Consider the following 72,089-nt stretch of genomic DNA (forward strand, 5'->3'; position numbering starts at 1 on the left):
CTTCTGGTAGTTCCTTTAAACAAAAAAAAAAACAATTTACCACTAGGATTTCAGTGGCATAAACAACAACTCCTTTTTGGTCTCATTATTTGCCATGAATTGAAAGCAATTAGCAAGCTGACCTAAGTGCTCATTGGCATCGTTAAATGAAGTTTCAAGTGAATGCAAGGTTGAACAAAATTGTTCATTGATTGAATCCTCTACAAGTGGTGACTTTCATTTCTTTGATTTTGCCGATGTGCCACCATTCGAAGTGTTTACTCGAGCACTACTTTGTTCCACAAAAAGCATCTCGACATCAGGATATTGGGTGGATGCGTGTCATTAATTCTTCCTCTAGGTTTTTTACGTTTAGGTCAACGCATGATTAATTAGGGCATAAAATATAAATAAATTTTCCCTAACATTTCCAAATCAGGTCCAGGAAAAGGGAGATGAAAAAAAAACGAAATCCAAAACTAGATTAATAAGAATAAAAAATTCCAAAGTTCCTATTAAGCATGTCCTGTAGAAAGATTGCAACTAAACAAAACAAGACATGGCTTCAGATCTAACGAAGTTTGCAACAGATCTGTAATCAATATGTGAAGACGAGGCATAAACACTCCTTAAATCGACGAAAAAAGGGAAAAAAAAAAAACCCCAAATCGGATCTAACTTCGGTTCGAAAACAATTGGTTTTAGCAAGAGAGAAGAAGTGATTAAATATGCTTGCGAAAATGGCGAATGGAGGGAAGGAGGTCGCGAAGATTACCTTGGAGGATGACGCTGCAGAAGAGGATAGGAAGAGGATAGTTGTTCGTGCGAGAGAGAGAGAGAGAGAGAGAGAGAGAGAGGGGGGGCAGCGTGCGTGTCAGAGAGCGATAGGAACGATGGTGTTGATAGGGTTTGGGGGATGTTGGAGGGTACAATTGGCATATTACATAGGGTTAATGACATGCACGTCCCTGCAAACATGATGAATTATAGATATATCCCTATAAAGCTCAACTTTCATAAGTTATTTCTGCAAAAGTCCTAATCAGTGATTTAAAAGGCGCGCCTCAGGCGCGTGCGTAGGCACCTAGGCGCTAGGCGAGGAGGCTCGCGCCTAGGAAGACCCTAGGCGGGCGACTCGCCCAGGCGCGCGCCTCGTGGGCCTAGGCGCATGCCTACACTGAGGCGCAAGGCGCGCCTGAGGCAAAAAAAAACGGCTAATGGGTTTGGACTTTGATCCAACATCCATGATCCAACTAACCCATTAAGTGTAAAAAAGAAAAAAAAAAAAAACAGGAGAAGCCCTAGAGTTGATCGGACTCCCTGACACTTCCGCTCGTCACTCGAGGAACCATCTGCTCGTCGCTCGCTAGCTCTCCACGGCTCCGCGGCCTCCGCTCGTCGCTCGAGCAACCATCCGCTCGTTGCTCGCTAGCTCTCCACGGCTCCGCGGCCTCCGCTCGACGAAGAATCCCTCTCTTTCTTGCTCCATAGTCCGCGCGACGTGCTTCGCTTGACGGCTCGAGCTTTTCACTCTCTCTCTTTCTCGCTCACTCTCTGAGGTTCAAGTGTTCAACTCAACCCACATCGAGGCTTTACCCTCTCACACTCAAGTGTGATCTCTTCCCCTCTCACACTTTTTTAATTTCTCTTCCTCTCTCACTCTACGGTCTCTACCTCTCACGTTTTTTTCTTTTTGTAAACACTAAACAGAGAGCACTCTCTCTGTTTTTTTTTTTTAAACAGTAAATACACACACTCTCTCTCTCGCTGTTTTTTTTTTCTTTTTTGTGTGAACAGTAAACAGCTAAACACTTTTTATTTTATTTTTATTTTTTGGTAAACATTGTTTTCTTTTTATTTTTTTGTAAACAGTAAAGACTATGTTTTCTCTTTTTTTCTTTTTTTTTAATAGAAAAGACAGTATTTTTTTTAACAGAAAATAATTTTTGTTTAATAGTAAAAACTATGTGATTACTCTCTTTTTTTTTTATAATCATATATCTGTTGTTTTTTTCTTTTTTGTCATCTTTTTATTCTGACGATGTGATTATTTGGTTATTCATAAAATATCTATTGTGTAATATGATTTTTAAAGAGTATTCATTGTCTTATAATAATTGTTAAAAAGTATATTTGTTTATTTCAAGTATGCGCCTCACCTCTCTCAGGCGCGCGCCTGCGCCTTGCGCCTTGTGCCTAGGCTCTATCAGCCTTTTGCGTCTTGGTGCGCTTTAGGCTTTTTAAAACACTAGTCCTAATATATTCAGGTATATCCCTCTGGTTAGGATCCGTTAGAGAGCCGTTAATTTTTTAATAGTAGAGTTGTGAAACGACAATTTTGCCCTTGCCCTCTTCAGGCTGCGGGAGCAGGCGGCGGCGACGGCGGTGGCGATGGCGACCTTGCGGAGCTTGTCGGGGTTGCGGCCAACGAGGACAAGGAAAAGACGGAAGGCGAAGGCGCAGCCAATGCCGTCGGAGGCGCCCGTGACGACGGCCCACGCGGGCACCACAACGGCGATGACGATCAGATCATCGACTACGACGATGAAGGAGGAAAAGGAGGATATGGAGAAGAAGAGGAAAAAGAAGAAGCAGGAGAGGAAGAGGAAGAGGAAGAAGAGGAAGAATGACAAAATTGTCGATTCACATTATTAATTAACTATGGTTAAGTATTTTAACTGTGGTTAACGAAATTTCTCTAACGGATCCTAACGGTAAGGACATATCTGAATATATTAGGACTTTTGTAGGGATAACTTATAAAAGTTGAGCTTTACAGGGATATATCTGCAATTCACCATATTTGCAGGGACGTGTATGCAATTAATCCTATTACATAATATGCAATATTACCTGTCTTTAGTAATTCAAAATATACCTCCCCTCAATAATATAAACATGCCTTTAGTAATTCAAAATATACCTCCCCTCAATAATATAACATACCGATGAACTAAACACACTAATCCTGATAAGATTGCTTGTAATCTTACTAAGAAAATCTGAACCAAACGCATCCTAAAAAATAGGTTACATGCCGTATGTAATTAAAAAAGGATAAAAAAAAATATAATTAAATGTATGTATGTCATTGTAATTGTATGGAAATCCTCTCAACTACAAGCCATTTTGAAATAGACCCTTCAGCTACTTTTTATTTTTGATCTACACCTCGTGAAATCTCAACTGTTTCTTGTTTCGATTCAAATTATTTTTCTAAATCAAATTTGAGTATTTGTTAGAGTATGGCTCTATAAAGCAATCAGCCAACAGTTGACAAAATCTACAGTTTCATCAACTAAAAAGTGCTCAAAATAGTTTAATTTCATAGAATCTATATCAATATTTATCTATATATCTATCTATACTAGAATATGTAGTAAATCTACAACTAAATAAAGTCAGAGACACAAATCCTTCGAATCTAAAATCCGTAAATATTTAATCCCCTCTCCTTTGATAGCTCCTGTAATCTAACTGATTTACACTTACATAATAATTTAACTCAATTAAGAAATTTCATATGCACTTTTTTAGTAAGATTGACCATCACACATACAGCATACCCTCTTACGAAGTATCTAACGCAAAAGATTTTTACACAAATAATAGGCTATAAAATGTATGGATAGTCCCAATAGCACCCTCAAATTTTCGACTTTGTCTCAAAATGTTAATGAAAATTCAAAATTTTTTAATGTTTATTTAATATTTTACTATCTAATTTATTTTATTTATTAATGCTTATTTATTTTTTTTAATAACGTTCCTTTAGCCCCCGCTCCGCTTGCGCTCGCGCGCAAGAAGCGTAGAGTCGTTGCGCACTCTGCGCTACGTGCGAGTACGCAAGTAGCTCATTAAGAGGTGGCTAATTATGTGGAGTAGAACGTTGGACTCCAACGTTCTGAAATTGGACCCTCTCTATATATTATTGGGGGTCTACTATTGATGTTTACAAGGTTTTACAAAAACAGTATAGAAAGAACTACAGTAAAATTTTGAGAATTGGTTTTATGCTTTTCACTTTCTCTTATTTATTTAATTCTTTCGTCGCCGGGTGTTGAAAGAAGCTTCGTCAACCTCTTCCGCGTTCGTGCTCGTAGGAGGAGGAATTCTGGTCGTATTTTGGGGCGGTGTTTCTGGTTAATCCCGCACGAAGGACGGGAATATGCCTTAGGGCAGTGCTCCGCACGCTTCCGGATCAAATAATTTGTCATTATTCTTTTACAATTTTTTTGGAATTTAGCAATTATCGGTAAGTCAATGTTATTAATTTTATCACAAAATTAGTTAGATTTAGTCACAATCGAAGTTCGTTGTGGTTTCTTCCCCAACACAAAACTCCTCACCTGAACAGTTTAATCCCTCAAATTTCGCAAGAACATCAGCAAAAAATTAGCCAAAGAGCAGCTTTCCCGCGTAGTATGCGAAAAAACAACGAATAGATCTAATAAAACAAGGTAACTAAGATTGGAATTGATAAACCGTAGAAACTTAGGGATTAAACAAAAAAAAAGAAAAGAAAAGAAAAGAAAACTGATTAGATCTACCCAAACAGATAAGTAGAGAACGGAAAAAAAGAAAATTAAAGCGAGTAATGGTCGAAACTGAACCTACTAAGAGAATCGAGAAGAGAGGAGCGCCGGAGAAAGAGAACGAGGAATCAACGGAGAGGAAGACGACGAGGAACGGCGCAGTTAGGGTTTCGAAATAGGCCACGGGCGATGACATTTATCGGGTTCGGGGCGAGGAGTGGAGGGTTAGGGTTTTCGTTTGTGGGCCAGGTCGGCGGATTATAAAACGGCCAATTTAGATAGTATAAATAGTCCGGCCTATTAAGGATCCGGCCTATTAAGCGATGCGAACTTTTAAGGCTAACATGTGCTAGATGTACGATCCCTTTGACATTGAAGGCATGTTTGGCTTCTAATTGAAATAGGATTGAATTATTTTAGAATGAAAAATAGAGTGATGGATCATCAAAAAATATTTGGTTCATTATCGGAATAAAAATCGGAATGAAAATTCAGAGAGAATTTTGATTAAAAGAGAGGAAAGTGATGAAGAGAGAGAAGATAGGTGTCGGTGAAAGAGAATTTTAAATAGTTTATTTTTGAATGGGCCAATACGAAATTCAAAATCGGCATGGTCCGCGACTTCACCAGGGTGCAGTCCCTCACCGTCGCAACCCCCACACACTCTTTGTCGCCGCTCTGTCACGAGGTTAGCATTTTCGCCTTGAAAATCCCCACGCGGTGCTCAAGTGTCGCACACTCGAGCCAGCCTTCTCGAGTCCCTAACACGGACAACTCTCCCAAACTTAACAGCGGAATACCAATTCAAGCATTTTGCCAAGCTTGCTCCTCTGCGAGACTTATAGCCCGACCCTTCGCCTGAAATCGAACCCCTCGTCGAACTCCTCGAGTTCCCAACGAGCAACCCCAATACCGAGGTTGGCCACCAAGCAAGGTGTATCCCGTTTCGTCAACCAAACCCTCCTCGAGAGTGCTCCGTAGCTGAATGCCTTGCTGCATTGATCACTAGCCCCAAGGACATAACAAGTTCTCCCCCCACTTGTCCCAATATGAGTCTAGCCGAGCGTCCTGCCTCACCATGCGTTCCGCTCCCACGACTTGCCCTGCACGCCACTCGCGTTAAGGTCTGGGTTCGCAACATCGCATACCATGAAGGACACTCATAAACATATATATTTCACTATCGTGCCTCATGCGCCTGACAGTGTTCATGGCCATACCGCATAAGCGGTCTGCTCGCCCGGTCCAACGGCATACATCCGAAAAGACACCCAAGTGCCTACCAAATGTGGCCCCTAAGGATGTCACGGTCAAGTCCCAACGATCAACCCGTGACAGCCCGGCCTAGCACCGCTTGGGACGACACCATCGACAGCCTCGCCCTCGCCCTCGCCCTCGACGGCGCTGCCATCCCCCTCCCGCCCCGTGAAGGCGCCACCTGGGCCTCGCCGCACGTGTCCGTCACGCACACGCGCGCCACCAACACCGTCAACGTCAAACTATGCGGGAAGTTCGCCATGTCCGCCGTGGTGGTCCCCATCACGGACGAGGAATTACGGGTGCACTGTTACAACATAAATGGCGAATAACTGCTTCGCGCACCTTTTCCTAGCGTTCAAGTTCCATGACTTAACGGAGGAGGTCGACGACATCTTGGGGCACACGTATAGAAAGAATTATACGAGCAGGGCGAAGGTGGGGGCTGCAGTTCACGACATCGGGCCTCTTCGCCGCGGATTAATTGCGCCGTCTCCTGCTTCCGTGCAGGCGCCTCCGTCAAGAAAGAGTATGCAGACATGCACTGTAAAAGCGGGCCGTAGACCATGGGGTCCTCCGCTGCAACAGGTAATAGGATAATAATATATAGAGAAAGTATGTGTGTGTGTGAGAGAGAGAGAGTGTGAGTAAACTCTTATTAAAGGAGTACTTACAAAAATATATAATATTATCTATTAACTCTAATGAATCCACAATGTTTCTTGCTACGTGGCAAGAAACCCTTCATTCTTAGGTTAATAGATATAGATAATCATAAAATAAAACCCACCCACTTTGAGCCAAACCAATTCTCTAAAATAATAAACCACTTTGAACCGAACCAATTCTCTAAATTAGCACTTGAACCGAACTGAACCAATGATCTGCCTATCTAATTTTATTTTGTGTATGAAAACCGAACCGAAGAACCATTGAACTGCATCTCTCTAAACCTCTGAACCGAACCGAACCGAACCAATTCATCGTCATAAATCCTCCTAATATTTCTTACAGTTTCGGAACCAAACCGAACAGAACCGAACCCTTTTTAAAATCAAATCGATTCTCTATATAAATTGGTTCTGAACCGAACCATAGAACTCCCTCTCTCTGAACTTTTGAACTGAACCGAACCGAATCGAACCCTATCTAAACCTGTAAATAAAACCGAACTAAATTACTCTCTGTATGCAAAGCGTTTACTGTCCGCTCCCTCTCCGCGTGCGCCCTTGCTGAAACGCTCCCCCTCCGTGCGCGCCCTTGCTGAAACGCTCCCCCTCCGCGCGCCCTTGCTGAAACGCTCCCCATCCGCGCATTCTTGCTTCTTCGCTCTCCCTCTTGATTTCGTGTGGTAAGCCGTTTCCTCTCCTCCACCGCAGTATCCATACCCAATTTCTGTTTCAGACAAGATCGTGTCTCATCATTCATCAAACTACCACCGTTTCAAATGAGATCGTGTATTATCATTTCTTTAATTAAATCTACTGGCTGCCGCTTCCTCTACCCTCATTGCTGCTACATTTTTGCCTATATATTTCATCCATCCCTTAGATCAAAACCATCATGTGATCGGTAAGAAATTTAGGTATTCTCTTATAGATTCATCTTAAATTAAATATAAGAAATTTAGGTATTCTTTCTTTTTTATATAAGAATCTATTAACTCTAATGAATCCACAATGTTTCTTGCCACGTGGCAAGAAACCTTTCATTCTTAAGTTAATAGATATAGATAATCATAAAATAAAACCCACCCACTTTGAGCCAAACCAATTCTCTCAAATAATAAACCACTTTGAACCGAACCAATTCTCTAAATTAGCACTTGAACCGAACTGAACCAATGATCTGCCTATCTAATTTTATTTTGTGTATGAAAACCGAACCGAAGAACCATTGAACTGCATCTCTCTAAACCTCTGAACCGAACCGAACCGAACCAATTCATCGTCATAAATCCTCCTAATATTTCTTACAGTTTCGGAACCAAACCGAACAGAACCGAACCCTTTTTAAAATCAAATCGATTCTCTATATAAATTGGTTCTGAACCGAACCATAGAACTCCCTCTCTCTGAACTTTTGAACCGAATCGAACCATAGAAGTCCCTCTCTCTGAACTTTTGAACCGAACCGAACCGAATCGAACCCTATCTAAACCTGTAAATAAAACCGAACCAAATTACTCTATGTATGCAAAGCGTTTACTGTCCGCTCCCCCTCCGCGCGCGCCCTTGCTGAAACGCTCCCCCTCCGCGCGCGCCCTTGCTGAAACGCTCCCCCTCCGCGCGCCCTTGCTGAAACGCTCCCCATCCGCGCATTCTTGCTTCTTCGCTCTCCCTCTTGATTTCGTGTGGTAAGCCGTTTCCTCTCCTCCACCGCAGCATCCATACCCTATTTCTGTTTTAGACAAGATCGTGTCTCATCATTCATCAAACTACCACCGTTTCAAATGAGATCGTGTATCATCATTTCTTTAATTAAATCTACTGGCTGCCGCTTCCTCTACCCTCATTGCTGCTACATTTTTGCCTATATATTTCATCCATCCCTCAGATCAAAATCATCATGTGATCGGTAAGAAATTTAGGTATTCTCTTATAGATTCATCTTAAATTAAATATAAGAAATTTAGGTATTCTTTCTTTTTTATATAAGAATTTTATTTTCTTTTTCCCAGGAATCGACGCTCACATTTCTACGATCTGGACGTTTTCTTCTTCCTAGGGTTTCAGGTTAATATTTCTTTTTTTCATGAATTGTTTCTTTTTGATAATTTAATCTTCAATAATAAGCCTTAAATATTTATATGCGAGTATTGATTTTCTGTTTTTAATCATCATATCTCTCATCATTTGTTCACAGGAAAAATGTGGAAAAGTAAACAAATTATTCATTAATTATAGGCGAATAATCGATGAGTTCTTAAATTATTTCATTGATATGTAGTTTTCCACTTAGCATTCACATGACAAATAATTAGTGGAATGATAGGGCCGGTGAAAGTTCATGAATGTAGATTTATATTAATCATCTTCAAATTCTTATCCCAATTCTTAGAATTTTCTTTCATTCATCTTTTTTCGGAGTGATGAACTGTACTTCCCTTTATCTTTCATTTGACTGCAGCAATGGCGGCACCTGTTAGCATTGCTATTAATTTTCGTCGTCTACTCCGCAAGATCTGCGCTAAATTTTCGCTCAATTCTCCGAGTTATGGAATGACATTAGATGCGGACTTGCGATTTTGTTCTTATGTCGATGTGGAAATTCCAAGAAATAGCCGAAGCATAGAAGTCATTACAAGTTGGGGTGCTAATCGTACCAAAGAGGATGCTGCAAGGATTGCTATTGGGAGGCTTCGCAACGAGCTAGGCTTTGAAGTTAAGGACACAAATTACGAGGAAAGAAAATATTTAAGAGGTTTATACGATCAGATTTGTCACGATCATGAAGAGCTTCGCGACGAATATGAAATGCTTAAGTTAGACTACGACCTTCTTAGAAGGTTCTATAATTCTTTGGTCGTATAAAGGGACCGAATTGTTGCTGACTTGGAAGAAATGAAGGAAAACATTGATAGATGTTTTGAAATAATTCACGAGCCCAACGTTGCTCCACTGGATGATGAGTCGGCTGCAAACCCTGATGAACATGTGATGCCGCCTTCTCCAGATCATTCGCCTACCGTATGTGGTCCGGAGTATACTATGATAACCGAAGAGGATCTGAAGACACCTTTTGACCGCAAAAACTAAACTTTATCTTTTTTTCTTCCTTGTTTCTCCTTTTTTTAGTTTCATCCTTCCTTATTCTGTCATCTTTTTTCTCTTTCTTTTAGGATTTTCCTTCTGTTTGTGTCGTGAGTAGCTAAGTTCTATGTTTTTGTGTTTTCATCTTTTTCTTTCGTAATAGGAGTTGATTGTTGTTTGCGTCCTTTTAATACAGTGTCCTTTTTGTTTTAATATGGTGTTCAGTGTAGTGCACATGTAATATACGAAAAATTTCGGGTTGCGATGCTAATTTTAATCTGGAAGATTAAAGTGAAATGTGAATTAGATGTACATCATTCCAGAGTGTTTCTAGACGTATGGGAATGATTTCTAGAGGTAATTGAGTATTCGGGCACAAATCGGGGGCGAGATGAACGTGTAAGGGGATTTTCGGATTATGACGCTAACTTTGATCTACGCGATCAAAGTAAGGTATGAATGTTAATTATAGTACCTCCAAATTATTTTGGAAGTGCGAGGATAGTTAATGGCAAATTTCGAAGATGCTTGGAGGTAATATGTCGGATTTTTATTTAGCGGCTAATCTTGATCAAATTGATCAAGATAATGCCAAAATGAAATTAAATGCTTCCAAATTAAATTGGTAGCTTGTGGAGGTGTATTAGCGTATTTTGGGAGTGTTCGGAAGTGTTTGAGGCAAAGTAGAAGTGCGAAATCACCTTGGAAATAGGTGTGCTGGTGCAGATTTTTCACTAAGGGCAGTAGGGACTGTTTTGTAAGGTTGCAGGGACCTCTTTATAACAGCAATTTCAGCTGCCAAGTGCAATAATGTAACACACTGGACCTTTGCAAATTACGAGGTTTGAGTGTTTGAGCTGTGTTTCGAACTTTTTCATGCTTTGTAGAGGGTCGTAGAAGGTGTTCCGACCTAAAAAGTTCGAATCCTGAAAATAGTTTTGTCCTGAGAGTTTTTACTCTCAGGGACCGGTCCCTGGTGGGAGAGATCGGTCCCCTTGGAACAGTGTTGCGGCTGATTGCGAGGCAACCGGTCCCTGACGGGTGAGACCGGTCCCCGAGCGCGTTTTCGCGGGGAGAGACTTGTCCCATGCGGGGAGAGACCGGTTCCCAAATGTTGGTTTTGCGGGACGAACCGAGAGACCGGTCCTAGGCAGGGAGAGACCGGTCCCTCTGGGCGAAATCTGCCTAGACCGAGCTTTGCACATGTTGCAAAGTTGAGGGGCTTTTCTGGATTTTGTTACTTTAGAGGGCCTATATGGCCATTCCACCCTCTCTCTCCCTCATTTCACACTCTCCCTTATGCCCTAGGAGAAGAAGAGGGAGAAGAAGAAGGAGAAGAAGGAGGAGAGGAAGTAGAGCTTGTTTGAGGACTTGGAGCTTCACCCCCACCCTCTCTTCTTCCTTCTGGTGGCTTGGAGCTTGCTTTTGGAGCTTGGTGGTGGATCCATCTTCAACCCAAGAGGATTTTGAGCTTGGATTGAAGCTTCTCAAGAGGTTAGTTGCCCATTTCTCCCCTCTAAACCTAGTTTTGATGGTTTTTGGGAGATGGAACCCTAGAATGGGAAATCTAGGGTTTATTTAGGGCTTTTTGATTAAGGGCTTTTTGAGCTAATCTAATTGGATTAGAACCTTGGTTTAGGTTACTTTGGAAGGGATCTAGTTTCCATTTGAGCTTTGGAAAGGGATTTCTACACTATAGGTGAGATTTTGGCCCTTTTGCTTAGTAGATTAATGTTTGAGCTTGTAGTTGATCGTAAGGTTCGTTTAACCTTTGTTCTTGTGCCTCTAGGGTACTAAGAGGCTAGGGGACACCTTCGTTGGAGCTTACGAAGGGTTTCGAGATGGTTCGGTGGGTTTGACCTAGCCTAGCATATGAGAAATTCTCATATCCTATGTTTTATGCTTCGTAAAGTAGAAATTCATGCATTTCTATGATAAATGTAATTATTGTGAATTTTAGGATGCTTAACATGCCTATGTTATGTGTGGTGAATTTTCGGACCTCTATGTAGTAGAGAACTAGCATGTGGAACTTGTACAAGATTGGCATCCTATTGAAACTTGGAATCATAATTCCTATTGTGAAAATGAGCATTACTTTCATGCATTTAAAGGTTTTCCTACTTAAGACTTAAAGGATCTTAGTAAGCCATAAAGAGGCTTGGGGAAGCGGCATTGAGCTCGGGTCATGTATGAACCTAGTGTCAGGGTCATTAATGGAATATTGAATAGGTGGGGTGCTTGACCTATAGTAATGCTTAAGTGTCATAAAGAGGCACTAAGCATAGTGAGAGTCGGAACTTCACCTTGAGACATAGAACTAGATCGTTGGATGCTAGTGGCTATTACCATGTTAGAGGCATGAGGATTGGGTACTTTAGATGAAGATTACACTTGCTTGTCATTTGTGCTCATTCGCACATGCTTGTGAGGGTCGCTCCCTACAAGCCGGCACTCCGGAGTTGGCCTACGCGACTTATGCTCGCTCGTGCGGTATCGAGAAACCTACGGGGTCGGGAGGGATAGACTCATTCCTAGAGTGGGAATGCTAGAGCCGACACTTAGGTGGCACAAGCTGGACTACACTATGTAGGTCCTAGAACATGTTGGAAACAATGACATTGAACGGGGAAATGACAATCACTACTAGATAGGCTTTGTAGTTGGATTACTTTGACATGCTTATAGCATAGTGCTGAGACATGTAGTATACTTGACAGTTTACTTGTTACATCATAGTATACTTGGTTGCCATGATAGATCATTATCAACATACATTGATAGAACGGATCATGATATTTACTTGTTGCCATGTTGGGACATATTGTTTTATGCATTGGACATACTTCACTTTAATAAAGCAAATGTACAACACTTGGACATCATGTTTATTCGCGACATAGTAGCTTAGCATTTTATTTATGCTTTCATAAATGCAATCTATTTACTATTTTTGTTGCTTTTTGGACTTACCCTTTTCTTTTGGGGCCTAGTGGTGCATTGAGCTGAGGTCAGTAATTGTCCACTGGGAACTATAAATTATAGTTCTCACGCCCTCTGTTTTATGTCTTATTTCAGAGCCTTCTACGCCGGGAGAGGCTAAGGACCGCGGAAAGGGTATCGCCTCGAGCTAGCTTGCTATCGAGGGACGCGTTGATAGGTGGTCTACCTCTCGTTGTTTTTTTTTTTGGAGAGGTTGAGAGTTATATCCATGTGTAGTGACCACCCTTTTTGTGTACCCCTTTTTTTAGAGATGGTTATTGTATAACTTTATGACTCACTTTTATTGTTTAGTATATTTTCTACCACCTTGTTATAGATGATAGATTTACTCTCGCTCTGATATCCCTAGTTGTAGATCATCTCTTTGGTTTTATTTTTTGCTATTATTGTAGATGTCTTATATGTGCTGACATATGGCAGATCTAAGCGCGCTACTGGGAGGGCCTCCGCCGGTCCAGGGGCGTGACAAATAAACTGCAGGGACCTATTTGAAACAGCAATTTCAGCTGCTATTAAGTGCAATAAACTGCAGAGACCAAATTGTAAACAACAATTTCAGTTTTTGTGGAGGATTTAAGAGCAATTGCTGTTACTGCTGCTGCTGTTAGTGCAGAGAACCTGCAGGGACTAAAGTGTAATAACTGGACTGCAATGCACTTTTTGGGTTTCAAGGGGTTAAAGTGCAAGTTTGTGATCTTATCACTTAACCTCAGGTATTTGGCATGTGTCCACGTACCAGGACCTTCCTCCAACAGCTCTTTTCTCATCTATTTCCTCATCTCTTTCTCTCTCAGCCATAGGAGCAGAGTAGTAAAGAGAAGCTTGTGGAGCTGAGTTTTTCTTGCTATTGGAGCTAAGAAGAAACCCTGTGGAGTTGAAAAGGAGGCTTGTGAAGCTGAAGGAAACTTTTGGGAAGCTTCAAATCCAGGTAAACTTAATACTTAATCCCTGGTTGAGAAGTATTAGGGACTGTGAAGATGATTTCTGAAGTACTGTTGGCAGATTTGGGCTTCGGGTTAGTTGGAGTTGCCGAATTGAATAACTCAGCTGAAGAAGCATCAAATTCGCGTAAGAAGCTTACTCTCAGCTGGAAATTTGTTTCCTTATTGTGTGAGAGAAATTAAAGTTATAGTAGTGTGAGGAAAACCTTGAACATATGCTGAAAGCAACAGGTATGTACCCAGGTTGCTAGAAATGAAATCTAAGGTGGATTAGCTTTAAATTCTGGAGCAGTAATGGAGTCGTTCCTATGTAGAGAAGCTTCCCAGTGATTAAAAATTAATGTGTAAATGTAGGAAATTCGAAAAGAAGCTAAGAACAAATAGGGATTGTGTAGCTACTGCCCTGGTACAAGATCTGGGCGCCCGAATTGTGAGGAAAACGTGGTGGAGCTTCCATAACATTTCGAATAGAGAGAGAGGCCTAGTGGAACCTAAATTCAGGTAAGTAATGATACTTTCCCCGGGTTTAGGTGATATGGATTACTTTAATGGAGTTGTGAATATTAGAATTACTTATTTTAAACATGTATTGGAGCTGTGAAGGGAAATTGAAGTGCAAAATTTCAACATACACCCCTGGCTGTTGGAGCTGATATAGAGCCTGGTAGAACTTCGAATCCAGGTGAGATTAATGTGATTTCCTGGGTCAATGAGTACTAGTTACTCTAGGAGAATTATAAACAATAGAACTGATTGTTCTATGTTTGTAGTGCTGCAACAAGGGAGAATAATAGAACATATTTCAGCATTGAAGTTATTCACTGTTGGAATTGAAAATAAGCCAATTGAGCAACGAATTAAGGTAGTCCTGGTTAAATATTGATTGAGATCCAATTAGTAGAACAGGGAGATGCTAATTGGAGGTCCTGTGGAAATTGAAACTAGTAGAAACCCCAAAACTGCATTATGAAGCCTAGAAAGCTAGCTCTAAATATATAGATGAAGGTGAATATGTATATGTATATATACTCGTGATTAGCTATTGGAGGATGAGAATCTGAGCTAATATTCTAATAAAACCTAGTTAAGATTGATGTTAATTCATGTTAGGAAGGTTGCGGTATGAGTGGACTAACTCCTAAAAGGATGTTACATTGTTGAGCCTATAGTAAATGGGATATTACATAGGGTACTAGTGAGCTGTGACTTACGTAGAAGTAGAACCTGCAGCAGGGAATAATATAAATTATTTAAGCTGATATCTATTTATTTCTAGTAGATGTTAGTTGCAGGTTATTGATTCCTAAATGTTACCAGGGAACTTAGCGGAAAAACTATGTATATATATATATATATATATATTGACCTTATATACAAATTGGAGTTGAAATGCAAAGTTTGTGAAAATGAAAGTATGACCTAAGTTTAATCTCTTTTATTCCTTATTGAAGGAACGTGTAACGTGCTCGGAAGTTCGAAGTCACGTTCCGACAGATCTACGGCGCACTAATTACGGTAGGAGCCGTTCTGGCTCTATTTGCTCCGAGTTGCGAGAGCTCGTTGTCGATACAGTTCGAGACGTTGATTCCAGTTTGTTGGCATCCCTACAAACTTCCGATGTCTATGTTGCCTTCTTGAGCATATCTGTATATAAGTAAAATAATATTATGCATTATAGGGTTAATGGTATTATATGTTTATGAAATGAATAATTGGGCAAATCTCATTGTTAAGAACATGTGAACCATAGAGTGTGGACCAAGAACCCTATGAATGTGTGAATTTTACTGTGGACTATGACAATAGTAAACTTGGTGACATTATGACTAGAAGCATTGGTTAGCATCAATATTGGAACTGTAAAACTAGTATAAAGAGCTAGTTAGAAATTAAATTGTGGCATCGTCAGTTATTGAATCCTCTAAGGGAGGATTGGATCATACTCACCTATTCAGTTTTGGCTTGGCGGTGGTCGCTCCCCCCAAGCAGTGCACTCCGGAGTGTGTCATTAAATGGGTTGATCGTATGAGTGTAGTACTCTGAACTTTGACAAATTGCGAAGTTCGAATGTTAGAATTATAATTGGAACTATTCTACAGCTTTTAGAGGATTGTCAAGAGGTTTCAGTAAATTACGGGAGCAAGTAGATAGTTGGATGTGGAAAAGTGCATTGTAAAATGCACTTTCTAAATGTATTACCCCAAGGTTGGTCAATTATGAAGTTTGATGAGTGGGATTGGTAGTGGGAGCCAATCCACATCTTTTAAAGAGTTGTAGTAAGGTTCTTAACAAGTTAAAGGGGTGATCGAACAGCTCGAAAATCGAAAGTGCATTGAAATTTCGAATTGCAGGATTTTGCATTGTGTACCAGTACAGACTCAATGTTGTACCGGTACACTTCGCAGCAGCTGCGTGGCTGAGGTGATTTTGGTCATTTCACCTCTTGAGCTTATCCCTTATCAGCTCAGCCCGAGCCCCAGCCTGTTCTTATCATGTTGGAGGCAGGGAACAGGGTAAGAACCATTTCTCTCTTTCTCTCTCTAGATTTTTTTCCATTTTGAGGTGGAAAAGGGGATTTGAGCCTATTTCTTTCTCCTCTTTTGTGTGCGCTGGTTTGAGAGGCATGGAGCAGCTGTGGAAAGGTGGAGGAAGGATTTTTGGAGGTAATTTACAGCCCTAACCCAGCTTGTAGCTGAATGGAAGTTAGGTGAGATGAACTACTCAATTTTCTCTCTAGTTTTAAGCTATACTAGGGAAGTGGAACCTGAACTTGGTTTGTTTGTCCCCAGCTGAATTGGGAAGGTTTAAAGCAGCCTTAGAGGAATTGTTTTGCTGTGAGGTTGCAACCTGGAACCAGGGACAAGCTGAAATGATGTTTGAAAGGTGATTAACTAGCTATTTCTCTACCTTAATGCTGAAAATAGTGATGTTAGTGGTAATTTGGGGCTGTTTTGGATTATTACTCGCAGCAGGATAAGAAAGTTTTGTAGCTAAGCCCTGGGTGACTCTTGCAGCTGGTTTTGCATTGGTTTTGCAATTCGAAGCCAAAAGGAAAGCTCAATTGAAGTTGTGGGTAAGTATGCTATCTAGTAGCTCTTGGATTAGAGGTATTAGTTATAACTTTAGTGCAGTTTTGAGTTATGATCACAGCTGGTTTGCAGCAGGGATAATACTCCCTTCGAGTTGAATTTAGATGACCATTGTGAGCTGGATTTGGAGTGCTTCACCCTGTGTGAAGTGAAGGTTAAACTTTGGTTTAAATCTAGGTAAGATTCTAGCTTAAACTATGTAAATATGAGAGATTTACATATAGAGATTAAAGTTGAACCCCTAGCTGAATTTGAACTATTGTTTGAGTGCTTAGAGGCTTCGGATCACTGCGAATGGAATTTTAGTGATTCTGAAAGATTGGTTATGAAGTGCTTCAATTTGGTATAAAGGAAAGTTCATGAGCGAATTCTAAACTAGGTATGAATCTACCTAGATTGGATGCATATATAAGATTTCTAGTAAAAAGTGAAGTTCAACTTCTAATTGAATTAGTATATGTACCAAGATACTTGGAAGCTAAAGAATATCTTTGCTTGCAGGATCGACGAGAGCCAACAGCGATTAGGTGGGTCGGACCTTCCCGAAATGGGTGAATTTCCCCTATGTCTCCTTTGATATTATGAGTGAATATGTTATACGCTTATGTGAACCTATGTGTATTTGGAGGAATTAAGACTCGCATTCATGTGTATATCATATTGGTTATAATAGCATCTCTACGCAGTAGAGAAGGAATTACGAAATTGCCTATTCCTCATAGATCATCTAGCTTTACTGGACAATAAGGGAATTATGTACTAGGGAGGAAATCATGCTAATCTATGTTCTAAACATCGTGCTTGAACTTTTAGTCTATTTTATATACTGAGGTTATTCATACATTCATATAGAATCATACAAATGTATATTGAATAATGTTTCACATATTTGTGCTAACCAGTAGGTTATTGTTTCCAAGTGATAACATTAGCATGAGTTTCATGTCTGAATATGATCTAGTTCAGCAATCAGAACTGGATCTTTTGATATAGCGTGAATATACATTGTTGAAAATAAGCTAGTGGAATGACTAGCATACTTATGAGGAATACTGGTACAATCAAGCAGAAGTACTTATATGTTACTTATTTACTTCAAGTAGCAGAGGCCTATGTAGAACTCTAGAATATGTGTCATGAGTGGTATTACTTCTGAGTGAATAGTTGAGTATGATTTTAGTAAATCACTTTCCTTATGTATAGGGAGTAGTGAGAGAACTCTATGTGAGTATATGTGAGTATAGCCACTGTGATGTAAAGAATATACTTGTTGAGTTATACTAGCTATTGGTCGAATTATGTCAGCAAATAATTGAGAGTGGCTTAGCGACAGATTGCTCGCTCATGTACGAAGTGAGCGCCAAAATGGATTGCCGGGGGTAGTGTTAACGTCCATAAGGTCATCAGATGCAGCATATGCCAGACAGCCTTCGGGTGGGTCTTTATACCAAACAGCCTTCGGGTGGGTCTTTATACCAGACAGCCTTCGGGTGGGTTTTTATACCAGACAGCCTTCGGGTGGGTCTTCATGCCAGACAGCCTTCAGGTGGGTCTTTATGCCAGACCACCTTCAGGTGGGTCTTCGTGCTAGATAGCCTTCGGGTGGGTCTTATAAGATTTAAACATCGAGTAATTAAATGACAAGTGAACCTATTGATGAACAAACTAGAAAGTTGACATCTTGACGTTAGTGACATAGTGACAATGTGTTACACTTTTACTGGTGTAGGAAATAATTCCATGATATCATCAATTATTTCAGCAATAATGAATTATCTTACATACCATTAGGCATAAGGCTAGTTAAATTGTCAACTAGCATGAATGATAGAACTTATCAGGATAAACGAGTACCTACAACCTGTGGATTGGTGCATTTATATATTGATTTGGAGTAAATAGCATGATTGATTTATTTCAATACTTGTTGCATTTACTTGTTTATTTACTACTGTTTACCTTTACCACAGTTGACCTAGTGGTGTACTTCGCCACTCCCGGCGGCTTACCCACTGGGAACTATTGTTTAATAGTTCTCACACCCTCTTTGTTGTTGTTTTTACAGAGCCTTCCACAGCGGGAAAGGCTAGGGTTCTTAGCGAGGGGTCAGCGACTAGCTAGAGCTTCCTCGATGCTAGATAGATGGGACCACTTCAGCTTCTCTAGTCTAGTACTGTGTTTTATAGTGAGATTATGTAAATTATAGTTGTTCTTACCTGTTGTAATAAGATGTTGAGTTGTATAAGTTTTAACTTTTAAGTTTTGCTCTGATTACCTGGTTAGAAGTGTATGCTTTTACTATATGGTTTGTAGACGCCTTGTGTATACTTGAGTGGTGGTGTACACGGCGGGTCTGTGCACGCGACTGGTGAGCTTCCGCTGAAATCCAGGGCGTGACAATAAGCCTTCCCAGTAGATGATCCCGTCGGGAGGCAGCTTAGGGCCCGATACTTAGGGATTGCGTTGGTGAGTTATAGTTAACCAAATGGTTAACCAGATGGATTGGGTATTGATTATTAGTAGCATGCATGCATCAATTTCAGATATTATCTACTGTTTCTTTCAACTTTCTACAGGCATTGTAGTAGTTACATGTTATAGCTGATTACTATCTACTCTCTTTCTTGTCTACATATGCCTGAATAGACCTAGTGGGTGAGTCGGCGAGGTCGGCAGCCGAACCCACTGGAAACTTTCAGTAGTTCTCACCCCACTAACCATACAGGTTCTAGTTCGTGTGAGGTGGTCGAGGATCTTGACAGGGACAGCGCGTTATAGATAGCGACATCCATTGAGTATAGTTGTACCTTATTTATTTCATCTGTTTATAGTTGATGAAAATAAATGTATATTATTCATTTGAGAGATGGCAATGTATATATTGGAAGAATGAGTGTAATAATTATATAAGCTTTGTATTTGATTTAAAGTAATCAAGATATAATGTATGAATGCTTTAGTTAGTTTACTTATACTTGCTTGTGTTGCTTGCCCTCGTGCAAGCCATGTATATTGAAATTTTTTCTGGGCATTTCTTTATACATGTTTGTTGTTGTTGTTGAGCCTTGGGCGAACAGAGGAGGTTCTGTTCGTTCGGCGTCTATGTACGGGCCTGAACCGACCAAATTGGCGGTCTCGGGACGTGACAGCACATATATTAAAATAGCACTGAGATTCCACCAAAAACTAAAATATTTTGAGAACTAATAGGTTGAAGACATGTCAAAAATATTAAGATGGTTGTATTACAAATCTACAAAATATAAAAGCATGTAGACCTCAGATAATGAAGATTACTGCGAGGGTTATTATATTCAATTGCTAGATACCATTTTACTAAATGCTATTTTGCTCCACAAGGAAATCCAAAGCAGGATAAAGCTAGGGGGCAATCCACAATTGATCTTTGACTTCTATACTACAAGAAAATTTTATAATTCACCATAAAATCTATTACAAAAAAAAATAATCAACAGTCAGACTGTCACGCCCCGGGACACAGCGGAAGCCCGCCCGTCACGTGTCCAGACCCGCCATACGTCTAAAACATATAAGGTGTCTAATAGAAAACGATAAAGAGAGCAGTAGAAGAGAGGCATCTAGAAGCATCAGAGCAAGTACAACTAGATTCTATAATAAGAGAGTAAACAAGAAACTAAAATCCATTAAGTAAAGAACCAAAAAGTAGAACGACTAAAATCCCAAGTACACGGACTAAGAATAATACAATTGTAGTCTCTATACATGGTAACAAAACTCTTTCTCACCAAAAATACAAAAAGAGAGTAGACCCGCCTAGGAGCAAAAGCAAGCTCCGCGCTAACTAGCTATGCGACTCCCTTGTCGCGATCCCGTGCCTCCGCCGGTGCTGAAGGCTTTGAAATAAAACCATAAAACAGGGGGCGTGAGAACTATTAAATAATAGTTCCCAGTGGGCAATTACTGACTTCAGTGAAAAGCGCCACTAGGCCCAAACTAAGCAAGTAAGTAGCAACGAATAATAATGAAATAAACAGCAAGTAATAAACATGAATGCTTGCTATAACATGACATCTCTACTTAGCATGATTTTTCACAAGTAAGAAGGCTATGCTAATATGAATAAGCATGAGTATGCAACCAACATAATGTCCACAATGAAAATAGTAATATTTCATTGTTTACTATTCTAGTTCATGTCCACTTGGTATATTAACTACTTATAGTTGCAATCTTGTAAGACCCACCCGTAGGCTGTCTGGCCTGCGCCGTGCCTAATGGCCCTGTGGTAGTCAACATCCCCACTCTAGGGATGAGCCTCCCCCACGGTAATCCACTTCGGCGCCCAATTCCGCACAGGCGAGCATATGTCGCGATGGCTATCTCCGGAGTGCCGGCTTATGGGGAGCGACCCTCACAAGCATGTACGAATGAGCACAAGGGCAAGCAAGCGTAAAATCTGTCTCAAGTCTCAAGTCATCATGTCTAAAATATGGAATATAACCTATGTTTCAATGGCCTATCACTATGTCATCGTGTCTAAAACACGGAATATAGTCGATGTCACAATGGCCTATCTCTATGTCTCTATGTTGCAGTTTCACAGTTTACTAGTTAAAGTGCCCCTTTATGGCACTTTTGTTCACTTTGTCCAAACATGAGTTAGGAGTTCAAGAGTACCCAATTTAGGTTCTATTCATCATAGGAGACATAATTCCAACTTGCAATATAGAATACTTTTCACATGCATGCCTAATACACATATAGCTCTACTATATAGAGTTGAATTTTCGCGTTACATAACACATGCATTTTAAGTATTCTAAAATTCATAAAAATCCTATCTAGCATGAATATGCATCCATCTCGATGAAACGACAAGGGTAGAACACATAGGGGATATTTCTCCCCTATTTCATGAAGTCAAACCCACCGAAACTTCTCGAAACCCTTTGTTTGCTCTGACGAAGGTGTCCACTACTCTCCTAGTACCCTAAGGTATCGTTTGGTTCGGGGATAACCAAAAAATGATTATTCCAGGGATAGGTATAAATTGAGGTATAAGCGGGGATTAGATCAATTTTGCGTTTGAATGAAAATTAGGTTATTCCTAGGAATAAAAAAAAAATAGCGTTTGGTTAGGTAAGACGGAATAAGAAAGATAGTAGATTTTTATAAATAAAAAATAATAATATTACCATCTTATTATATTTGAATTGGAATTTTTAAATTTTTAAATTTAAAATTTTAACTTTGAAATTTCAAAATTTGAAATTTAAAATCTCAAATTTTAAATTCAAAATTTTAAATTTTAAATTTCAAACTTTAAATTTAAGATCAAATTTAAATTTAAATTTAAAATTTAGAATTCTAATTATAAACTTTAATTTTGAGATTACAAATTATAGATTTTAAAATTTTTATTATTTTAAATTTAAAATTTGTTAAATAAGATAGGGGTGGAAACAATTAATAAAATAATTTTTGATATAAAATTTATAAATTTTTTTACAAATTCCGGCTGTAAACTTAATTAATAAAAAATTTATTATATATTTAATAAAATTTTTATAAATTATTATTAATATTATGTAATAAAAATAATATTTTAATAATTAACATGATATAATTATATATTATATTTATATAATTTAGTTTAATTCAATTTATAATTTTAATTAAGTTTGAAATTAAGCATTGGAATAGCGCTATTCCACCAAAGTGGTGGAATAGCAAATCCCCTGCTATTCCAGGATAACCGGGAATAGTAAGGTTTGACCGGAATATTTTATCCCAGCAATAAATCTTCCCGTTTGGCAGAATAGCGGGGATAACGAAAGTTATCCTCGCTTATCCCCTGAACCAAACAGGGTCTAAAGGTCACAAAAGGAGGGATACACGAACGTTACGAACAATCATATAATCAAACATTAAACAACCCAAGCTAAGGTGAAGAAAACTCACCGGATGCGAAGAAAGTTCTCTCGATCTCCAAAAGGGAGTTAGAGGCCTTCTAATCCAACCTAAACGAAGGTTCTAATCCAATCAACAAAGCTCAAAAAGCCTCAACTCAAAAATCCCCATTTTAAACCCTAAACTCTCATATCTAGGGTTCCAACATCAAAAACCCTCCTAAACATGAATCAAAGGGTAGGTTAAACTTACTAACCTCTCCAAAGCACCAACTCAAGCTAGCAAGTGAGCTAGGGTTGAAGATCAAACCTCAAACAAGCTCCAATCCCAAAATCCAAGCTTCACCCATGGAGGAAACCAACAAAAAGCAAGGAAAAGCAAGAGAGAGGAGATCAAAACATGCAATAATCCATCAAAAATGAAAATCAAACAAGGGGGAAAGGGCTCACCTTGTTTCTCCTCAGGTTTGAGTTCAAAAGAGCTCCAAAGGGGGCTGGGGTGAGTTATATAGGTGTTGCAATAAATGCAAAAACACCCCTCACAAAAAATAGCGCACAGAGTAAAGTGTACCGGTACACGGGAAGGTGTACCGGTACAAATCCCGCGTATGCGCGAACCCGAGGCTCGGGTTGGCAATACACCACATCTGTACCGGTACAACCATCAAGGTGTACTGGTACACTTTTTGTACCGGTACAACCAGCTACTTATCACCGGTAACACAGTGTACAGAGTGTAATCCGAGGGCAGTCTAAGTCCTCCTCCTTGGTGGCCTTAGCGCTACTTAAAATACCATAAATCTCGGGATACGAGCCATAGGTCGGAACACTGTCAACGACCCTCCAGAATATCTGGAAAAACTCAGAACACTCATCAAACACTCGAATCTCGCAATTTGCAAAGGTCCAGTGTGTTAGATAGACGTGGACATGAGGAAGAGCAATAAAAACTTGAGAATCAAGATAATACCATTCCCTTCGGTTCTAAGGTTGTCTTAACTAAATCAGCAATTGCCATTGCACCAATAAAAGATGCCTGTACCGGGAAGAAAGTGGCAAAAGCAACTGTAAGTAAAAATTTTGACTTAGGAATAACAGGAAAAGGAAATTAAAATCTTACAAAAATCAGGAATCCAGAAATTAGCTCAAGATAATTTCTTCCAGGAAATATATTTACTGATTTGGAAAAAACAGCATATCATCCATACTATTTGAGCTTGGGGAAATTGCATAGCACACTGATATCTTGGTCTTGGAACTGAAGTTGGTAAAAGGTAAAACAATGCAATAGAAGAAACTAGCTTGAACTAAACTTTTAATAAGTCATACAAACCTGAATTCTCAGCTTATGGAGGGTTACACTTGAGCCCCACTAATGTCCCATCATACAAAAGGACAACACCTTCGAATTACACCAATCAAGCAGGGTCAATTACAGCTGGTCAATTCAAGTCCGACTCCCAATTGGTTCGCACCACGCCTAACTATCCATCATGATCATAATCCTAATTGAGAAAAGCCCAACCTGTGGGACGTTAATATAGTAATCAATTTATATAACTCTAGAAGGAAAGCTTAAGAATATTGTGTTAGATATGCATACATGTATGACATAATTTTATAAATTTTTAATTTTATTCTGTGATAAGGTTGTATAAAAGAAAAAAAATTACAAAATTATATTCAACTGATTTGTATTTTCTAAAAACAAATTTCTACCATAGGCAAAATTATAATCAGATTAGATGACTATAAGATAACTACTCTGCTATATGATACCATATATGATAACCGATGTTTATATATCGCAAGCACATGAAGACTATATAGGACAAATATGATAATCTATTAGGTATATTAAAGATGAATAGTAATATATTAAAATTTTTAAATGTAATATATGTAACTTCTGTAAGTTATTTTTGCATTGATTGTTGTCAATATCATTTGTAGTATCTCTTTGTTCTGTTCTCTACTACAGTGAAAAACAACAAAGGTTTTACATTCAAGTTGACACCCTGTTATGGGAGTATAGCTAAGAAAAAGCTACCATTAATGATCAAGAAGTAATAACTGCATAAAGTTTGTCAATAAATGTCTAGCTAGAGTTTGTCAATAATCAGCAGTAGGCCGGTCTTTAGGATCAAAGGCAAGTATGCGCTCAAGTAATCGCAGAGCCAAAGGATCTATACCAGGAAACTCCTGTGAAAAAGGAATTGCTGGTTTTTTTCTCATGTTACTCAAGTATCTTCTAGCTTTCTTATTTCGAATCTGTGGCACAATAAGAAATGTTAACAAATGCACAAATCGACCAAAATTTTAAATCAGAGATGAACTGCAAGATGAAGATACTTAAACTAATACTTAATCTTCAAACAATAATGCGACTAACCAGAGCTTAAGCTCAGTTACAAATAAGGGAAACTTTAATGTGCAAGTGGGTAAAGTATCATATCTGTAATACATAATGTACAGAACTTTCATTTGTTTATAAAAGTTGACTTACATAGACATGTTACCGGGTAAAGCATACATATAAACTAAAAAGTAGAATGGTTCTTGAAATTTATAATGAACTGATATATTAGAATAGGACTGTTGTTCGCAGTTACGTCAGAAAGAAAGAGGAAGGAAACAAACAAGAGAAATGGATTCTAGTGGAGGAGTTCCAAGTAGATCAGTCATGAGGTCCAACTGATGAACCACATTCTTGCCAGGAAACAATGGTTTCCCTTCAACATCTCTGCAAATATGCATCCTATACTCCAAATGTCAATTGCAGGAGTGTACTGCAAAAGTTAAATATCTCAGTTCAGATCAAATAGAGGACCATAGGTTATCAGGATCAGTTTTCACAGTGAAACTGGTTTAAGGACGACTTTCCCTTTTTAATGAGTTGTTGTAACTCACGAAATAGATTTAGTTGGCCTGGTTCTTCTTTGTAGTAGCAGCAAATTACTATATAACTGTTATAGATTGTGGACAAACTATTATACTAAAAATTTATTTGAGCATACTTTAATTTTTTAATATTTAACTATTACTTTTGTTGATATCTTACTATTTGTAAAATTTTACTACAATGCTCTCTATTGTGAATAATTGTATGTATTATTATATTCTATATCTCTAATTAGGATTTACTAACAAATTACCTAAATATTTTATTTACTTATGTTGATATTTTATTATTTATAAATTTTTTATTTTAGCAGCAACTACCCGCCGCATCGCGCGGGTACCTACACTAGTTATTGTTATAATTAAGGGGGAAGGTTAACTATATAACCTTCGATTACTATGTGCTAATTTATGTCATGTGGTGTCATATAAATTGAGGTATCAGAATATACTAGTGTAATTATCCGCACGATGCAGCAGACAGATATTATCGAAGCAATTTTTTTATCATTATTGATCATCGATGCTAGTCTAAAATTGTACATATATAAAAGAAAATACAGTGAGGAGATGAAGAAAGAAAAAAAGAGAGAAAGAAAGAGAGGCGTAAAATGAAGGAATGACAAAATAATTTAAATAAAATTATTAGCCAAATTAATAATTCAATTAATTTAAATAAAAATAATTTAAATAAAATTAGCTCAAGTTGCTATAAAATTTTCATATATAAACTTTAATATGATTTAAATTGTATTTGTTGAATTAGATTTTAATCGTATAATAGTAAATTTTTTAAAATTATTCAGTGTATATATAAAATTGTAAATTGGGGTAAGCAATTATTTATAACATATATGCAAATCCTTTAAAAGAACATCTAATTATTGAAACAAATCCTATAAAAAAATATGTTTTCTATCAGCTTATTGTTTAACAATTTTACATACATCTAAATAACTATAAAAGAAATTGGAAAAAGCTAATAGATAGGATAGTTAAAAAAAAAAACATTAAAAAAAAAGAAAACTATAAAAAATTTCTGATCACTTGATTATCACCATATATACTATCAGTAATAAGTTGATTATATATCCATACACTCTCTTCCGCTTCTATCGTCGCTGCCGCCACCGCCGCATTCAAGATCTTCATCTTCTACCACCACTGCCATCCCACCAAATACACGACGGGATCTGCGAATTCTATGGACTCGACGCAATGCGACAGTGATGAAAGGGAGCGACTTTTACGGGAGAGGGAGAGGGTGAAAGAGGTTTAGCAAAAGTTGAAGAACGAAGAGATTAATGAAAACAAAGGGAGAAGAAAAAATTAATTATTAATTAATTACAATAATAAAGAGAGAGAAGAAAAAATTAATTATTAATTAATTACAATAATAAAGAGAGAGAAGGTGGGGTTATTGGAAGGTAAAGAGGCGGACGTTAAAGAAGAGTAGAAGGTGAGGAGGTCTACGATGAAGAAGATGAGAAAAGAATAATTAAAAAATAAAATAAAATAATTTTAAAAATATAAAAAAATGAGAGCTTGCCACGTCATCATTTGATATTGGGGATTCATATAAGAGGATAGATATGAAACCCCATTTGGGATCTAGGTGGCAGCGAGGGGCTAAGGATGTCAACGGATTGGGTTTTCAAAAATCCGAACTCGAACCCGAAAAACAAATTGAAACTCAAACTTAGACTTGAACCCAGCGGATTTTAAAAATCTATACCCATATCCGACCTCGAGCAAAAACCCAAAATCCGAACCTGAAATAATAATTTCTCTTTATCATATTTCAAAATATATTAAAGTAAAATTAAAATTTTCAAAACACAATCAAATGCAACATTAAACATTCAAGACATACAATATCAATATCTGAATAAAAAAAGTACAAATTCAAATGGTTAAAAATTACAATACATATATCGTATAAATAAATTTTATATATATATATATGTCTACCAATTTAGATTGCCACCTTTTGAGCTATTGTGGTTTAGGAACCATGATAGCTATCATAGGGTTGGCCTGAGATATATATCTTGATCCGATCTTATGATAGTTATCGTGGTTCGATAACCACGATAACTAAAAAATCGGAAACCTAACTCTTTACACGCCAATCCTACTACACCCCGGGGAGCCCAACTCATTCACCAACCAAATTATCATATTAGATTGCCTATTTTTATTAGTTTCCCAATTTAGATTGCCACCTTTTGAGCTATCGTGGTTTAGGAATCACGATATCTATCATGCGTCAGCCTGAGAGAGAGAGAGAGAGAGAGAGAGAGAGAGAGATATATATATATATATATATATATATATATATATATATATATNTCAACCTAATGAACCCAAACGAAGATCGTATCACAACCTGTGTACTCATACGTATATATGTACATCATACGATCCTCTACAACGGTAATGTAAGTATATATATTACAGCGGTACAATTTCATATTGGTAGTATCGATGTATTCCCTTTAGAACTTTCATGAGCGCTTATACATCTCTGTGTGATCAGTACTGTTCCATTTTCACGTAGAATATTTACGGTCTAGGTTAACGTTCAATATTAAATCGTTAAAATAAATACGAAAGTGTAAACGTTAAATAAATAACAAAAATGATAGAACCTGAATGGGGAAAGAGAAAAACTACTCTCTATCTAGTAGTGATTGTCACACACTCAACACTGTGTCGGTTTCCATTTCCAATTAGGGACCTACCCAAGGTAGTCCAGCTTGTGCCGCCTAAGTGCCTGTGGTAGCCCGACATCCCTACTCTTGGAATGTGTCTGTCCCACTCGACCCCGTAGGCTTCTCAATACCGAACGAGCGAACACAAGTCGCGTAGACTAACTCCGGAGTGCCGACTTGTAGGGAGCGACCCTCACAAGCATGTGCGAATGAGCACAAATGGCAAGAAAGCATAGTCCAAGTCTCAAGTACCCAATCCTCATGTCTCTAACATGGTATAGTCACTAGCGTCCCGAAGATCTAGTTTAAGTCACAACATGAAGTTCCAATACTACTAGTCTTGTGCCCCTTTATGACACATAGACATTTTAATGAACAAGTATTTCCAACTCTCTCAATGGCACTATCCAATAGGTTCACACATGACCCGAGCTCGATGCCCCTTCATGACATTAGCCCAATTATTAACAATTAGCACAAGTCCCCGAGCCTCTTTATGGCTTACCAAGAACCTTCAAGTTCAGTATAGGAATAACTTTAAATGCATGCAAAAGATGCTCATTTTCACAATAGGATTTATGATTCCAAATCTCAATAGGATGCCAAACATATGCGAGTACCACATGCTAGTTCTTTACTATATGGAGGTCCGAACTTTCATTACACATAACGTAGGCATATTAAGCATCCTAAAATTCACAATAAATATATCTAACATGATTATGCATGCCTTTTCAATTAACGATACTTAATTCATCACAAATGAGAATTTCTCATTGTGTTGCTAGGTCAAACCTACCGAACCGTCGCGTGCTCCTTCGATTCGCTGAACGGAGTTGTCCACGAGTCTCAAAATACCCTAAAAGTATCGAGCGAAGAGATACACGGGCATTACGATCAATCTATAAGGTCAAACTTTAACAAACTTGGCAAAAGGGCTAAAACTCACCTAATGTGTAGGAAATCTCTCTCAAGCTCCAAAAGAGAGCTAAATCCCTTCCAATTNTTTTAAAATCTAACGTATAGAATGATTGGATAGTAAATTTTGAAAGGTTGAATAGATAATTCAAAATGATTCATAGTTCAAAAAAATTCTATACGATTTTATTTTGATTTTAATATCAAACTTTAGTATTATAATTATAAGCTGATTAGCGATCAATTTTACATCTATAATTTTTGTAATATCTAAAATATGATTGGTCGACTTTAATTTTAACAATTAGACATTATAAAATTTATTAGATAATTTAACATTGTCACGCCTCGGGGTCTTTTTGTAGTCTAAAAACACAGCGAAATTCTTTTTTTTTGAAAACCTGACCCCCGGGGTATGCCAAATCCACCACAAATATAGGGAGTCCACTGTTCACACGGACAGAGTCTCCCCTGTATTTGCACAGCGCCGCACAAGTACAAGATACAAACAGAATACAACCACAACTGAACATAAAGACATTCATATTCATACACCATTTACCACAGAATTACATTCCGGGTTTATTCAGAAATCCATAACTATTAGTTTAAATGTTTCTTACTCGAAAACTCATTTTGAAATACTAGTTTATGAAAACCACAAGAATATCTTTTTCAAATCTGTTTTCTACACGGAAACCCTTTTTCTTTTAAATACTACCACGAGGGGTAGAAAATTATTTTTCAATTCACAAAATCCACAATTCCTTTTATTACTTTCATGAAACCATGTGAATTCATAAGTAATAACAACTGAACCAAATAACTGTCTAAGTCATATATCAATAGAAGTAAAGGGGTAGTAACTAAACCAAACCAACCGGGTCGGAAGCTCTATCGACCGTTACGAACATGTCTCACGTCTCGTCTCAACCCTCACCGCTCGCAATACCTGAAAAATGGTGGGGGAGGTGAGAACATGTAAACATGTCTCCCCTCCCAGTGGGTACCGCAAGCCGAAGAAGGCGAGGAGTACTCACCGGATCAGGAAGAACTATACAACAAAACGAGTCAGTGGGGATACAGTAGGAACAATAGTAAACGAAAGATATGTACAAGGTAATGAACAGATATACTAAGTACAGTAGCAACTATAATACATGAACAGGATGTATAGGAACAACTACCGCTACTATAAAGAAGAACTGAATGCATATATGGGTATCGAAACTATAGTAGTAAGACAAGTATATGGAAAGAACTGTAAATGTAAGGAAGTGAATTCTCAAAATTCGAGAGTTGTACTTTGTCCAGGATCGACTATTTGTCAAGTGAATACCCTTCGGGAAAGCTAAAGATGTCCAAAACACAAAAAGTGCTTTGGAGTCGAGTCCGCGAGAGCAAATATGGAAAAATCTGGACTTAGCAAATTTTTTTTACTCTCGGGGACCGATCCCTGGAAGGGAGGACTGGTCCTTGTAGCTGATGGTTGCGGGGGAGGTCGATGCAACCGGTCCCCGGCTGAGGGAACCGGTCTCTGTGTGCGACACCAGCGAGAGAAGGGAAAAAATGGCTAAGTCCTGAAAATTCAGCTCTCGGGAACCGGTCTCTCAGGAAGGACCGATCTCCCAGGGATCGGTCATTCGGGCGGGGACCAGTTCCTGTACGCGAAAGGTCCCCAGGCCACGGGGAGGGCTCTCGGGGACCGGTCTCCCCGACGAAGGACCGGTCCCTCTAGGCAAAAACTGCCCAGTGAGGGCTGTGTACAGGATGAAAAGTGGAGGGGCTAAAATGGATTTTGTTACATTAGATGGGCTTATGGGCCCTCTCTCTCTCCCTCAGCCTCTCATTTTTCTCCCTCTCTTACACTCTCTTGCTCTCTCTCTCTCTCTAGAAAGAAAAGGGAAGAAGAACAAGAAGGAGAAGGAGAAAAGAGAAGAAGAAGGAGGAGATCAAGCTCAAGGAGGCTTGGAGCATCTCCCTCTTCCTCTCCTCACCATTGGAGTAGCTCAAGAGGTAAGCTCTTGAACCCTAGCTTATGGAACTTAGGGTTTGTCACGCCCCGGGACCGGCAGTGGCCCTCCCGGTAGCATGCCCAGACCCGCCATATGTCAACGCATATAAGGCGTCTACAATAAAAACGGAAGTAAAAGCAAGAGATAGAACAAATAGGATAAATAGCAACTAATGATATCAGAGCGAGTAAAGTTCTATCATCTACACCAAAGTAAAGAAATAAAGCTAGACAATAAAAGTAGCCATAAAGTAGTACAGTACTATCTCTTCAAAAGGAATACAAAGATCCAAAAGAAGGGTGGTCTCNCTCGGGGACCGGTCTCGCCCGCCAGGGACCGGTTGCCTCAGGGCTGCCGCCGCAACACTGTTCACTAGGGGACCGGTCTCTCCTTCCAGGGACCGGTCCCCGAGAGTAAAAACTCTCAGGACTTGTCCAGAATTCTAGTTTTCGAACTTTTTAGGTCGGAAAACATTCCCCAACCCTCCACCAAGTGTGGAAAAGCTCGAAATACATCCAAACACTCGAACCTCGCAATTTGCAAAGGTCCCGTGTGTTATAGGGTTTTAGGTTTTGAGTTTTGGAAATGAGGACAAATGGACCTCTAGCACCCTTGTTGGTGGATTAGAGCTAGAGTTAGGGTTCCAAAGTGCAAATAGCAAGATGTGAACCCTAGGGCTCCAAATGGGGTTTTTGGTAAAGTATGAAATTGATCTCATTTGAGGCCTTGTAAACCTAATTGCTAGGTGTCTAAACGCGGGGGCGAAGTCGGAATTTCAATTCGTCGAGCGGGAGAAAAGTTATCGGCAAAATAAGGCCGATTGAGCACCGTTTTGTACCAAGGAGGCCGAGACGTCGTCGTAACGTTCGGCGAGAGGCATTTCTAGAACCTCTACGACTATAAAAGGTGGGGGGTGTCATCCGGAAGCAACCGAGCCCTTTTCTATGTCTTAGAATAATATAATTTTCATCTGTTGCATGTTGCATTGTAGGATTGCATTGTAGTACCTTTTCTTATGCTTTCTAAATGTTAACCTAGTGTACTTGGAACGCTTGGTGAAATGGATAGGTGAGGATTGGGTCGGAACATGGATCCTATAGTGCTAAAGAAAAGAGATGGACTCGATGATTATTTAGTGACATAGAGAGTGGCATCTAATGTTTAATGAACAAAACGAGTGGTATTAATGTAGTGTATTAGACACTAGAAGTCTATGGACTTAGGGATAGGTAGAATCCCTTAGAAAATGCCTTGTGAACAATGAATTTAGTAAAACTAAGTGTTTTGCAGGATTATCGGAGTTTTAAAGAGTTGAAGCAGAGATTGACTTCGACTCTGGTGCTCGCTCTACCGGTGCAGAGCGAAGATTTCGTGGTCTACAGCGACACTTCCTATCTAGGATTGGGGTGTCTCCTGATGCAGGGCGGGAAAGTGATCGCTTATGCGTCCCGTCAGCTGAAGAGCTATGAGAAAAACTACCTCATTCATGATTTGGAGCTAGCAGCGGTAATCTTCGCCTTGAAGCTGTGGCGGCACTACTTGTATGGTGCCCATTGCAAGATCTACACCAACCACAAGAGCCTGAAATATCTGTTCATACAGAAAGATCTCAACATGCGACAACGGCGATGGTTGGAACTTCTAAAATATTATGATGTGGATATCCTTTACTACCTGGGGAAAGCGAATGTGGTCGCGGATGCACTGAGCAGGAAATCAACGGAAAACCTCGCTATATGGGTTATGAATCAAACACCCCTATGGCTGGACATGGAGCGAATGGACCTTGAGGTGGTTGCTCCGGAGATTCCGACCCAGTTGATGGCGCTTGTTGTCCAATCGACCTTCTTGGAGAGGATCAAATATCTGCAATCTGCGGACCCAGAACTCCAAAAGATGCAGCGAAACATCGAGGAAGGTCGAGGCGGCGATTTCAATATAGACGCCGGTGGTACACTTCGGTTTCGAAACTAATGGTGTGTGCCAAAAAATGGAGAGCTTCGCGAGCTAATTCTACAAGAAGCACATCGGTCTCCATATGCCGATCACCCGGGCGGCACCAAAATGTACCAAGGGTTAAAAATGTACTATTGGTGGCCGGGAATGAAAAGTGATGTTGGACGCTTCGTGACGAAGTGCTTAGTATGCCAACAAGTAAAGGCCGAGCGTCGGTTTCCGGCGGGAAAGCTTCAAAGCCTACTAATCCCCGTTTGGAAATGGGAGGATCTATCGATGGACTTCGTGGTCGGCTTGCCTCGCTCAACTGGCGGCCATGATGCGATTTGGGTGATTGTGGATCGATTAACGAAGTCGGCTCACTTTTTGCCGATCCACACCACGTGTGCAGGTGACAAGTTAGCGCAGGTATACCTCGACGAGATAATGAGACTGCATGGGGTGCCGAAATCGATCGTGTCGGATCGCGACCCCTGGTTCACTTCACACTTCTGGAAAAGCCTGCAGGAAGCCCTTGGCACACGGCTCGACTTTAGCACCACATTTCATCCTCAGACCGTTGGGCAAATAGAGAGAACCATTCAAACTCTAGAGGATATATTGCGAGCGTGTGTCATCGACTATAAAGGGAGTTGGTGTGATCACCTACCGATGGTCGAGTTCGCCTACAACAATAGTTATCACGCTAGTGTAGAGATGGCACCGTTCGAGGCTCTTTATGGGCGGACGTGTCGGTCTCCTATACACTGGAGCGATGTGGGTGAGCGTACAGAGTTCGGCCTGGATGTTTTCCGAGAAGCGGAGGAGAAAGTTCGTCTTGCTCGCAAGAGATTGCTCACGGCGCAGTCGAGACAGAAAAGCTATGCAGATAGACGCCGTCGAGATATAGAGTTCGCGGTCGGCGACCGCGTATTTTTGAAGGTTTCACCGATGCGGGGTGTGAAGCGGTTTATAGTACGGGGAAAGTTGAGTCTCCGATACATTGGACCCTATGAGATATTAGAGCGGGTTGGCACGGTGGGGTATCAACTCGCCTTGCTGCCAAAACTCGCGGATGTACACAACGTGTTCTATGTCTCCAATCTACGCAAGTATATTCACGACCTCGAGCACGCGATGCTATATGAGCCACCGGAGCTTCAAGAGGACTTGAGCTATAAAGAATTTCCGGTGGGGGTTATCACCCGAGAAGTGCGAAAGTTAAGAAATCGAGTAATCCCCTATGTTAAAGTTCGGTGGAGCAATCACGATGATCACGAAGCCAGCTGGGAGCTCGAGGATTTGATGAGAAAGCACGACCCTCATCTATTTGAGGAATGAGGTAAAGGTTAAATTAAATTAGAAAATTGAGTTAGTTTCGAGGACGAAACTCCTTGTAAGGAGGGGAGGATGTAAGAAAGTGAATTCTCAAAATCTGAGAGTTGTACTTCGTCCAAGATCGACTATTTGTCGAGTGAATACCCTTCGGGAAAGCTAAAGATGTCCAAGACACAAAAAGTGCTTTGGAGTCGAGTCCGCGAGAGCAAATATGCAAAAATCTGGATTTAGCAGATTTTTTTTGCTCTCGGGGACTGGTCCCTTGAAGGGAGGACCGGTCCCCGTAGCTGATGGTTGCGGGGGAGGTCGATGCAACCGGTCCCCGGCTGAGGGAACCGGTCCCCATGTGCGACACTAGCGAGAGAAGGGCAAAAATGGCTAAGTCCTGAAAATTCAGCTCTCGGGAACTGGTCTCTCAGGAAGGACCGGTCTCCCAGGGACCAGTCCATCGGGCGGGGACTGGTTCCCGTACGCGAAAGGTCCCCAGGCCGCGGGGAGGGCTCTCGGGGACCGGTCTCCCCTACGAGGGACCGGTCCCTCTGGGCGAAAACTGCCCAGTGAGGGCTGTGTACAGGATGAAAAGTGGAGGGGCTAAAATGGATTTTGTTACATTAGATGGGCTTATAGGCCCTCTCTCTCTCCCTCAGCCTCTTATTTTTCTCCCTCTCTTACACTCTCTTGCTCTATCTCTCTCTCTAGGAAGAAAAAGGAAGAAGAACAAGAAAGAGAAGGAGAAAAGAGAAGAAGAAGAAGGAGGAGATCAAGCTCAAGGAGGCTTGGAGCATCTCCCTCTTCCTCTCCTCACCATTGGAGTAGCTCAAAAGGTAAGCATTTGTACCCTAACTTATGGAACTTAGGGTTTTAGGTTTTGAGCTTTGGAAATAAGGTCAAATGGACCTCTAGCACCCTTGTTGGTGGATTAGAGCTAGAGCTAGAGTTCCAAAGTGCAAATAGCAAGATGTGAACCCTAGGGCTCCAAATAGGGTTTTTGGTAAAGTATGAGATTGATCTCATTTGAGGCCTTGTAAATCTAATTGCTAGGTGTCTAAACGCGGGGGCGAAGTCGGAATTTCGATTCGTCGAGCGGGAGAAAAGCTATCGGCAAAATAAGGCCGATTGAGCACCGTTTTGTACCAAGGAGGCCGAGACCTCGTCGTAACGTTTGGCGAGAGGCATTTCTAGAACCTCTACGACTATAAAAGGTGGGGGGTGTCATCCCGAAGCAACCGAGCCCTTTTCTATGTCTTAGAATAATATAATTTTCATCTGTTGCATGTTGCATTGTAGGATTGCATTGTAGTACCTTTCCTTATGCTTTCTAAATGTTAACCTAGTGTACTTGGAACGCTTGGTGAAATGGAAAGATGAGGATTGGGTCGGAACATGGATCCTATAGTGCTAAAGAAAAGAGATGGACTCGATGATTATTTAGTGACATAGAGAGTGGCATCTAATGTTTAATGAACAAAACGAGTGGCATTAATGTAGTGTATTTGACACTAGAAGTCTATGGACTTAGGGATAGGTAGAATCCCTTAGAAAATGCCTTGTGAACAATGAATTTAATAAAACTAAGTGTTTTGCAGGATTATCGGAATAAATGAGTTCCGAGAAGTGTTGGCCCTAGTTCGTTGGGTATCCTCATGTGGAGAGGATAGATCAACTCACGGTCTATTATTAGGGATGGTAAAGCCATCCATATCCTCACATGGAGAGGATTGGTCGTTGAGTACTCCGGAGTGTCGGGCGATAGGGACCACATGGAGGTCCACAGACAATCCCGAGTCTGAGAGCACATGGAGCTCCTTACCCAGAGGGATATAGATGTGAGATGTAGGCAAACCCCAGGGTTTTGCCACAGATTGGGTAAATGAAAAGTTAATGCTAATATTGAACATTATTCATCGAACATGGATCGATCTTGTTAGCATGATAGTAAACTTGTACTATATGATGCATGCATTCATATGCATGATTATGGGCATAGTAGTATAGTTTTCCTTCATGCCTTTACAGTTTTGATATATAGATATATCTATCTCATTGTTACTTGTGCCCACTTGGACCTAGTGGAGAAATCGGCGGAGTCGGCGACCGAGCCCACTAGGAACTATGGAAGATAGTTCTCACCCCACTCTATTTCCAGTGGTAGGTACAGGGTTGCCGAGAGAGGACCGCGGCAAGGGCATCGCGTCCGAGCAGTGAGACCGTGGTAGTATAGTGGCTTTCCTTTTTGCATTAGCACACCTATGTATTGAGAGAGATTCATGTAGGTGAGGATTTGGAGAGCTATGTATTTTGGATGATCAAATATATTCATTTTGAGAAAAGATGTAAATGTAAATAAAAGCAAACTATTGTAATAATTAGTAAAGTACTCTCTTTATTTCACTTGTATATCTAGTGGATTACTTGCTCTTGTTGTTGTTGGCACTGTTTGTGGCCCGTTGATTGTGTACTTATAGAATTTAAAATTCTGGGTAAATTCTTGTACTCGATCTGTTGTTGAGCTTTGGGCAGACAGGGGAGGTGCTGTCCGTTCGGCGTCCGTTCGCTGCGCCCGAACCGTGCCAAATTGGTAGGGGTGCCGGGGTAGGGGCGTGACAGTAAGTATGCATGCAACAACTGCTACTATAGACAGATGCGTCAACTGGACGTATAGACCAAATATACCCAATCTGGAACGGCCGTATTGGTAAGCAACACCTCAGGCTGAAAGCATATAACCCCTCTTGGGCTCACGGGTTGACACTAGGAATCACTTTTTCGGAAAAGAACACCCTCTTGCGGTGGATCAGACCGCTGGTGTTCGTGAAATGCGCACGAGCAGTGGCGATTGATGCTGATATGCTCAAAAGCCAAACATCGGCAACTAGCCGATCATCCAATCCCTCAGGGTAAACCGACCGTATAGGTCATCAAACAGTAAGGAACACAAGTACCGACCACTCAAGTCCACTAGGATGGAACAACTCAACATCCTATCAAAGATATGCAAGTATAATCTAGAACTAACCGTAAGCCACTAGCCGACAATCCTACCCCTCAGGGTACACCGACCTCATAGGTCATCACTCGACAAGAGTCACGAACTGACTGACTAGGTCACAGACATGTCAAATAATGGATATGAGTAAACTATAATCATCCGTCGGCAACTAACCGACAATCCCACCCCTCAGGGCATACCGACCTCAAAGGTCATCGAACGACAGGGGTCAAGGAGCAGACCGAATAGGTCACAGATACGAGATACAAGAACCAACCAACCAGGTCACTAATATAAAGTACGAGAACCGACCAACCAGGTCAACGGGTACTGAATGCAACAACCGACCAACTGGGTCAACATCTATCACAAGTAGATAAAACTATCTACTTCTACTAAGGATACTAATCATGCAAACAGCGAGTAGAGTAAGATGTAAACAATATGGGTGCAAGGCTCAATATACTATACTACGCAATAGGAATAACAGGAGAACAGGGATAGAAGGATATCACCGAGCATGCACCACTGTATCGACGTCGGATCGAAGTACCCACCTGTACAAATGTCGCGTCTGTCTCCTGACCGCGAAAGATCGTAAACCGGACCTACGGAGGGTCCACCGGGTTAGTATCTAACCCACAAATATAAAACACTAACACATAGGCCCACAATTATATCTACGAGAATCGGTTTCCCAAAATCGATTGCCGAACTCACTGGAAGTCCCGAAAATCGTATCGGGGCTCCGCCGGGACTCACGAACTATCCCGGAACTCACCGACTCAAGATACGAGTCGCCTGCTGCCACTAAACACATAATTTCATGTAACATGGCGGCAAAGACACTAACTCACACCGAAACGATTATCGTTAGATAATCGTTCCAATCCGGGTTCCTAGAAGTGTCCAATTCGACACCGGAACCCACCATCGCTCACCCGTCGTTTTCAGACCCTCAAAATGACACGGGTGGACAGCCATCAAGGCTCAGCGACGACACAAATCATCACAAAGCACCGTCGGAAGAATTCTGAACTAAAACCGCGTTCCGTCGGCGGATTTCGCCGAAAAACGCGCTGGAGATCAACATTTGATTTCCAAAAAAGCCTGGGGCCTTGGACAATCAGCCGAGAGGTCACCTACAATCCACACACACTACCAACAGCAACCACACTAAGCACAAATGCATAAAAACCCTCCCGATTACATGAAATCGCATTATTTCATGCGATTTCTGGGGTTTTATGGCCCGACAGCGCGAACTGAGTATCATTCAGCCACTCTGAGACACCCGCTGATAGATCTCGATGTGCCGAAGGCCATGCTCACACTTCGGAGCACTGCTGTCCACTGTAGGAGGTGCGGGAGCGACTCGAAGTTCAGCGAAAACTGCGTGCTGAAACCAAAACGCTTCAAACAATCTCATCCGACACTCGCTGACCCTAAATGAGGTGAGCACTGTGATCATCACTGACTGACAATCACCATGTTCACCTCCGGAGGCATCGGAACAGCCTCGGGTCACCGGAACAGGGTAACCAACCCCAAAAAGTGCACAGATAAGCTAAATAAAGCTCACCGGAGCTAGGCGGAGCACAACTTGGCCGGCGGCGGCCGGACGGCCGGCGCGCCGGTAGGGGGAGATTTCTAGCGATGGAGGAAGGCTGGGGCGCGCGTCAGCCGGCAACGGAAGGCGCCGGAGGCGGTGGGCATTGATGCCCTAGCCGCACCAAGCCGAGGAGAGCACGGCCCAGGTCCGGCCAATGGGGAGCTCCGGCGGCTGGAGCGTCGGTGGCACTCGGGTGCGACCGACCAGGGGAGGCCGGGGTTCCCGCATTTCGGCGATGGAAGCCGGCGGCGGCGGCGCTGGCCGAACCCGAGCCCGCACGGGCTTGGCTCAGGCTCTGCGAGTTCCCTCCGGCCATGGCGGCAGCCGGGGCAACTAGGGAAGGGAGCGGGCCTCCTCTGGAACCGAGAGGAGGAATCATGGACCGCGGCCGAGGGCTGGGGGCGCGACGCTGCAAAGCTAGGCCGCACCAACTTGGACTGGCCGCAGGTTTGCAGTCACAGTGCGGCGGCGCACTGGGACGACGACGACTGACTGGAGGAGTCGCCGGACGTCGAGGGAGGGTGGCACGACTGGTTCCAGGAGGCGGCAGCACATGGGTCTAGCTTGGGTTCGGCCCGTGTAGACCCATCTCGGCCGCAAAGAGCTAGCGACGGCGGCGGCGGCCTGTGGGGACGGCGGCGGCGGCCTGTGGGGACAGCGGCGGTGCCCGTAGTGGGTTGCCTGAGGTCTAGGCCGCTGCCAAGGGTGTGCCCAAGGGTGAGGACCACCATGGCTGGTCCACGGCAAAGATGAAGGGTGGTTAGGTGGAGAAATATAGGAAGAGAGGCCACCCAAGCTTTTCCGGCGGCCGGGGGACCTTGCCGGCGGTCGGGGTGCACGCACAGCTAGGGCATGGTGATGCTAGTGATGGCTAGGGTTAGTTGGGGGAGCTAGGTCGGCTGGATCTAGGGTTTCATGCAAAGAAACCCTAGTCGCAAACTTATATACAAGTGGCATTTTGCATAAACATCCCCCAAAGCTGAATATTTTCATCCGAGTCCCTGCCCACGCGTGTATTCTGCACGTACGCACCTCCACGTCCGATCCCGCGCTATTCGGTACATAAAATATGATGACTTTTGCGAAGTTTCCGAATCACCACCTTCGACCTCTTAGCGAAAACTATGCAATTACCGTAAATCCGTCCATCGTATTTTTGATCCGACTGCGCCATCGCGTTCAGCACGACGGGGGCATCGAAACTACAATTTCGTTTCATCCGATTTGGTCGCCGATTTGCGACAGAATCCGTCCGCTCTCCAACTAATCCAAATATCACACATATACCAATGTGTAAACCCAATAAACCAAATTTCGCATTAGAATTTAACTTCCCTACCGCTAGTAGGGACCCGAAACATCCTTCACCCAACTCCAGGTCACAAGCACGGAGTACGAGGAGTTTCACAATGCAAGAATAGCAAAGAGCGAAAACTCTCTTTTGATAAAACTCCTTTTTCTCGAAAACCGTGCATCAGATCTGAAATCTGTTAGGGCCATTGGTTCCAGAATAGCTGAACCGATCGAAACGAGCTATTGGATCGCTATGAAAGGAGTCCGATACGCGCCGAAAGCCAACTCTACTCCGTGGCTTCTCCGGAAAACCGGAGTTACTATTCACATTAAGTGATTAGTATTTATCGCGTAACTTCTTCATTCTAACTCGTTTTCTCCTGAAACTTGACGAGTGCTCATGTAATTAAATTACACACAAAAACATCGTCAATAGAGAGTTTAGCTAAACTGCCAAAATCTCAGTCCTTACAAACATATTATTTTCTCGAATGAAATAACTAATTGAATAAACCCGATCAATACTCAACTCTATCTTCATTTGGAATATCTACACTTTTGGTCTTCAAGTTAGTTACTCGTGACAGTATTGTCCTCATACTTTAATGCGTTACTTTTCTTGCTTAAAGTATACGCATGTAACGCTTAAGTACCCAAACTTTTATTAGTCGTAATTTTCGACTCGAACTATGAGACTTATGATATTTTAATTCTCAACTTTTACTGTTGTTATAAATATAATTTTTCATTCTTATAATTTTTAATTTGCATAAAAAATCCACAAGTTTTGAGCTTTTACAAAACTGGACCACTTTTTTCAATTTTGTAGATTCGGATTGGATTTTTCGCCATCGGACGAAAATACCCTTATTCCTTTTCTTTCTCTCTCTTCTTTTTTCTCTCTCTTGTTTTTTTCCGTCGTTATTTTTTCTTCTTCGACAAACCCACCTCCTACGACAACACCCTCCATCTCCTCCCCCAGATCCAACCCCCATTCCCACGGTGCCAATCTCGATGACTCCCGCAGCGATGACGGCAGAGGAGGAGGCCGGGGATCCCTCTCCGCCGACCACTTCTCTTCTGACCTCATCTGTGCCGACATCGACGCTGACCTCGCGGAGATCGCCGGCGCCCTCCCCATCATTGCCGACCACTCTTCTATATCTTTTTTGTAGTTGCGATAGAGTGCAAGCAAGAGGTGGTGAAAAAAAAATTATAGAGAAAAAAAAAGAATAATAAAAAATAAAAAAAATATTTTTTTCCTAAAAAAAGAAAAAATATAGAAAATAAAACAAGATGATAAGATTGCATTGTTAAAATAAGATTACACTATTTTAAAAAAATTTGCACTGTTTTAATGAAAATTGCACTATTTAATATAGAAAATACATTATTTTGGAATGAATTTTACATTGTTTAGATCAAAATTGCACTATTTAGAAGAATTTTGCACCATTTATTTCTTTTTCTCTTTCTATTCTTTTTTTTCTTCTTTTTTCGCCGCTGCCTCCTGCCCGGCCCGAGGCCCGCCTCCTCCGCATGCCCCTCCCCGACCCCGCCTCACCCGCCTCATCCGCCTCCGTCCTCCTCGCCCTTGCTCGCTCCGCCGCGCCCCACCGCGCCCTTCGCGTCACATGCGCTTGCCTAGCCGACGCATGCCCCGCCCCGACCCCGCCTCACCCGCCTCATCCGCCTCCGTCCTCCTCGCCCTTGCTCGCTCCGCCGCGCCCCACCGCGCCCTTCGCGTCACATGCGCTTGCCTAGCCGACCCCGCAAGGCGGGCCTTGGGCCGGGCGGGAGGCGGCGGCGGAAGAAGAAGAAGAAGAGTGTCACGCCCCGGGACACAGCGGAAGCCCGCCCAGTACGTGTCCAGACCCGCCATACGTCTAAAACATATAAGGCGTCTAATAGAAAACGATAAAGAGAGCAGTAGAAGAGAGACATCTAGAAGTATCAGAGCAAGTACAACTAGATTCTATAATAAGAGAGTAAACAAAAGGCTAAAAATCCACTAGAAGTAAACCATAAGTAGTACATCCGAAATCCAAAGTACAAAAGCTAAAAGTAATACATAGGTGGTCTCTATACATGGATGCAAAACCTCTCTCTCTCACAACAACAAACAATAAGAAAGAAAACCACCTAAGCAAAATGTAAATCCTTGCTATCTAGCTACGCGACCCCTTTGTCGCGATCCCGTGCCTCCACCGGTGCTGAAGGCTCTGAAGGAAAACCATAAAACAGAGGGCGTGAGAACTATTAAATAATAGTTCCTAGTGGGCAATTACTGACTTCAGTACAATGCGCCACTAGGCCCGAAAACCAAGCAGGTATAAGTAAGAATAAATAAGCAATATGAATGACAAGTATTTAAACATGAATACTTACTAAACCATGATATCTCTATTTAGCATGAATTTGTATAAGTAATAAAGCTACTGTAACATGAATGTACATGAGTATGACCAACATAATATCCACAAGCTAAATAGTAAAATGTCAATGTTTACTATTCTAGTCAATGTCCACTCGGTATACTAAGTCATCAATGTTCCAATCCTATAGGACCTACCCGTGGGTAGTCCTACCTGCGCCGTGCCTAATGGCCCCGTGGTAGTCAACATCCCCACTCTAGGAATGAGCCTTCCCCACGGCATCCTATTTCGGCGCCCAATCCCGCATGGGCGAGTATATGTCGCGATGGCTATCTCCGGAGTGCCGGCTTATGGGGAGCGACCCTCACAAGCATGTGCGAATAAGCACAATGACAAGCAAGCGTAAAAGTCCGTCTCAAGTCTCAAGTCATCATGTCTAAAACATGGAATGTAACCTATGTCTCAATGGCCTATCACTAGGTCATCGTGTCTAAAACACAGAATATAGTCTATGTAACAATGGCCTATCTTTATGTCTTTATGTTGAAGCTTCACAGTTTACTAGTTCAAGTGCCCTTTTATGGCACTTTTGTTCACTTTGTCCAAACATGAGTTAGGAGTTCAAGAGTACCCAATTCAGGTTCTATTCATCATAGGAGACATAATTCCAACTTGCAATATAGAATACTTTTCACATGCATGCCTAATACACATATAGCTCTACTATATAGAGTTGAATTTTCGCGTTACATAACACATGCATTTTAAGTATTCTAAAATTCATAAAAATCATATCTAGCATGAATATGCATGCATCTCGATGAAACGACAAGGGTAGAACACATAAAGGATATTTCTCCCCTATTTCATGAAGTCATACCCACCGAAACTTCTCGAAACCCTTCATTTGCTCCGACGAAGGTGCCCACTACTTTCCTAGTACTCTAAAGGTCACAAAAGGAGGGATACACGAACGTTACGAACAATCATATGATCAAACATTAAACAACCCAAGCTAAGGTGAAGAAAACTCACCGGATGCGAAGAAAGCTCTCTTGATCTCCAAAAGGGAGTTAGAGGCCTTCTAATCCAACCTAAACGAAGGTTCTAATCCAATCAATAAAGCTCTAAAAGCTTCCAATCAAAAAGCCCCAAATAAAGCTCTACGTCGTCGCTCGGCATAGCTCCCTGTCTACTCTGTGTCGTCAAAAGTCGCTCCCAAGCAATACGAATCTTGTCTTCAGCTTCCTGGAGCACATCAGGGCCTAAAGCCAATCTCTCGCCAACTTCACTCCAATGAAGTGGCAAGCTACACTTCCGTCTATAAAGTGCTTCGAAGGGTGCCATCTTGATGCTTGCTTGATAACTATTGTTATAAGCAAACTCCGCTATTGATAGATGCTGCGACCATCCTCCCTGGAAGTCTAACACACATGCTTGGAGCATATCCTCTAACGTCTGAATAGGACGCTCCGACTGCCCATCACTCTGAGGGTGGAAAGCAGTGCTGAAATCCAATCGAGTGCCTAAGGCGTCCTGCAGACTCCTCCAAAAGTGAGACACAAATCGGGTGTCTCTATCAGATACAATCGAGGTAGGCACTCCGTGAAGTCGCACAATCTCATCAAGGTACACTTGTGCGAGCTTCTCTCCAGTCCAAGTAGTATGTATAGGTATGAAGTGCGCCGACTTCGTCAACCTATCCACAATAACCCAAATGGCATCATGCTCGGCTTGAGAGCGAGGCAATTCTATAACAAAATCTATAGTGATCTTCTCCCACTTCCACACGGGAATCGGTAAACTCTGAAGTTTTCCCGCGGGTAATCGGTGTTCAGCCTTCACCTGTTGGCAAGTTAGACATCTAGCAACAAACTCACCAACATCCTTTTTCATCCTTGGCCACCAATAAAGCAACTTTAAGTCCTTATACATCTTGGTGCCTCCTGGATGTATAGCATAGGGTGCTCGATGTGCTTCTTGAAGAATGTCTTCTCTAATTCCCGAATCCGCCGGTACACATAACCGTCCACGAAAACGCATCAACTTTTGCTCATCCACAAGAAAATTGCCGGTGCAACCATTGACCATTTTATCTCTAATCTTTTGCAATTCCATATCGAAAACTTGCTTTTCTTTAATTCTATCCAATAAGGTAGGTTGCACCACCAAGGTCATCAACCTCAAGAGCGTGTCAGGAGTCACAACCTCCAACTCCAACCGCTTCATCTGCTCGATCAACTGCGGTTGAGCAACAACATGCATCGCTAAGTTTTCCGTCGATTTCCGACTTAGCGCATCCGCCACCATGTTAACCTTGCCTGAGTGGTAAAGAATCATCAGATCATAATCCTTGAGCAGCTCCAACCATCTGCGCTACCTCAAGTTCAGCTCCTTCTAAGTGAATAGATACTTCAAGCTCTTGTGATCTGTGTATATTTCACACCGCTCACCATAAAGATAGTGGTGCCATAGCTTTAATGCAAAGACTACGGCCGCCAACTCCAGATCATGCGTAGGATAGTTCCTTTCATAATCCTTCAATTGGCGAGAAGTATACACGATCACCTTGCCATCCTGCATCAAAACGCAACCTAATCTATTAAATGAAGCATCGCTATAAACCTGTAAGGACTGAGATTTTTGTAGTGTAGCTAAACTCTCAGTTGACGATGTTTTTGTGTATATTTTAATTACAAAAGCACTCGTCAAGTTTCGGGAGAAAACGAGTTAAAATGGAGATTCTACGTGATTTTCAAGTTTCACTTAAAGTGAATAGTAACTCGGTTTTCCGGAGAAGGCACGGTGCGAAGTTGGCTTCTGGCGCATATCGTACTCCGTTCATAGCAGTCCAATAGCTCATTTCAAACGGTTTGGTTATTCTGGAACCGATGGCGCTGACGGATTTTGGGTTTGAAGCATGGATTTCGAGAAAATTTGAAAATACATATTCTATATGTAATTATGTGTCATTTTGGCCTTTTGGAGAGAAAGCAGATTTCGTCGCGAATCCGTGACCGATCGAGGCGAACCAAAATCGTAGCTTTGTTGTCTCCGTCGTGCTGATCGCACTGGTGTGATCCGTTCGCAAATCTAACGGACGGATCTACGGAGATTGCACGTTGATCGAGGAGAGGTCGGTGTTGGCAAAACGGTATTTTCGCAAGAGTTACGACATTTTATGTATCGTTTTGCGTGAAATCACATGTGGAGGGGTATTCACGCGTTTTTTCTCGCGCTGTGAAGGACTCGGATTAAATATCGAGTTTTAGGGGACTTATGCGCGATTTGGAGCTTATATATATTGTGTATCCTAGGGTTTGCTCATTGGAAACCCTAACCCTAGCTCGAGCTAACCCCCAGCCACCTTCATCCCTCTTCCCTGCCCTAGCCGCACGCCTCCAGGCCGCCACCGACCGAGCCCCGGCCGGCCAGCAGCAACTGCAACCTCCTCAGCCACCTTTTTCGCCTCCCTCTCCCTCCATCTTTCTTTCTCTAGGGTTGCGGATAGATCTGAGGCTGCAGTCGCCTCCCTGCACCCTACAAGTGTCACCCCTGTGCCCTGGCAAGCCTCCCTGCCGACCGCCGTCACCTCTGTGCGTCAACGCTTGAGCCGCGGGCCGCCGCCGTCATCGCCCGCCGCCTCCCTCCTCCTTCTCTGGCATCTGGGGACCCGCCGCAGTCATCCCCGACCGGTCCCGGCCATCATCTTCGCTCGGAGGAGCCGCTAGACCCGTGCCCTAGCTTGTGCGGGGGTGGCTCTCTCCGCCGACACCGCCGCCGTCGCCGCTCCCAGCCGCCACCCGAGGTGAGCATCGTGTTCCTCACCTCCCCCGCACCTATCTCGCGCGTTGCCGTGCCGCCGGAGGCCGGCCGGAGCAAAGCCCGAAATAGGGCTTATTTTGGATGGTTTACTATTCCGAGCTTCTTGAGACATCCCTATCACTGCAGAAGGGAGCACGATGATCGTGACTCATCGCTGATCATCGTGCTCACCTTATTTTTTTGTCGGGAAGGCTTCGTTCCACTGTTTCGGAGGTGTCGGTCTTTTTTGGGCCTTTTTGGCTGCTATTCCATGCTTGCGCGCACTTTTCTAGCGATCCGAGGCTGTCCTGATGCCTTCGGAGGTGAGCACGGTGATCGCTGGTCTATGCTGATCACAGTGCTCACCTTACTTTGGATCAGCGGATGTCGAATCAGCCTGTTCGGTGCGATTTTCCCCGACTGTGCGCTGTTCGTAGAAATTTCAGGCTGCTCCCGCGCTTCCCACAGTGAGCCATTGTGCTCCGGACTTTGAGCACGGGCTCCGGCACGTCGAGACCTATCAGTGCGTGTCTCGGCGGACCTCGGGAGTCCTCGGTTTGTGTGAACGAGCCACTTGATCGCCCGATTTACATAAAATGATAGGATTTTATGTAAAGTGAGGGGCTTTTATGCATTTGTGCACCTTGTGGCTACTGTGGGCAGTGTGTTTGCATGTGCGGTGACCTCTGGACTGATTGTCCATGATCCGATAGCCTTCGCGGAAATCGAAGAGTCGATTTCAGTGCGTTTTTCGGCAAAATTCGCCGAAAGAACGCGGTTTCGGTTCGAATTTCTTCCGACGCGGTTTGGTTGTCCTGTGAATTGTCGCTGAGCTTTGTTGGCTGGTCACCATCATCATTTTGTGGGTTCGGTGATGATGGGTCAGCGACGGTAGGTTTCGGTGTCGAAATAGACACTTCTGAGAATCCGGATCCGAACAATTATCCGACGATAATTGTTGGGTTATGTTACGTTGTGTTTGCTGCCAGGACATCCAAATTGGAGTGTTTTGTGGCAGCGGGTGACTCGTGACACGACTTGGTGAGTTTTCGGGACACTTAGTGGGTCCCGACGGCGTCCCGGTGTGGTTTTCGGGACTTCCGGTGACTTACGGTGATCGATTTTGGGAAACCGATTCGGGGATCTGTGTGGGGGTTTGTGAGCCTTGTGCTTTGGGTTAGTGGGTTGGATACTGACCCGGTGGACCTTTGTAGGTCCGGTCGACTTGTGTGCNGTCGTCGCCCGCCACCTCCCTCCTCCTTCTCCGGCATCTGGGGACCCGCCGCCGTCGTCCCCGACCGGTCCCGGCCATTATCGTCGCTGGGAGGAGCCGCTAGACCCGTGCCCTAGCTTGTGCGGGTGTGGCTCTCTCCGCCGACGCCGACGCCGCCGCCGCCGCTCCCAGCCGCTACCCGAGGTGAGCATCGTGTTCCTCACCTCACCCGCACCTATCTCTGGCCCGCGCGCGCCTTGCCGTGCCGCCGGAGGCTGGCCGGAGCAAGCTTGGCCGGAGCAAAGCCCGAAATAGGGCTTATTTTGGATGGTTTACTATTCCGAGCTTCTTGAGACATCCCGATCACTGCAGAAGGGAGCACGATGATCGTGACTCATCGTTGATCATCGTGCTCACCTTATTTTTTTGTCGGGAAGGCTTCGTTCCACTGTTTCGGAGGTGTCGGCCTTTTTTGGGCCTTTTTGGCTACTATTCCGTGCTTGCGCGCACTTTTCTAGCGATCCGAGGTTGTCCTGATGCCTTCGGAGGTGAGCACGGTGATCGCTGGTCTGTGCTAATCACAGTGCTCACCTTACTTTGGATCAGCGGATGTCGAATCGGCCTGTTCGGTGCGATTTTCCTCGACTGTGCGCTGTTCGTAGAACTTTCAGGCTGCTCCCGCGCTTCCCACAGTGAGCCATTGTGATCCGGACTGTGAGCACGGGCTCCGGCACGTCGAGACCTATCAGCGCGTGTCTCGGCGGACCTCGGGAGTCCTCGGTTTGCGTGAACGAGCCACTTGATCGCCCGATTTACATAAAATGATAGGATTTTATGTAAAGTGAGGGGCTTTTATGCATTTGTGCACCTTGTGGCTACCGTGGGCAGTGTGTTTGCATGTGTGGTGACCTTTGGACTGATTGTCCATGATCCGATAGCCTTCGCGGAAATCGAAGAGTCGATTTCAGTGCGTTTTTCGGCGAAATTCGCCGAAAGAACGCGGTTTCGGTTCGAATTTCTTCCGATGCGGTTTGGTTGTCCTGTGAATTGTCGTTGAGCTTTGTTGGCTGGTCACCATCATCATTTTGTGGGTTCGGTGATGATGGGTGAGCGACGGTAGGTTCCGGTGTCGAAATAGACACTTCTGGGAATCCGGATCCGAACAATTATTCGACGATAATTGTTGGGTTATGTTACGTTGTGTTTGCTGCCAGGACATCCAAATCGGAGTGTTTTGTAGCAGCGGGTGACTCGTGACATGAGTTGGTGAGTTTTCAGGACACTTAGTGGGTCCCGATGGCGTCCCGGTGTGGTTTTCGGGACTTCCGGTGACTTACGGTGATCGATTTTGGGAAACCGATTCGGGGATCTGTGTGGGGGTTTGTGAGTCTTGTGCTTTGGGTTAGTGGGTTGGATACTGATCCGGTGAACCTTTGTAGGTCCAGTCGACTTGTGTGCATCTAGGTTTTCCGACGTGATTGTGGCAGGTGGGTGCTTCGAGCTGGTAGTCGGTGAGAGCGTTTCACTTTTCCCTATTTTTTTATTCCAGTATTGTAGTCTCTACATGTCATTGCTTGGTTATCATTAGTATATCTCACTTTCTTGGCTGCATCTATTAGTTGTTGATAGACATGTAGAGCAGGTTGGCATTTATATTTCGGTATCTCTGTGGACATTGGATCCAGGCAACACATTGACTCCTTTGTCATGTGTTTCGACCTGGTTGATCATGGTTCGGCGTTGTACGCCCTTGTTGTTGGCTTCGGCCTAGGCACCGGCTTCAGCCGGTTTTTGTTTGAGCATACCGGCATGACTTAGTCACAACACTTGGGGGGATTCATGACACCGGATCGGTTTGGCCACCGATCGGAGGTGTACTTATCCGGATGGGTCGCCCTGTTGGGCGGATGGATCAGGTCGGTGGAGTTAGTGACATGCAGCGCTTGAGGTCTGCGGACCAATATAGCAGGCACAGATTCGGTACAGTTTCTGGTTGATTACTTTGAGGCATATTTGCATTGTTTTCTATACAGTAGTAGTCTTACTTCTTGCTTCTTATTAGATCTGTTATAGCTACTGTAGTTCTGTTTCATATCAGCATACATATATACTTGTCTATCTATCTCCTTTGATTTCCGGTGATTACGGTTTGCCTTCGTGGCTCTGTCGTACCCACTGGGAAACCATGGTTGCGGTTTCTCACCCCCCATTTTCCCAGGTTATTCGGGCAAGGAGTTGGACTTTGGGCTCGACAAGAGGACGATCTAGCTAGTCTGGTATAGCGACCGTCACCCTGGTTATTTCATTCCTACTTTTAGTAGTTTAAATAAATGGTTCAGTTAGATAATCCTCTGATTGCTTGAATGTTGTGAACTGGCTTTAGTTGTGGATGTTTCCGTTATTTATGCCTTTGAACAGAGGTTTGTGGATCTGGATGTTGGTTTTATGGATATTGGATTTTCGTGTATTTACACATCGTGGTTTTCTACCCCTCGAGGTAGTCGGTTTTCAAAATAGAGTTACCGAGTGGGAAACAGTTTTAAAAAAATTTTTTCGACTGTTTTATGACTGATTGAATTAGAGTTTAAAAACAAAGCTTCCGGGTGGGGAGCACTTTTAAATAGGATGATTGTTGTATTGTGCATTGCATCATCCAGCGCCTAAGGAGTGTTTAGAGACATGCATCATTTCTAAGGATTGCTAGCTGTATGGAAATGCATGCATGATTTGACTGTTGATTGGTAAATGTAGGTTGTGGTTGAGATCCTGTTAATATTGTTGGTACGCCGTGCAAATACAAAGGAGACTCCGTTCGAGTGGACAGAGGAACTTTGTATTTGTGGCGGGTCTGTATGTCACGTGGGCCAAGTTAAAAAAAAAAGGGCATGTTTTCCGCAACTCTGATTTCAAAATTGGTAACTGATTTAAAAAGGCTTTTAAAATCAGCCCCGGGGCGTGACAAAACAACATACCCTGCTTCGGCAACCGGCAGGGTTAGGATCGGGACAGTCGTTAATCTTTGCTTCAATTCTTGGAAGCTCCTTTCATAAGCATCGTTCCAAATATAAAGTAGTACAACTAAAATCCGAAGTACAAGGACTAAAAATAATACAATGGTGGTCTCTACACATGATACCAAAACTCTCCCTCACAACAAATACTCAAAAGGAGAGTATCCACCTAGGAGCAAAAGCAAGCTCCACTATCTAGCTATGCGGCTCCCTTGCCGCGATCCCGTGCCTCCGCCGGTGCTGAAGGCTCTGAAATAAAACCATAAAACAGGGGGCATGAGAACTATTAAATAATTGTTCCCAGTGGGCAATTACTGACTTCAGTGAAAAGCGCCACTAGGCCCAAAACCAAGCAAGTAAGTAGAAGCGAGTAATAACCAAAATGAGCAGCAAGTAAATAAATATGAATGCTTGCTATAACATGATGTCTCTACTTAGCATGATTTGTATAAGTAAGAAAGCTATGCTAACATAAATAAGCATGAGTATGCAACCAACATAATGTCCACAACGGAAATAGTAATATGTCATTGTTTACTATTCTAGTTCAAATCCACTTGGCATATTAACTACTTATAGTTGCAATCTTATAAGACCCACTCGTAGGCTGTCTGGCCTGCGCCGTGCCTAATGGCCCCGCGGTAGTCAACATCCCCACTCTAGGAATGAGCCTCCTCCATGGCAATCCACTTCGGCGCCGAATCCCGCACGGGCGAGCATATGTCGCGATGGCTATCTCCGGAGTACCGGCTTGTAGGGAGCGACCCTTACAAGCATGTACGAATGAGCACAAGGGTAAGCAAGCGTAAAATCTATCTCAAGTCTCAAGTCATCATGTCTAAAATATGAAATATAACCTATGTCTCAATGGCCTATCACTATGTCATCGTGTCTAAAACACGGAATATAGTCGATGTCACAATGGCCTATTTCTATGTCTCTATGTTGCAGTTTCACAGTTTACTAGTTCAAGTGCCCCTTTATGGCACTTTTGTTCACTTTGTCCAAACATGAGTTAGGAGTTCAAGAGTACCCGATTCAAGTTCTGTTCATCATAGGAGACATAATTCCAACTTGCAATATAGAATACTTTTCACATGCATGCCTAATACACATATAGCTCTACTATATAGAGTTGAATTTTCGCGTTACATAACACATGTATTTTAAGTATTCCAAAATTCATAAAAATCCTATCTACCATGAATATGCATGCATCTCGATGAAACGACAAGGATAGAACACATAGGGGATATTTCTCCCCTATTTCATGTAGTCAAACCCACCGAAACTTCTCGAAACTCTTCGTTTGCTCCGAGGAAGGTGCCGACCACTCTCCTAGTACCTAAAGGTCACAAAAGGAGGACTATACGAACGTTACGATCAATCATTTGCTGAAACATTAAGCAACACAAGCTAAGGTGAAGAAAACTCACCGAAAATGGTGAAAATCCCTCTCGATCTCCCAAAGAGAGCAAGAACCCTTCAAAACCAACCTAAAGGAAGGTTTTGAGTCAATCAATTAAGATCAAAAAGCCTCAACTAAAAAATCCCCAATTCTAACCCTAAATCTCAAATCTAGGGTTTCATCTAGTTTAAAGCATCAAAACTAGAATTTAGAAAAAAGAAACATGCTACCAACCTCTTAGAAGCTTCAAACTAAGCCTAGAGTCCTCTAGGGTTGAGTACAATCTCCCCCACAAGTTCCAAACACCAAGCCAAGGCTTCTCCAATGGTAGAAATGGCACCAAGAAAGAAAAGAAAGTAAAAAGAAGAGTTTAATCTTCAAAAATCCCAATAAATCAAAAGAAGATGGAAGGAATGAAGTGGAGGGTCCCCTTACCTTCTCTCTTTCTGTTCCAAGCTCAGGGGGAGGTTCAAGGGGCGTGGGGTTACATATAGATAGGCCATAATGCAAAAACATCCCTGCAGTTTCAACAGTTCAGAAACTGCCAAAGTGTACCGGTACACAGGCAAGTGTACCGGTACAAATCCCACGAAAATGCAAACCCGAGCCTCGGGTTTGCAATTCACCACAAGTGTACCGGTACAACCATCAAAGTGTACCGGTACAAATCCTGTACCGGTACATCCAGCGACCTGTTATCGGTAACACAGTGTGCAGAGTGCAATCCGAGGGCAGCCTAAGTCCTCCTCTTTGGTGGCCTTAGCGCTACTTAAAATACTATAAATCTCGGGATACGAGCCATAGGTTGAAACACTGTCAACGACCCTCCAGAATATCTGGAAAAACTCGGAACACAGAACAAACACTCGAACCTTACAATTTGCAAAGGTCCAGTGTGTTGCACTCACCAACTCAAAATTCCAAATATCAGGGAGGCTACTACGACATGATGGGACCGTCCTCTAGGGAGACTACTACGACTTAGTGATGACAACTCTGGAGCTCATCGCTCGAAGGGGAGCTACCACCCTCCGAGCAAGGACTTAAAAGCGAGTATGATCTAATCCTTAACTATAAGGATTCCAAGTTCAATCCATTCCTTAACTATAACGAAGCAATGCTCATATGACCCTTAACTATAAGGTTGCCATGTCATTATGTCATCAATCTCACTTACTTGTATTTCTTTAACATTCATGATGCCACACACACTAAGTGTTCTTTTACTCTTTTCATGCATTCATTTTACTCATTAGTGTCAAATGCACTATATGTTCTTTATATTCAATTACTAATGCCACACATTAGTTGTTCATCTCTAGCATTCAATATGTTTACTAATGCCACACAATTCATATGTCATAATGTCATTTGTTTTCAACTATGTTCTTTGCCTTTCTTGGTTCTTGTCATCATTCATGCATTCATAAGGTTTCACAAGTTCTCACTAAATTATCATCATCTCATATATATTTGTACTCACAACATGCAACACATACTCACATTTCACCCTACAATGCATAATGATCATATATAACCCATGCTCAAGAAATGATATTTTAGACATAAAAAGAAATTCATCAAATTCGAAAAAGCACCACCCACCTTGTATGGCTGTAAAGGTGCTACGATTCAATTCTCACAATTTTTGGGCGCCTAATCCGCGTGCTGTGGCAATCTATACCAAAACCGACCTTTTCGTCAACTTCTTCGTGTACACTCGTCGGATCACCGAACCGAGTTTATATTCTAGTTAAAATACCCCCAATTTGATTTCTATAAGGTCAATTTGCCTCAAAACCAACCTAGGGCAAAAGCTCCAATTTTGGTGCCCTAATAATATCATTCGCCCAATACCTTAGTTTGATATCTAGAACAAGCAAATGGAAGCTTGTTGAACCTCTAGGAACTCATCTAGGACCATTTCTAAGCCATTCAAACCATTTCTAGGGCATACAAACCGAGCCCTAGAAATCCACCATGAGAGCTCATGAAGGAAACATGGATTTCATGTGTTCTATGGCCTCAAGAAGGTTCCTACACATGTAAGAAACTCAAATCCAAGAGTTCTAGGGTATAAAACCAAACCCTAACCTTAATTTTACAAGAAAACCTCACCTTAGCCCAAAGCCTTCCAAGGTCCACCTTGTAGGAGAGCTCTCAAGCCTCCAAAACTCCAAAAATCTCCTCCAAATCTGTAATATACCGAAACTTCGATATATAAATATCGAACTTTAGTCAAAATGACCTAAGTGAGAGGTTGGGACGCTTCGGTAAGGCCGAAGGCGTCAAAAAGAGCAAAAGTGCATTATAGGGGATCTTCGAGAGCTAGAGAATCGAAAATCTGCAAACTGCAGCTTTTGAGCTCTCGGGGACCGGTCCTTGGTGGGAAAGACCGGTCCCCGTACGCGTATTGGGCTGGGCAGAAAACTCTGGGCGCAACCTAGCTCTCGGGGACCGGTCCCTGGTGGGACAAACCTGTCCCCGTAGGTGCAGAAATTGTGAAACGGCTAAGTATTGAAAAACTAGCTCTCGGGGACCGGTCCCTGAGGGGAGAGACCGGTCCCTGTACGCGTAAAATCCCAGTAGTGGAAAAATTGGCTAAGTCCTTGGAAGTCAGCTCTCGGGGACTGATCCCTGAGGGGAGAGACCGGTCCCCGTATGCGAAAATGGCCCAGTCTGGGCAGTGTGAAAGGATCAAAGTTGAGGGGTCTAAATGCATTTATGCATCAAGTGGGTCATGTATGAGGGTATGAGAGTTCTTTTCTCTCATTCTCTCCCTCACAACCAAACACTCAAAGCCCTCTTTCTCTCTAGGATTTCCTCTCTCTCTCTTGGAGGTGGAGCAAAGAGGTGGAGTTGGTGGAGAAGAAGCTTGGGAGGTGAAACAACTTCCTCTTCTTCTTCCCTAGCACAAGGAAAGGGAGCTTTTAGAGGTAAGCTTCAACCCTTTCTCATGGTAGAACCCTAAGATGGGTTCGAATGGGCTTAGAAACGGTTTTAATGGAATCTCTAGGTGTTAATAAGCTTTCTTTTACTTATGGTAGAAATCAAAACAATGGTTTTATATACATGCTATTGCTAGGGCACCCAAATTGGGGCTTTTGCATTGGATGGTTTAAGAGGCCAATTGACCCCGTAGAAACCTAATTGGGGGTATTTCCGACGCGTTGGTGCACTCGGTTCGTCGATACAAAAAGTCTTTGCGAAATTATGAGCGATAAAGCCTAATTTGGCTTCGTTTTACCGCAGGCAAGGAAATAGGCGGCTAAAAATCGTGAAATTCGAACCCAAGCACCTTAACAAGCCTACGAGGTGGGTGGTGCTTTCTAAACTCTTTGAAATTTCTTCTATGTCTATGGTGTCACTTATTGAACATGTATATTTATAGCTTTTCGTGCATGATAGGGTGAATTGGGAGTGTATGTTGCATGCTTATAGTTAAGATGCATTTGATATGGTTGAGAACCAATAAGAATTGTATAAACCCTATTTGTGCATGTATGGTGACAAGAACTTAGCAAAGTTAAAGAACAAGTGGCATTATGATATAAAGGACAATGTGGCATTGTGATATTGAGTACTAGAGTTATACACCTAGTAAAGTAGCATAAAGAACAATAAATGTTAGAGTTAGCATCAAGTGTGGCATAAAGAACACTAAAGTTAGTGTGATGGCATGATAAAAAAAAACAAAAACTGCAAAGAACGTGAGATTGAGACATAATGACATATAACCTTATAGTTAAGGGTCACTTATGCATTGTTTCCTTATAGCTAAGGAATGGATTGAACTTGACATCCTTATAGTTAAGGATTGGATTATACTCGCCTTAGTCCTTGCTCGGTGGGAGGAAGCTCCCCCACGAGCGGTGTGCTCCGGAGTTCGACATTATTGGGTCGTAGTAGTTTCTCCCCCAGAGGACAGTACCGTCGGGTCGTAGGAGTTTCTCCCCGACATTTGGGATTTCGAGTGGTGAGTTGCTTTGAGGCGAAACCTCCGGGTTAGCCATGAGATTGAGATTAAGAATTGAACATGAATCACGCCTTCATCATGAGTATTATTGTTGAGCATCTTTATTGATCGCATTTGTTGAGGCATATTAGTTGCATGTTATAGTTGGTTACTTATCTATCTGCTTCTTCTTCTAATTATGCCTGAGTTAGACCTAGTGGGAAAGTCGGTGAGATTGGGGCCGAACCCACTGGGAACTTCGTTGTAGTTCTCACCCCACTATTTCCACAGAGCCGGGACCGAGTGAGCCAGTGGACGACCACGGTAAAGGCATCGCGCCGTAGACAGTGACCGCCAAGTTGGGTTGACATTTTGTAGTGCATGCCTTTATATCATCTTTTGTATTTGATGATTAGAAATGTTAAAGTAATGAGAGTAAGCATTCTATGTTAAAGTAATGTGATGTAAAAAGAAATGATGAAAAGCAATGTAATGGAGAAAAATATTGTATGCTTGTAAATGGTTAAAAGTTAATCATTCTACTTGTATGGTTGTATAGTTTAGAATTCTTTCACTTTAGCTATTGCTTACCCTCGTGTAAGCCATTATGTATGTTTCCGCTTGTGCATTCTCTTTGCTTGAATTGTATATGTGTTGAGCCTTAGGCGGACAGGGGAGGCTCTGTCTATTCGGCGTCTGTTCGACGTGCCCGAACCGGCCAAAGGGATCGGGCCCGGGGCGTGACAAAATCCTTCTCCAACTCCTCCTCTTAGCTCCTTGGAGAGATCTCTAAAGAAAGAAAGAGGGAAATGAGAGAGAGAGAGGTGCTTGCTGTTGTGAACAGGGTGTTGGGGGTTTTTATAAGATACTACAATTGCATTTAAGCCCTTCCAAAACTCATATTTGCAGCAGACTTAATTCTGCTGCGAAGCAGACTTGGTACCGGTACAAGGTGGATTTGTCACCGGTTACACGATTTCGCAGAAGCTAACTCGAGAGTTGCCTTCTCGGGTCACAGGGCTAGTACCGGTACAAGCCAATGTTGTCATCGGTTCAACAGCCAAATTTTCTCAAACCCGAGAGCTATTTTTCTCGGTCTGATGCATGGTACCGGTACAAGATCAATGTATTACCGGTAACAAAAGCTTCAGATTTTCGATCTCGCATCGTTTCGACTCCAATTTGCGCCGATCAATGCTAAAACCTTTCTAACTCTTTTGGAACTCACTTTTAACCCTTTCAACATTGTTGAAATGTTAAATGAAACTTGTCCAACTATTTCTCTCGGACACTTTAGTCAATTTGGCTAAAGTTCGATATACTCTACCGAGATTTCGGTTTATTACATTCTCCACCCCTTAAAATTAGTTTCGTCCGTGAAACTAACTTATCGAAATCAAATTCCATACCTCAATTTAGCTCTTCAAAGAGATGAGGATGACGCTCTCTCATCACGTCCTCAAGCTCCCAAGTATCTTCTCGATTGTCGTGGTTGCACCAATGGATTTTAACATACGGAATTTCGCGGTTACGTAGTTTTCTCACCTCTCGATCGACGATATATGCCGGAAACTCCTCATAAGTCATATTCTCTTGAAGCTCAATCGGTTCATACGAGAGAATATGCTCAGGATCGTGAGCATTGACACATGGAACACATTGTGCACTCCCGCAAGCCTCGGTGGTAATGGAAATTTGTAAGCCACCGCACCGACCCGTTTCAATATTTCATACGGTCCAACATACCGGGGACTTAACTTCCCACGGACTCCAAGCTGCTTTACTCCTCGCATTGGCGACACCTTCAGAAACAAGCGGTCTCCAACCGCGAACTCTATATCCTTTCTCCGCTTATCGGCATAACTCTTTTACCGGGATTGCGCCGTCGCAAGTCGTTGGCGGGCAAGGCGAACTTTCTCCTCCGCCTCTAGCACCACATCGGGGCCAAGAACAACTCTCTCGCCTACATCGCTCTAATGAATAGGAGAGCGACACTTCTTTCTATAAAGGGCCTCGAATGGCGCCATCGCGATACTCTCTTGGTAACTATTATTGTCTGCGAACTCCGCCATCGGTAAATGATCGTGCCATCCGCCCTTGTAATCAAGTACACACGCCCAAAGCATATCCTCAAGAATTTGTATTGTCCTTTCCGATTGACCATCACTTTGAGGATGAAATGCCGTGCTAAAGTCGAGCCGTGTGCCCAATGCGTCTTGCAAACTCTTCCAAAAATGAGATGTGAACCTAGGGTCACGATCTGATATAATGGACACCGGAACCCCATGAAGTCTCACAACCTCGTCAAGATATACTTGAGCTAATTTGTCTCCCGACCACATGGTATGGATCGGCAAAAAGTGTGCCGATTTTGTCAACCGGTCTACAACCACCGAAACGCATCATGCCCGGTTTGAGATCTAGGCAAACCGGTCACAAAATCCATCGCGATATTTTTCCATTTCCAATGGGTATAGATAAGCTTTGTAACTTTCCCGCCGGAAATCGGCGCTCCGCTTTTACTTGTTGGCACGTAAACATTGCGCCACGAATTCTCCAATATCTTTCTTCATGCCCGGCCACCAATAGTGCACTTTTAAATCTTGATACATCTTGGTGCCGCCCAGGTGAATGCTATAGGGAGATTGATGCGCTTCTTGCATAATCGCCTTTCGAATTTTCTCGTCCTTAGGCACACCAACGATTTCTGAATCGAAGTACGCCGTCGATCCCAATGCCAAAATTATCGGCACTACCGCTCTCAACTTCAGCCCGCACCTTTTGGAGATAAGGATCGAAAGCTTGTAGATCTTTAATCTTCTCTAACAAGGTTGGTTGCACAACCAATGAGGCAAGTGTTGTTGGCACTCCCGGAGCCACTATCTCAAGTTCAAACCGTTGCATCTCTTTTTGCAATGATGGTTGGGGTGTAATTGCCGAAGCCAAATTTTCTACCGATTTTCTACTTAGAGCATCGGCCACGACATTTGCTTTTCCGGGGTGCTATAAAATAGTGACATCATAGTCCTTTAGCAATTCTAACCACCGCCGCTACCGCATATTTAATTCCTTTTGGGTGAACAAGTATTTAAGACTCTTGTTGTAACACACTGGATCTTTGCAAAACGCAAGGTTTGAGTGTTTGATTTGTGTTCCGAGCTTTTCCACTTTTTCTGGAGGGTCGTAGACAGTATTTCGACCTGTGGCTCGCATCCCGAGAATCAAGGTTTTAAACTCAACACTAAGGTCTCCAAAGAGAAGGACTTAGGCTGCTCTCGGGTTGAATTCTACAGAGTGTGGTACCGGTACAACATTGAGTTGATACCGGAACCAGAGGTGGTATCGGTATAACATCGGGTTTGTACCGGTATCAGGCAACTTTTTCTGCCAACCCGAGGCTCAGGTTTTCGCGCACAGTGTTTGTTATTGGTACCACTTGACGTGTACTGGTACGCAGTGCAGTGCAGGCTACACGTAGTTAGGGGTTGTTTTTGCAAATGTTGCATTTCTATTTAACACCACCACAGCCCCTTGAGGACTCTTTTGAGCCCTAGAACGTGAAGAAACAGGTAGAACTCATCTCCCTTGATTTTTCTCCCATTTTGCTTGGTTTTAGCTAGTTTGATCTCTCTTTTCTCCTTCTCCTTGCTTCATGTTGGGCTTCCACCATTAGAGAAGCTTTGAGGTTTTTGTTGGAGCTTATTTGGAGGGAGAACTTCAGCCCTAGCACTTTCCTAGCTAGGTTTGGGACTTCAAGAAAGGTGAGTAAGCTTGATTACTTATTTGGATCATGTTTTGTTTTGGTGGAATTTTAGGGTTGAAACCCTAGAATGTGAAAATTAGGGTTTAAAATGGAAATTTTTGATTTGAGGCTATTGTAGCCCAATTGATCTTATTAGAACTTTTGTTTAGGTTGGATTTGAAGGGATTTTACTCTCTTTTGGAGATTGAGAGAAGGGTTCATCCTACAAGGTGAGTTTTTGCCATTTTTTTGGGTTGGTTAATATTTGAGTTTATTAGTGTTCGTTTGTTGCGTTTAACTCTCTTAGTTTAACCTTTCGGGAGCTAGGAGGCTAGTGGATACCTTCGTTGGCGCAAACGAAGGGCTAGAGGAGTTTTGGTGGGTTTGACCTCATCGAAAATAGAAAAACTCCACCTATGTTGATTTTTAATTACCGTAAAATAGAAATGCATGCATATTCATTCTAGATAGAGCATACGAGTTGTGTAGAATGCTTAAAATACATGTGTTATATATGATGAAAAATTACCTTTATATAGTAGAGAGAGATAAATGCATTGTTAGCATGCATGAGAATAGCATTCTATTTATGGTTGGAATCATATTTCTTGCAAAGAAATGACTTATATAATATGCTCTTGGACTTAGAACTCATGTTTATTAGAGTGGACAAAAGTGCCATAAAGGGGCACTAAACCTAGTAAATGGTTAAACTGTAACATGATGACATAGAAATGGACTATGGGATCACTAGCTTTCATACCATGTTTTAGATATGATGATTTGGTGATAGGCCACTGAGACACCGACTTTATACCATGTTTTAGACATGATGATACTGGACTTGAGATGGATATTTACGTTTGCTTGTCATTGTGCTCATTCGCACATGCTTGTGAGGGTCGTTCCCCACAAGCCGACACTCCGGAGATAGCCATCGCGACATAAACTCACCCGTGCGGAATTGGGCGCCGAAATGTGATGCCGTATATTATATGTTGCATATTATTTTTGCGTAATATATTAAACTGTACGTAATTTAGTGTAAAAATCATGTAAAATGTGTATTAACAATGCATATGTTGCACTACTTATACAGATATTGCACTATTTTGAAGAGCTTGTTGCACTATTTGAGAGGATGTTGCACTCTTTCATCTTATTAATTATTCTTTATTCTTTTTATTTTGGCTTGAATAAGGCTTCTCGTTTCACGAGAAAGGTACATATAATTATGGCTTAGCAGTTGTCATTTCCAAGAAGTTTAACACTTTATTTAATATGTAATGAAATTTAATTTTCAAAAAGAAAAAGTGCAACACACATTTAAATGGTGCAACATCCTCTCATAATAGTGCAACATTTACACAAATAGTGTAAATATCTGTACAAATAGTATAAAATATGCACCGTTTGTACATATATTGTATAATTTTAATAGTATGTTGTAATATATTATATTATTTTCGCATAATATACTAAACTGTACGAAATTTAGTGTAAAAATCATGCAAAATGTGTATTAACAATGCATATGTTGCACTACTTATACAGATATTACACTATTTTGAAAAGCTTGTTGCACTATTTGAGAGGATGTTACACTCTTTCATCTTATTAATTATTCTTTATTCTTTTTATTTTTTCTTGAATGAGGTTTCTCGTTTCACGAGAAAGGTACATGTAATTATGGCTTAGCAGTTGTCATTTTCAAGAAGTTTGACACTTTATTTAATATTTAATTAATGAAATTTAATTTTTTAAAAAAAAGTGCAACACACATCTAACTAAATGGTGCAACATCCTCTCATAATAGTGCAATATTTACACAAATAGTGTAAATATCTGTACAAATAGTATAAAATATGCACCGTTTGTACATATATTGTATATTTTTTATAGTATGTTGTAATATATTATATTATTTTCGTATAATATACTAAACTGTACGAAATTTAGTGTAAAAATCATGCAAAATGTGTATTAACAATGCATATGTTGCACTACTTATACAGATATTACACTATTTTGAAAAGCTTGTTGCACTATTTGAGAGGATGTTGCACTCTTTCATCTTATTAATTATTCTTTATTCTTTTTATTTTTTCTTGAATGAGGTTTCTCGTTTCACGAGAAAGGAACATGTAATTATGGCTTAGCAGTTGTCATTTCCAAGAAGTTTGACGTTTTATTTAATATGCAACGAAATTTAATTTTCAAAAAGAAAGAGTGCAACACACATCTAAATAGTGCAACATCATCTCATAATAGTGCAACATTTACACAAATTGTATAAATATCTGTATAAATAGTATAAAATATGCACTGTTTGTACATATATTGTATAATTTTTATAATATATTGTAATATATTATATTATTTTTGCGTAATATACTAAACTGTACGTAATTTAGCATAAAAGTCATGCAAAATGTGTATTAACAATGCATATGTTGCACTACTTATACAGATATTGCACTATTTTGAAGAGCTTGTTGCACTATTTGAGAGGATGTTGCACTCTTTCATCTTATTAATTATTCTTTATTCTTTTTATTTTTTCTTGAATGAGGTTTCTTGTTTCACGAGAAAGGTACATGTAATTATGGCTTAGCAGTTATAATTTTCAAGAAGTTTGACACTTTATTTAATGTGCAACGAAATTTAATTTTTAAAAAGTAAGAGTGTAACACACATCTAAATGGTGCAACATCATCTCATAACAGTGCAATATTTACACAAATGGTATAAAATATGCACCGTTTGTACATATATTGTATAATTTTTATAGTATGTTGTAATATATTATATTATTTTCGCGTAATATACTAAACTGTACGTAATTTGGTATAAAAATCATGCAAAATGTGTATTAACAATGCATATGTTGTACTATTTATACAGATATTGCACTATTTTGAAGAGCTTGTTGCACTATTTGAAAGTATGTTGCACCCTTTCATCTTATTTATTATTATTTATTCTTTTTATTTTTTCTTGAATGAAATTTCTCGTTTCATGAAAAAGGTACATGTAATTATGGCTTATCAGTTGTCATTTCCAAAAAATTTTATACTTAATGGTTTAGCAGTTGTATTTTTCTAGACATTTAAAGTATATAATTTTTATACACTTTGAAGGAGGGGTAGTTTGATCATCCTTCTGAAAATTCGGTCCGAATCTGCAAAAACAAAAAAGGTGGCCCACTTTTGTAAAAGCGCAAAATTAGTGGATTTTTTATGCAAATTGGCCTTTTTATTTTGGCCCCCAACAATTTTGTTTAAATTGATTTTATTTCGCGTGTTAATTTTTATTCCTAAACCTTACATATTTTTCACTTTAGTTCCCAAAAATAAAAATTTAAAATTTTGAATTTAAATTCAAAATTAATATTAGAATTAAAATTTTTAACTAGAAATTAGAATTAGAATTTAAAATTTAAATTTAAATTAAAATTAAAATCCAAAATTCAAAATTTAAATTAGATTTAAATTTTAATTTCAAACTTAAATTTTTAATGATAGTAGAACTTCGGTATATTACATCACCTTTCCTCTCTGTCTCTCAATACTACTATTACAAAAAATATTGTCTGTACGTACTAGCTCTACCACTTCATTTCATGAACCAATCCTAATTTTTAATGATTAATATAGCAAAATCTAATTCTAAGCTCATAAATACAATCAGCATATAGAAAGTTTAGATATAAAATGTTACCATAAACTAACTTTAAGATGATCATCAAAGATAAATTTTTTTAGCATAATGAATTATACATATATTATATAATATTATATTATAGTATATTAGTATTAATTATTAAATATTGGCTAAATTACAGAAAACCTCCTTGTAATAACCCGCTTTTTCACTTTCCCTCCCTGACATTTAAAAACCTACACTTTGCCCCCCTGTAAAATAAAAAATGTGCACTTCACCCCCTACCGTTAGGGTTCCGTCAGGGTTCCGTTAAAAAATATATTTTTATGCCGAAAATACTCCTCTGCCATCTTCTTGTTGCTTCGACTCCCTCCGTCTCGCCGCCTCGCTGCCTAGCCGCCTCGCTGCCTCGCCGCCTCGCCGTCCTCCACTGCCTCGCCCTCACCCACATTCCCTTCGCCGTCCTCCGCCGCCTCGCCTTCGCCTTCTTTGCCCTTCTCCTACTGTCGCCCACCTCGGTTTTCTCCTACTGTCGCTGAAATCGAGGGCGGCGAGGGTGCAGGAGGAGAAGGGGAGCAGGTGGAGAAGAAAATGGAGAGAAATCGCGGCCAATTGAGGTGGGAATCGCGGCCGAACGAAGGGGCGGCTGAGGAAGATGGGGAAGAAGACGACAATGGCGAGGGGCAAAATAGTCATTTTACACACCGTAACCCCCCTGTGAACATTTTTCATTTTACAGGGGGGCAAAGTGTATGTTTTTAAATGTCAGGGGGGGAGTGAAAAAGCGGATTATTACAGGAGGGTTTTATATAATTTAGCCTTAAATATTTCATCAATCATCTAATATTATAAACGGTGTATGGAGCATTGGTATCCTAATTTTTAATGATTAATTAATATAGAAAAATCTAATTCTAAGCTCATAAATACAATCTGTATATAAAAAACTTAGATATAAAAAGTTACCATAAATTAACTTTAAGATTACCATCAAAGATAAATTTTTTTAGCACAATAAATTATACATATATTATATTATATTATATTGTATAAATTATTAAATATTCCATCCATCATATTATGAATGGTGTATGGAGCATTGGTATGCACCAGGTGCAACCAAAGATTTCCTATCTCTCTTGAAATTCTCTGTACGAAGTTGATATGTGTACGTACACCGCATGCTTTAAACCCTTTAATAGAGGTTTTAAAATTAATTCATCAAATATTAAACTTTATAGATCAGATATATTTAATTAAATTTTTATATTAGAATATTAGTTATCTAATATAAATTATGGAATATGGAGTATTAATATACACTAAGGTGCATTTAACTGTTTATTTTTTCTCCATTCAATTTAAAGACTACCCCATATATTCTTCAATTTAAAATATATATATATAGTTCCTCCAACTTTAACTTTTTAGTTAAAAAGATTATTTATAGAATAACTATCAAAATTATTAAGTTTGATTAAATTTTAAATAAAATTATTGTAATAATTTAACTATATAAAAACTGAAAGATAAGAAAATATTAATTATATATATAAAAGGTTATTCTTATAATTAATGTATATATATAAGACTACATAATATATATTTTTCAAATTTCTTAGGTTATAAAATTTTGTAAATTTTAAATTTAAATAAATATATTTTTAATTGACTAAAATAATATCAACCCGCCGTAAGCCCTACACATAGGTAATAATATAATATAACTTCTGGGTCCATGCAAAAGGTTTCTGCGTGCCGAAGGTCTCTTGGACTGTGTCCCGGTCGCCGAAGAAGCCCCGGTCGCCGAAACTCTTCTTTTTTTTTTCTTTTTTTCTTTTTTTTTTTTTTTTTNCATATTTTTCACTTTAGTTCCCAAAAATAAAAATTTAAAATTTTGAATTTAAATTCAAAATTAATATTAGAATTAAAATTTTTAACTAGAAATTAGAAATTAGAATTTGAATTTAAAATTTAAATTAAAATTAAAATTAAAATCCAAAATTTAAAATTTAAATTAGATTTAAATTTTAATTTCAAACTTAAATTTTTAATGATAGTAGAACTTCGGTATATTACATCACCCTTCCTCTCTGTCTCTCAATACTACTATTACAAAAAATATTGTCTGTACGTACTAGCTCTACCACTTCATTTCATGAACCAATCCTAATTTTTAATGATTAATATAGCAAAATCTAATTCTAAGCTCATAAATACAATCAGCATATAGAAAGTTTAGATATAAAATGTTACCATAAACTAACTTTGAGATGATCATCAAAGATAAATTTTTTTAGCATAATGAATTATACATATATTATATAATATTATATTATATTATATTAGTATTAATTATTAAATATTGGCTAAATTACAGAAAACTCCCTTGTAATAACCCGCTTTTTCACTTTCCCTCCTTGACATTTAAAAACCTACACTTTGCCCCCCTGTAAAATAAAAAATGTGCACTTCACTCCCTACCGTTAGGGTTCCGTCAGGGTTCCGTTAAAAAATATATTTTTATGCCGAAAATACCCTTCTGCCATCTCCTTGTTGCTTCGACTCCCTCCGCCTCGCCGCCTCGCTGCCTCGCCGCCTCGCCGCCTCGCCGTCCTCCACTGCCTCGCCCTCACCCACATCCCCTTCGCCGTCCTCCGCCGCCTCGCCTTCACCTTCTTTGCCCTTCTCCTACTGTCGCCCACCTCGGTTTTCTCCTACTGTCGCCGAAATCGAGGGCGGCGAGGGTGCAGGAGGAGAAGGGGAGCAGGTGGAGAAGAAAATGGAGAGAAATCGCGGCCGATTGAGGTGGGAATCACGGCCGAACGAAGGGGCGGCTGAGGAAGATGGGGAAGAAGACGACAATGGCGAGGGGCAAAATGGTCATTTTACACACCGTAACCCCTGTGAACATTTTTCATTTTTACAGGGGGCAAAGTGTAGGTTTTAAATGTCAGCGGGGAGGAGTGAAAAAGCGGATTATTACAGAAAGGTTTTCTGTAATTTAGCCTTAAATATTTCACCAATCATCTAATATTATAAACGGTGTATGGAGCATTGCTATCCTAATTTTTAATGATTAATTAATATAGAAAAATCTAATTCTAAGCTCATAAATACAATTTGTATATAAAAAACTTAGATATAAAAAGTTACCATAAATTAACTGTAAGATTACCATCAAAGATAAATTTTTTTAGCACAATAAATTATACATATATTATATTATATTATATTGTATAAATTATTAAATATTCCATCAATCATATTATGAATGGTGTATGGAGCATTGGTATTTACCAGGTGCAACCAAAGATTTCTTATCTCTCTTGAAATTCTCTGTACGAAGTTTATATGTGTACGTACACCGCATGCTTTAAACCCTTTAATAGAGGTTTTAAAATTAATTCATCAAATATTAAACTTTATAGATCAGATATATTTAATTAAATTTTTATATTAGAATATTAGTTATCTAATATAAATTATGGAATATGGAGTATTAATATACACTAAGGTGCATTTAACTGTTTATTTTTTCTCCATTCAATTTAAAGACTACCCCATATATTCTTCAATTTAAAATATATATATATAGTTCCTCCAACTTTAACTTTTTAGTTAAAAAGATTATTTATAGAATAGCTATCAAAATTATTAAGTTTGATTAAATTTCTAAATAAAATTATTATAATAATTTAACTCTATAAAAATTGAAGCTAAGAAAATATTAATTATAAAAGGTTATTCTTATAATGTATGTAAGACTAAATATATTTTTTTGAAATTTCTTTGGTTATAAAATTTTTAAAATTTTAACTTTAAATAAATATATTTTTAATTGAGTAAAATAATATCTATCCGCTGCAAAGCGCGGACCCTATACTAGTATATGCATGAATGCATGGTTGGATATCTTCAGTTGCATTCTATCCACATTACATGCGTTGTTCACACCCACATGTGCTGCTAATGAGACCTCATTAAGCCTCTGCACTGTACAAGCGTTGTCGGTGTGTATACTGATGATGTGGGCTCAGAAAATATTTGAAGAGATGGAAAAAGTATCAATTAGACCTACCTTCATGAGCATGCATGCATGGTTTTGTACTCAAATGGTGATTGCCCAATTGTTTTTGATGGGTCAACTAATTTTCTTAGTTGGAGATTACATACATGACAAGACATCAACATTTATCAACACACTATTCATGAAAATGATCAACATATTCAGAAAAAATTCGACCCCCCCTCTATCTAATAGATATAATGTTATTNAAACTATAACTCGATCTATAAGGGGCCATTTCGTTCGAGCCATGTAATATTTTGAAAATATTACATATTTTATATTTGGAATGATAAACTTATTACTGACTTATTAAGTAATTTGAGTTGAAAAATTGTTAAGAACTAGCTAACATATTTTTATTAATAAACTATTAATGATTTTCATCTACTATAAAAATGAAAATGCATGCCTCATAATCCATGATAATCTAGCATCGTGCCAATTGGGAACTATAATGATTTTACAAATTTATAATTTTTTTTTACAACTGTCTAACTCAGGTTGAATGATAAAGATTTGAATATCTACAATAAAAATATAGAGTATTCCTGAAATAATATAAACCGTAATCCAAACTAAAACAGACTATAAATGTAACAACTCAAACAAAAAAAAGTTAAAAATGAAGGCATCATTTGGTATCGTCTTTGTTTTTTTTTTTTTTTTTGAATAGAATTTTGTATATCAAAAAGTATAGGAGTATATAGTGAATTTTTTGCAATGCTTTCGTCTACGGTGTTTATTTGACGACACAAAATACAAAATTGAAAACAAATTTTTTGTAATTTTGAAAATTTTTTAAACAAATTACCATCTATCAGATGCATTATAAGTTAACAAATTATAACAATAAAAAAAATTTCTTCCAAGTTCCAACACGTCAAATCTTAAAAAATGTCGATTGACATTCTTGGAAAACAATTTTCCCAAATAGAGCTATACTTTGAAATGGTGGTTGTCCTCCATATATGTTGGAAATTAGTAAAGAATGAGCGGTGTAGAGTAAAACATCATTTGTTTATTAATTATTAATAAATTAACGTCCGTGCATGTTTTATGGTATATAACAAGGCATTAAAAAATCCTTAATTATAATTTATCCGGATTCTCCTTTCCTATTATAATAATTTGGCTTCTCATCCACGTTCCTTCTTCCTCCACACTTTCCTTTTCCCTTTTTTTTTTTGTGTTTTTTCTCTTTCTTTTTTAATTCGCTTCCCTCTATAAATTGGTTCCCACCAATCCCTCTCGCCCGCCCTCTGCTCTCCCCATCTTTGCACGTCGTACGGTATTATTCCTCTGCCAATCATCTCTTATTATTATTATTATTATTATTATTATAATAATAAGAATAACGTTTTTCTTATTTATTGTTTATACTGTTTTTTCTTTTATTCTAGCTCAGATCTAATGAGGTTCTTCTTATCTATGCTGCTACTCTTTTCCGTACGTGCAACGACTTTAATTTTCTATGCAGATAGATAAATAAAAACTTATAAGCTTGAAAAGATCGAGGAAAATAGAGAGAGAGACAGACAGACAGAAGAAACATGGAGGTTCGCGGCAGACGAGAGAAGAAGAGAGGCTTGGCGGCGGCGGCGGCGGCGGCGTGCGAGGAGCGGAGGGCAGTCGGGCCTGCGAATCCACTCCTTTTGCACCATCCCTGCAGTGTCACCGGACTTGCCCGTCCCAAATTGTATGTAAAATTATTTTTTCCTCTTGTTTACTAATCGCTGGCCTTGTGAGTAGTGTTTGTTTTATTGATAAACATGAATTTACGATGTTTAATGCGCCGTACTAGAAAAGTAATATGAAACCTTAGTTAATTTTTTAAGTTATTTTCATACAAGTTGAATGCAAATATATTTCTATAAAATTTAATTTTCATATATTATCTTTATAAAAGTTTAAATATTTTCAAATATATCCCTCCGCTTTATTACCATTAAAGAACCGTTAGAAAACCGTTTATATTTTTAATATTGTCATCATAAATTTGTCTCTCCGAAAATCATAACAGTATAATATAAAAGATGTAAAAATATCAAAAACTGACTAGAGTTAAGTATTTAATTTATAACTAACTAAAATTTTATAGTGAATTCTAACAGTAGGAACATATTTGAAGACATTAGAATTTTTACAAGGACAAGATATGAAAGTTGCTTTTTGTAAAAATATATTTGTTATTTACTATATTTGCAGGGACTTCTATAAATTTTTTTTTTTTATCTCCTCTCTTTAAATTTTAATGTAGTTGTATTTATTAGTTTGGGTTTTATTTTATTTTTATTTTTTTGGCAGCAGCTATCGAGTTGGGTCACCAGATCGAAATGCGGCCCCCGATGAACTTCTCAGCATTCTGCTATTTGAGGCATGATTTCTGCTTCATTCTCTTTTCTTTTTTTTTAAAAAAATCCTGATGAATTCTGGTTTTAGGTAGGTTTAAAAAATTTTAGATCTGTGTATTCTGATTTTAGATAGATTTAAAAAGTTGTTAGATCCGGTGGTCTAGTTTTTAGATCTGAAGAAATTTTTTTGGCCTTCTGATCTGCATCTGATGGTAACAGTGTCCTGCAACTCTTTTACAGATCTGAATAGTAACTTTATTTTTTCTATTTATTGATTGATCTGTTAGTTTCTTTCTAAATAAAAGTCAGATGCTTCGAATTTTTAATTTATTTTTTTAAAGCAATACTATTTATTAAGTGATGTAATCTTACATCCTCTCCAAAGGNACTAACCACCAAGCCTTTTGCCACTTACGTTACAGACGGTCTGCGGTTCTTCCAACTAGGTTTAATTTTGTATATAATGTGGGTGATTCTTCCACCTACTAATGCAAGTTATTTCGTAGGGTTCAAACCCTACAGAATTAGAAATGGATCTCGTTAAGTGGTAGTGGTGTAAACGAATCGTGACAAGTTGCTCATGAACGCTTATTTAAAAGTTAATCTTATTTTTCAATTTATTTATTTATATATTATCTGTAACTTTATCAAATTTAATAATTTAAATTAGTTTAGCAAACAAAAGTAAAATAATTAACAGCTAATAACTACTGAAACAATAATATTCAACAAAAATTTTACCTAAACTATTTATAATAACCCCATTAATTAACACAGTGTGACGACAATAAAACAAAAATATTAAAATTGCCATTGTTACTAGTATAGTTGGTTGGTATTCTAAACCACATCAATCAAAATACAGAGAGTTTAAATTTTTTAGCACACCTTTTATTTTATTAAAAGGGTGCTTTAGTTCTCCGTTTATTAGAAAAAATAATAAATGGCTAGCTCTAGAACAATGGAGTTGAAGGAAATGATTTTATCCACAAAAAAAAAAGGATTAATTGCATACACGTTTCCGTAAATATAGTGAATTATAAATATATTTCTATAAAGTTCAACTTCATATATTGCTCTAACAAAAGTTCTAATGTTTTCAAATATATCTCTCTAATTTATTACCGTTAGAGAACCGTTAGAAAACTGTTTATATTTTTAATTTTACCATTACAAATATGTCCCTCCAAAAATTATAACAGTATATTATAAAAGAAGTAAAAATATTAAAAACTAACCAGAATTGAGTATTTAATTTATGGTTAACTAAATTTTTCTAATTGATTATAACGGCAGAAACATATTTGAAGACATTAGTCCTTTTGTAAGGACAATATATAAAAATTAAACTTCATATAAAAACTAAACTTTATAGAGATATATTTGCCATTCATTATGTTTACATGGACCCTTTATATACTTATAGATGCACGGTCGTTTGCAGCTAGTTTTGTAATTAGAAACTGAGAACAGTAGGTATTTTTTGAATGATTTGTCCTGAACAGGGCGAGGAGCAGGAGCAGGATGATGATGATAATAATAATAATAATAATGAGATTGAATCGGCAGGAGTATTCTCAGGCAGTAGTTCTCCACCGAGCCGACCGGCGAATCCAATGGTGAGGGACCCAATGTTTGGCGAGGTAAATCCGTCCGAGCCGTTCCTCCTATGGGCAGGCGGCTCGACGACGGGCTGCACTTCCTCTCCTTCCGGCAGAAAAGCATCTCCTTCCGGCAGAAAAGCATGTGGGTCCGAAAAGTCGGAAATCCGGCCGCGCCCCCCTGCCTCAAGGATCGAGGGTTTTGATCTCTTCGACCGCGAACGCGGCCGGAGGCGCGGGATCACCGCCATTGCTTAGATTAATTCATATTTAACCAAGGTGCGTCTTTTGATAGGCACTTTGTTAGGAGTATATATATATATATATTTAGAGACTTGGCAAGAGAGAGAGAGAGATTTATTAGCCTTAATTAGAAATTCTCTGTAAATATTATATATACTTTATTATATACATAATAACTAGGACTATTGGGTGCATAAAGTTGAAAAATTATCCATGCTGATATTCTGTACGCAATGTGGCTTGTATAAATTTTTCCCTCATATATAGTGCAAGAGTGACAGTTAAGATTACATATTGAAAATCAACACTGTGAGTAATTTGATAAACCATTAGCCATTCTGGAGAAAGTGAGGAAGATGGTGGCGGAGTTAGATGATGAGGAGTTAGATGCCAACTGTGTGTAATTTGATAAACCATTAGCCATTCTGGAGAAAGTGAGGAAGATGGTGGCGGAGCCCCAGACGAAAGTCNTATAAAAGGTTATTCTTA

General features: G+C 40.4%; 3 protein-coding genes and 2 long non-coding RNA genes across 10 annotated transcripts in view; 4 read left to right on the plus strand and 1 right to left on the minus strand.

Annotated features, from left to right (window-relative positions):
* The window catches only part of LOC109722267 (V-type proton ATPase subunit G-like), a 5,461-nt gene extending 4,518 nt beyond the window's left edge, over nucleotides 1-943 (minus strand). Inside the window, exon 1 of one of the 2 annotated variants that reach the window (XM_020250239.1) lies at nucleotides 755-943. The gene's annotated coding sequence lies outside the window, so the exon portion shown is untranslated. The remainder of the gene's footprint in view (nucleotides 1-754) is intronic. The other variant, XM_020250241.1, reaches the window with a different exon arrangement.
* LOC109721992 lies at nucleotides 13,700-15,070 on the plus strand. The gene is made up of 3 exons (XR_002219347.1): nucleotides 13,700-13,968; nucleotides 14,071-14,149; nucleotides 14,919-15,070. It is a non-coding gene; the product is annotated as an uncharacterized LOC109721992 (long non-coding RNA).
* On the plus strand, nucleotides 15,887-16,496 carry LOC109721991. Of its 3 annotated transcripts, none has more exons than XR_002219346.1 (3): nucleotides 15,887-16,174; nucleotides 16,257-16,350; nucleotides 16,482-16,496. It is a non-coding gene; the product is annotated as an uncharacterized LOC109721991 (long non-coding RNA). The 3 variants fall into 3 exon arrangements; XR_002219345.1 differs by lacking the exon at nucleotides 16,482-16,496 and adding an exon at nucleotides 16,440-16,454; XR_002219344.1 differs by lacking the exon at nucleotides 16,482-16,496 and adding an exon at nucleotides 16,437-16,451.
* On the plus strand, nucleotides 33,882-34,271 carry LOC109722592. The gene has a single exon (XM_020250688.1). It carries the CDS (start codon nucleotides 33,882-33,884, stop codon nucleotides 34,269-34,271), a length of 390 nt encoding a protein of 129 aa, XP_020106277.1.
* Nucleotides 68,533-72,007, plus strand: LOC109722494. Of its 3 annotated transcripts, none has more exons than XM_020250574.1 (4): nucleotides 68,533-68,693; nucleotides 68,883-69,101; nucleotides 69,710-69,779; nucleotides 71,262-72,007. In XM_020250574.1, exons 2-4 carry the CDS (start codon nucleotides 68,956-68,958, stop codon nucleotides 71,613-71,615), a joined length of 570 nt encoding a protein of 189 aa, XP_020106163.1. In that variant the 5' UTR covers nucleotides 68,533-68,693; nucleotides 68,883-68,955; the 3' UTR covers nucleotides 71,616-72,007. The 3 variants fall into 3 exon arrangements, with proteins under 3 accessions (XP_020106163.1, XP_020106165.1, XP_020106164.1); XM_020250576.1 differs by having other exon boundaries at nucleotides 69,713-69,779; XM_020250575.1 differs by lacking the exon at nucleotides 68,533-68,693 and having other exon boundaries at nucleotides 68,778-69,101.

Source organism: Ananas comosus, linkage group 16 (genome assembly GCF_001540865.1).
Source record: "Ananas comosus cultivar F153 linkage group 16, ASM154086v1, whole genome shotgun sequence".
Classification (NCBI taxonomy): domain Eukaryota; kingdom Viridiplantae; phylum Streptophyta; class Magnoliopsida; order Poales; family Bromeliaceae; genus Ananas; species Ananas comosus.

Bases quoted from the DNA above. Each gene is read 5' to 3' on its own strand.
- LOC109722592 (XM_020250688.1), top strand. From the start codon at position 33,882: ATGCGGGGTGTGAAGCGGTTTATAGTACGGGGAAAGTTGAGTCTCCGA.
- LOC109722494 (XM_020250574.1), top strand. From the start codon at position 68,956: ATGGAGGTTCGCGGCAGACGAGAGAAGAAGAGAGGCTTGGCGGCGGCG. The intron at 69,102-69,709 runs GTATGTAAAATT...TTTTTTTGGCAG, and splicing joins GGACTTGCCCGTCCCAAATT to CAGCTATCGAGTTGGGTCAC. The intron at 69,780-71,261 runs GCATGATTTCTG...TGTCCTGAACAG, and splicing joins TCAGCATTCTGCTATTTGAG to GGCGAGGAGCAGGAGCAGGA.